Source organism: Thalia democratica, chromosome 8 (genome assembly GCF_965202585.1).
Source record: "Thalia democratica chromosome 8, ktThaDemo2.hap1.1, whole genome shotgun sequence".
NCBI classification, from domain to species: Eukaryota; Metazoa; Chordata; class Thaliacea; order Salpida; family Salpidae; genus Thalia; species Thalia democratica.
The window spans coordinates 55651992-55724080 of NC_139172.1; the positions used below are offsets into that span (position 1 = coordinate 55651992).

General features: G+C 24.4%; 2 protein-coding genes across 2 annotated transcripts; both read left to right on the forward strand.

Annotated features, from left to right (window-relative positions):
* The first annotated feature begins 23212 nt into the window (after nt 1-23212).
* Nucleotides 23213-28104, forward strand: LOC145842226 (chromosome transmission fidelity protein 8 homolog). The gene is made up of 3 exons (XM_082949644.1): nt 23213-23727; nt 24466-24619; nt 26607-28104. The coding sequence occupies exon 1, from the start codon at nt 23384-23386 to the stop codon at nt 23705-23707; it is 324 nt and encodes a 107-aa protein (XP_082805770.1). The 5' UTR covers nt 23213-23383; the 3' UTR covers nt 23708-23727; nt 24466-24619; nt 26607-28104.
* Nucleotides 28105-28109: 5 nt separating this feature from the next.
* On the forward strand, nt 28110-58770 carry LOC145842225 (NADH-ubiquinone oxidoreductase 75 kDa subunit, mitochondrial-like). The gene is made up of 17 exons (XM_082949643.1): nt 28110-28275; nt 28901-29069; nt 35518-35677; nt 41398-41466; nt 42646-42716; nt 43139-43293; nt 43634-43685; nt 44369-44438; nt 45253-45404; nt 45862-45976; nt 51346-51410; nt 51832-51971; nt 53732-53914; nt 54314-54442; nt 57040-57178; nt 57333-57495; nt 58117-58770. Exons 1-17 carry the CDS (start codon nt 28138-28140, stop codon nt 58322-58324), a joined length of 2178 nt encoding a protein of 725 aa, XP_082805769.1. The 5' UTR covers nt 28110-28137; the 3' UTR covers nt 58325-58770.
* Nucleotides 58771-72089: the final 13319 nt, after the last annotated feature.

Below are 72089 nucleotides of genomic sequence, written 5' to 3' on the forward strand. Positions count from 1 at the left end.
CCGCGAGCATGTTATTTTTTTGAATGGAATGCGGCCCGCGAAAGAAATTTTTGTGGCCCGCGAGCATGTAAATGTGGCCCGCTGAGCAAAACTATATTTCTAATTAAATTTTTTCGGTAATTCGACTTAGTTTGATTAGTTTGATTTTAAGTCTCTCTATAACATTTTAAAATAATTTTAAGAAATTACTGCTTTAGCTTAAAAATCTGAAAAAGACAGATTAGGGTTCTAACAGGATATGTTTCTCAGAATATAATTACTTCTTTTTTACAGCAGTAAGTAATTATCTGAAAAAAGAGTGTTAAGAGTGCTTGGATTTAATAAGTCGGTTATATAATACCTGTTTTTAAATGAACTAAATGCAAATATTTTCCATTTTGTACAAAAGTAATGCACAGTAATTAACTAAAGTAATATTTCTTTACAGCTTAGATATTCTTTTTCAATATTTTTTATACCTCAGTTTCTTTTATAATTTTTTTATTTGTAAATGTTATATTATAACATTTAAAATGACATAGTAATATGAAATAAGGTTCATTTGATTTTTGTTTTGACACATTTTAATTTTTTATAAGTTTTCTATGCACACCAACTTCAAAAAATGCTCATACTTTAAACCACTTTTTGTTTAATACTTTAGTTAGTTTAAGTTTAGTTTATGCATACTTTTCTAACATTTTTAATTATACATGTCATATCTAAATTTGTACAGACACATTTTAAATAATATATATGACATAAGTTAATATAATTTTTGTAGGTATACATTCCATTTTTCAAACATTGTTTTTTTTCAAGCTAAGTTAATTTTTATGCTTTGCATATCAATACACACAATTGCTGTTTTTTGGAGCTACCTATTTAATATAAACTAGATATAGGTATTGTAAATTTATAAAGTATGTACATTGTTATCAAAATAGTTCAAATTCAAGCAAAAAAACAACTAAACATTGCCACACATCACTATTTGAAGACTTCAAATCTCAGGCCAACTAAGCCATTTTTTAAGTTTTTGGCAAGAATTGCTTTTTGTATACATAAATATCTGGAATGCTTTTGTTGACTCAGGCTGGCTTTTTTGCTTGAAAGAGTGGCAAATTAAACTTATGATGTATGTTTTGCTCAATCCACAGTGTTAGTTTGAGTTTTAATATATGTTAAATTTTAAGTCTTGCAGCTGATATAATTCAAATTATTATATATATTATTGTGTACATTATAGAATGAACAATCAGTGTTGCCAACAAAGTTGAATCCCGGAAAAGCTTTGAATTTGTGAATTTACGGTTAAAAATTCTAGAAAAAAACTTGAATTTGAGAATTTTTGAAAAAACCTGGAATTTCAAACAATTTTTACATTGAAAGTAATGAAATTTCGATTTGACTCAAAAAAAATTTTCCAAATAAATGTTTTTTTATTAAAAAATATATTATAGTAGCTTAACAGTATTTTTTAATATTGATAAATGTTATAAGACATTTTTTTAAACTTTAATTAAACTTTATACCAAAAAAAAAGAGTTGTACTTCCAAAAACTCCGTATTGATACATTGCGCCTTTACTTGAAAAATTTCACCGATTGTTGTGCTTCGCGTTGGAACTAAACCAAGAAATTCTACTAAAATGTCAAAGTTAGTAAAAATATCTCTAATAAAAACTCTCAGATGAGCAATAGTTTTTCTATCAGTGCTATCATGTTAACAGTTTAATTAAAGTCCTAACTGGATTTATGCGACTTTATAACCTTAATGCATTTCCTAAACACGACTTTATGTTGTCATTGAAGAAATAAACAAAAGTTTTTCATTACCGCCAACATCAATTCTTTATTAAAGTTTTCAATTATAAACGATATCTCATTTTAGGTAAAAAATTTTGCTACTTTATTACTTGCCTTAACAATTTTTTCTGATTATTCTGTAGTTACTGAAGATAATAATGTGCTTAGTCGAAAATGACTTTGGTGATTTTTTTATTGTTTCTCGCAATAACTTCTTACTAACGCTTTTTTATTCTTGTAGCTCGTCTTATATTTTACAATTAATATTTTCAAATGCAATATTCTTATTGCAAATAAAGAATTGCTATCATGATTAATAAAAAAAAATTCAACTTTGCTAATGACTCAATAAAACTTCATACTTTTGTTAAACTTGTTTAAAAAACTTAATTGTCCATTCCAGCTGACTTATATATTTTTGGCATGTAATTTATTTACTGTTAATAACCTTTGTTATTTCTTTATGTAGCGAATATTATATTAAACTGGGTTAATACACAAACAGGCTATTTTAAAAGCTTGAAAACTCAGGTGTGTGTGAAGCTTTTATTTCAAACACTTTAAAGAAATCTTCCAATTCTCAGAATAGTTTTTATGACTGTTGTGTAGTTTACTAATTGCATTTTTTTCTTGTTTTTTACACTTTGTGTACTTTTTGATAATGATGATATTTTAACTAGGTCATTAAGCTTGATTAACAACTATTTATTAGCTTTTCAAAATTTTAATAAATTTAAGCTGGTTTGATGCATCTCAGACATTTTTGCTTTTTAAGTGGAAACCATGTAAAAGTCTAATTATTAATAAAATATTTAATTATTAAAGTATTTGAGAATAAATTATGTTAAATCATTTGTTTTAGCTTTCTGGAATACAAACAGGTATTAATTTTATTATGTTAACTAATTACTAAATTTCTTAATGAGTGTAAATTATTTAACTCGCAAAAACTTTTTTCGAAGTAAATATTCTTAGAAATATGAAAAGTGTTGATGATATAACAAATGTATAAACGTAACCCATAAATTGTCTTTTAAGTTAGGTTTTTATTGAGAGTTAGGTTGTAAGTAAAACTAAAAAAGTATTAAGTTTAACTTATTAAGTGCTTATGAAAGTACATACTTTATTAACAATATTAGTACATATTTATTAAAGTATATTAGTCAATGTGAATCATAATCAATATTAATTTTAATAGGCATTCTATGTATAGCCAAAAGTCATTTCAAATAATAAAGTGAATAAAAGTAAAAATTTTCTATAGTGTCACTAAAACTAAAACCATAAGATTATTGAAATGTCACTAAAACTGCGGCCCGCGAAGACTTTAGAAACTTGAAATTTGGCCCTCGACCACCAGCTGCCTGCCGACCCCTGCACTAAACGGATGTTTAAAGTTGCTTTAAATATCAATGTTTCTGATTGTATTTTTAACTAATATATTTTGATTAAATGTGCTAAAAATAGTTTTTATTATAATTATTTAATGACAAAGAGTGAAAAGTTTTTTGTTTAATTAGTTTTACAATATTTATCGTTCTTTTTTTTTGTTCAGTAAGTAATTTTGAATCTGCATTTTAGTAATCAGCTAAGGTTTTATTTATGCTAAGTTTTTTGAGTTATAAATGCATTTAAATACATATTATTTAACTATTTAGTTAACTTACTTCAAAATACTTGATATAATACCGGAATAAGTGTGATACTTTTATTTTTACGGTTACATATATTTATGTTCGAGCTTAGATTATAAGTGAAAAGAGTTGAATCTACAAGTTAGGTGATCTCTTAAAGTAAAAATGCATTACTTTGGATGTGTTGTTTAAATTAAAACGAAATTTTTAATAAAAATTTATTTTTTATGAAAATTTTTTTGAATATTTTATGATTAAACAATTATGTTGAATTTAACAACATTTAAAATACTTCCTCCAGGGTTATTCATGTTATTACTTAGATGCAAAATTTTTTCAATTTTTTGACAAAACCTCGCGTTTGTGTGTTTAGAAATCTAACTAATCATAAAAACTTGATAAGTTTTAATTAACTTATAAATAAATAAAATATGTTTGTTTATTACAACTCTAAGAATTTTGTTTTAAATCGTTTTAAAAAAAATTTAATTGATAAAATCATATACTAATGTTTACAAGTAAACTTATAAAAATATAAAAGCATTTCTACTTAACGTACATAACAAAAACTAAATAATTACTCAAAAATATTTTTTTAGTATTTGAAATTTTACACAATAACTTGAGACTTTCAAAGCGTTTTATTGAGCTGAAACATGTGAAATATATTTTTGCTAACCCTGTTCAGTTACTACTGTTAGCAACTATTTATAAAACTAAACTTATTGCAAAACCAGTGATCTAATTGTTTTATACTAAAACTAGTTTAGATGTTGTATTTTGCTTCTTTATCTTAATAAGATTTTAAATTAAGTTTTTGTAATTCGAATAATGTTTTTGTCAGTTTAACTTGTAAAATCATGTTAGTTACAAAAACTTATACATGGTTATTAGTATTTAATGCTATTTGACAACTTCAATCGTTGTTGCTTCGAACTACATTACTTTTATTGTACAGTACTAAAATATAAATGTGTTAAATAAAATTAACACTTAATACTACATAAACATTTTAACCAAAATACAAATATAAGACTTTTTCTACGTTATAATGAAACAATGGTGTAAATGTTAAGTTTCGTAAAACTCAAAACATTGTGAGCTACATCATTGATGAAAGTACCGTGATGATATTAGTATTGTCATTAATAGGTCATCTTTATTAAGTCGTGCAGTTGAAGTTGTTTAGTTCAAACAACAATTTTTGAAAACAAAGTATAAAATAATTTTTTCAAAACTTACTTTAGTTTCACTTGTTTTTACTTAAAAAGCTATTTTAGACAAGTACAAGTAAGCAAAACTGTAATATTTATGTTTTATTTATTTTATATTACAGAAATTTTATAACAAAACTTTGAGTAAACACATAATAATCAAATATGTTGTTAATTTTTTACTTCTTTTATACAAAAGCTACTATTTATCAAATAGTTGTTGTGTTTTTTTATATTAAAATAAGAAACTGTGTACAGCAATTTTGTTTCTTAAACTATAAAAAGTTCAATGTGTTTAAACTCTGTGTAAAAAAAAATTAATAGATCAAAATTTAAGCTTATTGCATCTATTTAGAGTCATACTACTACTTACATTTGCAGTATAAGTAAGAATTTGTGTGTATTTACTATGAAAATTTAAAAATAAAACTAGTGCTTGAACACATATGCTTGTCAATTAAACTACTCAAAATTTATAAATTAATAAATTACCCAAGTTTAAAAAACTATTAAAAGTGCAGATTAATGTTCCTGAGGCAATTTTTTGACTTATTTATGTTAAAATCTGTTTTGTTTTTTTAAATGTTTACCTAGAGTGGTAAATAACAAACAATATCTTTTAAAAACCAGTATACTAATTTATGTAGTAAAATGGAAGAAAAAACATATGCTTATTGAAAATATTAAATTGAAGTCAAAAAACCTATTATTTTAAACACTTTAACTAAGTTTATAAAAAACTTGAAAAGTAAAAATTTATATTTTACGTCTAAACACTCTATGACGTAAGTGCAAAAATCATACAAACACCCGCTTACAAAATAACTATAAATTTATAACGGAAACAAATGTCAGTGCTTAATTAAAATGCATTTTTATTTGTAACGTTGCCATCAGCAATGCCGTTTAAATATAATTAGTGAACAAGTGTTAAATGTGTTTTATTGTTTTAAAATTTAAGTTTTTTGAAAAAGTTTATAACTTAAAGATTTCGTTGTTTACTTAAAGTTCAATCAATTTAAATCTGAACTATAAACTTGGTTTTAGCTTTCAATATTCATAACTAAAAAACAAAAGGCTGTATTTAAATTCAATTTGCATTTATTAACACTTTGTAGTCAATATAACTTTATTTTTAAAAAACTAGTATCAGAACTTATTTAGTTGATTGATAAAACTTACTTGTAAAACGTTTTAGTTTAAGTATATTTCATACCTATGCTTTGTTTACTAAGTCGTAGAGTTATTAACTTACAAACTTAAGTTTATACACTTCATTGCTCAATTGGCAAAACAATTATCAACATTTTGAAAAACTCTGGGACAACTTTAATGAGTACCTGATTTACCTGGAAAAATGCAATGTAAAAATAAAAGGAATAAAAGTCTAAATGTTATTATTTCTAAATAAATCATTATCACAAGCACTTAAAAACACAAATAAAGAGCATTTTTGTTGATAAAATAGTGAAAATTTTTAGACTTGCTAGACTTGCTTTGGATTTTAATCAATTAAAATATGCAGATTTTCTGCTGTTTTTGAAGTTGTACTGGTGATTTGACAGAATTTTTTGCAACAAATTGATATAACATTTGCAATTAAAGCTTGTTTAGGAAATTGCCAATGTGTCGTTAGATTGATATTACTCTTTGTTATTCTCAATTTTTTTGATAAAATATGTTAAACACTGTAAATGTATACTTGTTTATCTTCAGTAATTAACATATTTTTATTAACTAAGTTGTAGTTATCAGAAAAATTAGTTTGAAAATTTAAGTTAAAAAAATGAAAATTTTTTTAAATTCTATAAACTAAAATTTTATAAATATGCAATTGAATATTTGTAATTTTCTTTAAGTTTTAACTAAACTTTATTTAAATCTATTGGTTTTTGTAGTTTTGAAAAATTAATATTTAATTTTGAAAATAAAGCATTTTAATTTTATAGCAAAAGTTACGTAAATAAAAAAAAAACAATTGAAATATATCATATAAAGTTTTAAAAACAAAAGTTATACTATTAAGAAAAATAAAGATGATATGTTTAAAAATTTTTTAAAAGTTTTGATAAAACATATAATTATAAATTATCTTTATAAAACTAAAGTGATTTTTTTTATTTTTAAGTTTTGAAATGTGTATTACATAAAAAATAGATAGTATTTTGTTTATATAAATGATTAATACATTATTTAAATTGATAAAAATATGCTGTTACAATTCGTAAACGGTCATATTAAATAAATAATACAAAATTTCTTATTATAACTGTAATACATATTTCTGTGTATAATTTTGATAAGTTTATTTTCACTGCCTTAGAATCATTGTTGTTTATAGTTAAGATTAAACTAGTTTATTAAGATGAATCAGAAAAATTTTATGCAAGTTAAAACTGCTTTGTATGTTTTTTTTTGCAAAGAAAATTGTTAAGCATAGAATGCGACAAGTTTCATTCGTAATTTGAAACTTTTTATTTAATTTAAACCCGTTGGTAATAATATTGTTTTAAATGTATACTTGTTTCTCTTCAGTAGTAAACATATTTCAATAACAAAGTTGTAGCTACCAGTTTTTCAGTAAAACTAGTTTGAAAATTTAAGTTTATTTATATATATATATACAAAAATATTATATTTATTAACTAAATTTATATCTACAATTTATAGATTGAATATCTGTAATTTTTTTTTAACTTAAATTAATTTTTAATGAAATATGTAATTTTTTTTCAGTTTTGTAAAATATATTTTTTTAAATAAAGCATTTCAATGTTATAGCAAAAATCATTTAGTTAAAAATTATTATAACTGTGGCATATGAGACATAAAGTTTTAAAAACAAAAGCTATACATTTGAGAAAAATAAATTGTTTATGCTAAAAATTTTATTTAAGTTTTGATAACATATATAATTATAAAATATCTTAACGAGATAAAACCAAAGTGAATTTTTTTTGTTTTTAAGTTTTGAAATGTGTATTACAATAAAAAAAGCTTTTGTTTTTTAGTAATAAATAAAAGTATTTCTATCATAGTGTTTTCAAACAACAGAGAAGTGTGCAATTAGAAATAAAGCAAAGTCCTGTCGCTACAAAAATAAATAATGCTATACATAAAAATTTAAAAACATAACACTTACCCTCTATAATTAAGCTTAAACAAAACGTTTTTTTTTTTTTTGGTTTGCAATACATTTCTTTTAAGATCCAAGTGACGTCACTACTAACCACACAAACGTTGAATTGCGTTCAGTGTATTTAAATAAATTCCCAGCGTTAGTCGTTAATAGTTTGGGGTGCATAAAAGTGATCTTAATTTTTCAACGTTGGTATTTCAACGTAATAATTTAGATGGTATTTTTTTGCTAATTGCAATGTTATATGTGTTATTAACTTTATATTTCCTTTTAAAGTGAATCACTTTATCTTTTTTTAAGTATTCGAATTTTGCCAAAAACTGTTTTATTGCTTCAACGTTGATTTTTGCACGTTATAGTTTTTATATTTTTAAAGACAGTTTTATACGTAACCACTAAATTGATTTAATTTTTAATTATAAATTATCTCACAATTACAAATAAAAACTAAAAAGTTGTTGCATGTAAACATTCTATTAAAAACGCGATAATTGTTAGAAGCATTCAAATCTTTTATTTACGTCATAAGCTCACATAAGAAAACTTTAAATGATTGTATAGAAGCAAAAATGATTTTAATATTCAAGTTGATTTACTAATTAGAAGCAATTATAATTTTTAAACCACTGTAATTGTGCTTAAATTGAAACAATAATGTTTCTTATAATATTAGTTGTATTGATAAATACAATGCACAACAGTCATGTTAATTTGATATATTAAAATGTGTTTTTTTGTTTTTATAGTAGTTCAATTTTTTATTTATTTTTTTAATCTATTCCATCATTTTAAAAAAAATACTTTTGTCATATTTTAAAATAAGTTTGAAAACACTTTTTCACCTAATTTAAAGGTTAAATTTTTTTCTATAACTAAATAAGATATCGATAACTAAAACAAAATGTGCAACTAACTTAATACATTTGGTTTTTATTGAAATCACACTTTGGAAAACATAATATTTGAGAAAACAATTGGTCATAGTAATTAAATACAGTTTAGTTTTTATGGTATCTATAACATTAAAGACAAATAAAAGTTTTAACTCAAATAATCTAACTTTTTTAACAAAAAATGTTTTTACTTTCTTATAATAGAAAACAATAAACAATTATAAATCTATAGTAGAAAATATCAGCAAAAGTTACACATTTTATTTGTTGAAGAATAAATTTTAACAAGCAGTTTTGATAACTTTATTTCAGAGTTATGGAACAAGCAGTTATGTTTCTTACACCCAAAACTTTTGTATGTAGTTGCTAATAATTGCTTCCAAGTTAGAAAGCTCTTGCTTTTCAAGACCCAACGAAACATTGTTGTCTTCTTGTGATGAAATATCTGAGAAAGTTTATAGTAAACATTTTTGAAAATCTCCTTTTAAACTAGTATACAGTAAAAAAAATATTATAAAATATTTTTTAACAGGTTATTGTGTGGTTTTAAAAAAACGAAACAAACTGTTTTATATAATTAAAACTTACTCATACTAAAAGAGCAGATAACTTCTTTAAAACTAAAAAAGTATAAGTAAATTGCGAAGTTTTAGGCAAACTATTAAATAAATGGTTTTAAAATGCTTTACTTGGTTTCATAAATTCATTGAAAGATTGAGAATCGCCAACATATAATTTATCATACGAACTTTTTAACAAGACTTTAGAGAATTACCACAAGCCTTATAACTACCTAGTGGATTTTGGAAGTTTTTCTGTGTTTTTCTAATATTTTAACAATTAGTATTCGAAAAGTTTCTGTTGTCATATTATTATAATGCTTACTAAGTTCCTATATTTAAAAGCTTATAATGAATAATATGAATGTTTTGTTTAAACTTTTAAGAAAACAAAAGATATTATTCTAAAGAAGAAAAAACCTATTAAATTTCATTCTTTACCAAAAAAATTATTAGTTAGAGCCATAATATAAATCAAAAACTAACTGTTAATTTAAACTAAACACTCAGCTTAAATAAAAAATATTCAAATTAAAGTTTTAAAAATGTATGAACTCGAAAATAATTATAATCTTTAGTATAATTACTTTTAATTTAAACTAACTTTAAAATCAATTTATCTCAAGTAATTTTTATCTAACTAGCTTTGCAAGAAACAAACGTAAGTGTAAAAAAAACTTAAAACAAATCTTATTTAGTGCTCACTTGTGTTCTAGTAATAAATTATTTTCACGAGAAGTTAATGCACAAGGATTTAAATTTAAAAGTACTTGTAGCATGATGAATATTAAAAAATATCGTTAGTAAATAACTTCTATTTTCAAGCAAAAAAAATTAAATTTCTACTTAGAATAATTTTAAGTGTTTAAAAATTAATTTTTTTGCTAACATGAAACTTATATATGATTATCTATCGAAATTTAAAAAATATAAAAACTTTTGATATAGTTACAATCTTTTTATCGATTTTTCTTTGAAGGTCACTGTAATTGGAAATAAAACAAAGAGCAAATTATGTTATTTAAAAAGTGTATCATTGTTTAAATAAATTTTGTTTAGCTTGTGAAATATGAGTTGTGCGACGTATTTTTAACGAATTTTAAAATTTAAGCAACTTCTTTTGAAAAAAATTCAATCAAGACCGTTTAGTAAATTATATTTGAACAAAGATAATTCATTTTTATCAAATAAATTTCTTGACATCGACATCTATTTCTTACAATAAAACTAAAAGATAATAATAAAATTAAATGATAATAATTAAACTTAATGATGATAATTAAATTAAAACTTGGAAACATTAATGTTTCGAACTAAACGTTGCTATTTTTCTTGACTAGAACTTTTTTTTTAAAGTAATAAAGCTGAAGTAATTTAGATTTTGGGTTTAAAATAAAATTATTACTAATTAGCTTGATAAAGGATTTATTATTTATTCTATAAAAAAGATTAAGATTCGTTGATCTTGTCAACGTTACAAATACATATGGCAACACTTTATTTTATAGTTTAGCTTTATAATTGGTTATATTTATATAAAGAGTTAGCATGTGGGCGTTTGTTAGTTTCGAAATTGCGTCATAAAGTGTTTAAGTTTGAAAATATGCAACCTTTTCTCAACTTTTTGTAACTTTTACTACGATTAGACAACTTGCTATGTTAGAAAGTGTTAAAAAATTAACGTTTTCATTTTAAACACGGTTTAACAAGTAAAGCTCTTAATTTTATTTTAATAAATTTCTCATCTATACTGAAATGGTTTAATACATTTTTTGTATACTATTAACATTGAAAAATAGTGGGAATCAAAAAGTAAGTTTATATAAGCTTTAACTAAAAACATCTAACTTTTATAATAAACTAAATTCGACTATATTTTAAACATATGTCTGCTAATTTTAATTTTTATACATAAAACAAGTCTTTTTCAACAACACATATATATTTCAACAATTTTCTTCAGTGTGATTACAATTGTAACAAGGTAAAACAAATTTTAAATTTATATAGCCTTTTTAATTATATGAGAAATTATCGACTATATTTTTTAATTTTTTTTTAATACAATTAATTAGATTAAAATGTTTGTTTTTTTCACTTTATTATGTTTTATTTTTTGTAGTTTTGTTCTGAATATAACTTAATAAAGTTTATTTATAAAAAAATAATTTTTGCAACTATAATTGTTTATAATTTATTTGCTTTATAAAATGTTGATGTTAACATTTTATTTGTGTTAAAGAAATTTTAGGTTATGTTTTGTATTCAGGTTGAGATTTCTAATATATTTAGCTTTATTATTTTTAGAATAAATTAAGTTGAGAAAATGCAACTACTATACTTAATTTAGTAGTAAAACTTTTAAAGTGTTAATAAATAAAAATTTAAACATTGTACTATAATAAAAAAATTGTTAAAAACATCACATTGTTTGACAATTTTAAAACTTAGTTCCTTTAATAATAGTCAGTTAACAGATGAAGTTTCTTCAGATATCATTGCTTCTGATTGTAATTTTAACTTTAATTTTTAATCTTTCTTTTTAACTTTAATGAGCGGAAAATAATAAGTTTTAAAAAATCTTAATGACAGAGACTAAAAAGTTTTTTGTTTTATTAATTTTACAATACTCATCATTCTTTTTTAAGTTCAGTAAAATTTATGAAATTCCATTTTGTAATCAGTTAGAGTTTTATTATGCTAAGTTTTGTAAATAACCGGTTTATTTAAATTCACAACACTTGACTTTTTTAGTTAACTTACATAAAATACTTTATTAGGTGATCACTTGATAAATTACCGAAGTAGGTGAGATACTTTTGTTTTATACATAATAATATAATACATTTATATAATAATACATATATTTATGTTATAGCTACAATTTAAACTCAATGAGTTGAATCTACAACTAGAGGAATGTAAAAATTAAAGTAAAAGTGCATGACTTAAGATGTTTTTTTTTTTCATTGAAACAAAATTTGTAAGAAAAATTTTTTATTTATAAACATTTTTTAAATAAGTAATAGTTAAACAAGTACGTTGAATTTAAAAAGATTTAAAATATCACCTTCTGAGATCTTCATGTTATTATTTAATTTTTTTCAAAAAAACCTCGTGTTTGTGTGTCTAATTAAATAAATAAATTCGATAAGTTTTATTTTACTCACAAATATATAACTTTATTTATAACAACTCTAAGAATAATTTAAGAACAATGCTGAAAGTTTAGTTGTCAATCACAGATGTTTTAATATTTTGTGGTATAAAAAATATAAAATAAATAAAGTTTAAACAAATATTTTACAAATTCTGCTCGTTTACAAAAATGTTATATTAGCGTTTTCAAAAACGTGAAGTCCACAGATTTCACCAGTACAAAACTGTTTACATGTTTTAGATGCAAAAACTATAAAGTAAAATATTTAAATTAATTTTTATTTTGAAATTGATTAATTACCTAATTTTTAGTTTTAACTTTGTTTTATTTTTATGCATTAAAAAACTACATAACTTTTTGATCATCATTTGTAGTTTGTTGACATCGTAAGTTAAAAATTAAGTGCTCAAAAGATACATTTAATTATATGTAAATAATAATATTAATTTAATTAAAAAGTATTAATCTTAGATTTAGTTTTAAAAACTTAAGTTTTTTATATTTTTTTCACTTTAGTTATTACTTAACTCATAGTAATAATTAAACGTTGGAGTCTGTTAACTTGATAATGCATATAAAACAATTAAGCTCCAAACTAATTAACTAAACAGCACTTTTTGAACAGTACAGTGATCATTACATAGTAAACTAGAAATGTGATAATAAGTATTTTATCGCATAATTTTCAGTAGCTTAGTAATGTAAAAAGAAACACACAGGTATATAAGTACTTCTCTGGGTTTCAAAATATTAAAACTTACAGTTTTTATAAAATCTTACTCTGTTCGGATTAGGTGACATTATAACTTTACGTCGCAAAAAAACAATAAAATGTACATATTAATATAAGTAAACAAAAACTAATTAGCTTTATTTAGATTTAATGTGTAAACTTTTACTTATAATGGTTAATTTTTAGAAATAGAACCGCTTTACATTTTCAATAAATGCATTTTAATTATATTTCGATTTTTAATTCTATGAATTAGAATTGCTGTAATTAAGCTTTTTTTCATTTCAAACAGTAAGATCTGTTTAATATTATTTGATTAAGAAATAGACAACATATGCTTTATTAGAAAATAACTAAAAACATTATAAGTTTAAAATTTTGTTTAGAGTTCCTACAATGAACAATTTTTTAATTGTTAGTGTTTTAAAACACATTTTTATATTTATGACTAGAGATTTAAAATCTCCAGCTAGCTTTTGCATTAAAACTTTTGTAAACAATGCAGCACCTATTTCGTAATAACTAAACAATTATTAAAGCGTTCATTTTCATCGCATTTTTATGATAAAAGTGTCATCTCTTAGTGACATAAACAGAAAACATAAAGTCACAACTTTTTCTCTTGGTTTCAAATATAAAAAAATTTAAATTTTTCTATATTTGGTGACATAACTATAAAATTAACAAAGTTTCATAATTGTTAATACTCTGAAAATTATTTTAATTTTGTACATAAAAAATTTAAAGAATCCAGTAAAAATTTTAATAAGAAATCAAAACATTTGAAAACAACAATTCATTATAATATACTAGACTTGTATTTACTTTATAATAAATTTTATTTTTATTTTCATTTCTAATCTTTTTTATACTACTTATATTAGTACAATAGCATTCTGACAGTTGAATATAAATCAATGTTTTCAGTAGCTGCACATGATATTCTGACCATTCATTTTTATCAACATCATAACATAGTACAACTTTAGTATAAATTTGAAATGCAAACATTTTACTTCCAACCCTTACCGCATTTTTATCAAATGATAGAAAGTTAGGTATTTCAAGCGTTACAAACATATTGCTGGTTTTATCAAAAACTTCGCAATTCGAGTCTAATGCCACCACCAATTGCAAACAATTTGCTTTTAACACAAACCAAACTATGTCTACTTCTGTCTTCAATCATACTCGACATCGGTGTCATCAGCATTGTAAGGTACTACAATGTTCAAATCACTCATACGATCATTTATACGATAGTAGAATCCACCTGAAACTACAACACTTTCTTCGAATATTGAACAAGCCTCGGAACATCATACCCTGTTTCATTCGTATTTGCAATTTATTTCCATGTTGACATTTTGAGATCAAATTGAAGACATTGTTCATAATAACTAGACCCGTTTTTATGTGTTCCTACAAGAAATATATTATCTAAAAAAGCACAAGCACAAAAGTCTTTACGTTTGTTTGGTATGTGCGTTACTTTGACCCACTTTTTAAAAACAGGTGAATACTTTTCAACTGAAATTTGACGACCTTCGTCGTTTGATCCACTAAAAATTTTCCTTTCAGACAAACCGCTTTGGAGGCAAATCGTTATTCTAACATTGGAGGAAATTCCAGAAAGTCATCAAATTATTTTACTAGTATAAGATATTCTACTAAAACCTCCCTAAATAAGAGTATAAAACATGTTTTAGCTACAGTGTCTACCGTAATTGTAAACAATAGACACATTCTGAAAATTTTTACACAAGAATCAAATTAAACAGGAATAAACTTTAAGAATGTAACTACTTGGTCTTTCAATCTAAAAATTAATTATACAGTATTAAACATTACTTAAAGTAAAACTTTGAAATAATCAATGAAAATAATAATTAATTCCTATATCTGGAAGGTCTTGACTAGAATATCTCCTGCAATGAAACTGTGCCTGGTTAATATAACTATATGTAAAAAAAGTAAACTTACTTTCTAGTTGACTGTTTTTATAATGTTTTATGTTCAACCAAATCTAACAGCAGTTTCCATTACAAATGTTGCTATTTGTAAGTCAAAAAAATCTGCTGAATCACTAAAAGTTTTTAAGTCATCCTATGTTTTTTCAAAAGAAAAATTGAAATATTTTTTGAAACTATTTAAAACTGAGTTCTCTGACTAAAATGGTTAAAAAACAACAAAATATTAAAACTAAATCTTAATTAATCTTTTAGAAAAACTAACATGATATTTTCAGAAATAATGAAATTATTTCAAATAAAATAAGAACCAAAACTATTTTAAGTCCGCTGGAGTTTAAAAAACATTAAAAAAATCTCAAGTTATCTTCAGTAATTTTTTATAGTTTAATGATCTTTTGTTATCTTTAATTATCCTAAGTGTCCTGAGTCCTGACATTTTCAAAAATTTTTATAATATTTTGAGTTATCCTGAATATTTTTTGTGAAATTTGTGGCAACTATGTAAAACAATATTAAAATTAATTATTTATTAAGTTTTGTTCTTAGTATTAAACTTCTACTCTTTATGAATTTGAATTTTTCTTTAATCTTAGATGAGCTAAGTAACAGTTTAAATAAAAACAAAAGTTTAATGTATAGTTTCTATCAGAACCTGCTTTTAAAAAAATTAAAACTCTAATTCGAAATCACAAAGGCTAGTTGTTTTTTCTTTTAATTTCTTTGATACAAACAGTTCTAATTACAAGTATACTAGAAATAATTAGATTTTTTTCTGTTTTATTGATTTAGCTTTTTTGATTTTCATCCATAATGTTAGAATAAATTACAAAATAACATTTTAATATTATTAAAGCAACACAACTTTTATACTTAACGCAATAACCTTTTTGTAACAAACTAACTAATCTTTTCAAAGTTTTTTATTGCATAGTTTAATAGGGTTGTAATGGCGTAGTATAACATCTTACAAATACTTTTTTGATTAAAAACAATAAATATTTTCTAGATCTAACATATATAAGCCATTATAAAACATTAAAAAAATCTCAAGTTATCTTCAGTAATTTTTTATAGTTTTAATGATCTTTTGTTATCTTTAATTATCCTAAGTGTCCTGACTCTGAGTCCTGACTTTTTCAAAAGTTTTATAACATCTTGAGTCGTCCTGAATATCTTTTATGAAATTTGTGGCAACTTTTTAAAACAATATCACAAATAAATATTTAGAAAGTTTTGTTCTCAGTATCAAACTTTTACGCTTTGCAAATTTAGATTTTCTTCAAACTGAGATAAGCTCAGTAAGTCAGTAACAGTTTAAATAAAATCAAAAGTTTAATGTAGAGTTTCTATCAGAACTTAGCTGTTGAAAAAATTTGAACTCTCTTCTAAATTCACAAAGGCTAGTTGTTTTTCTTTTACTTTCTTTGTTATCAACAATTCTAATTACAAGTACATTAGAAACAATTAGTTTTTTATTCTTTTTGACTACTTAAGCTTATTTAAATTTCATCTAAAACAAATGTAAGTAATAAATCGTATTAATTTACATTTTAGTTTTCTTTTTGCAATAATCTTTATTATTTATATTTCTATTTCTACTATCACTGTTACCCCTAACCCTTTCCCTCGATCGGTAGCTTTTTTTATTAAATTATCTTTTAGTTTTTTTTTGTGCAAAAATGACCCTCCGTGTAAAATGTTCACTCGTTCGATTTTGTCTTTTTGAATTTTGACTAGCTCCTATTTTTATTATATATGTTTTAATTTGAAGTGTAATGTTGTTTGTAGTTTATGTATCATTTAGGTATAAAAACAGAAGCAAAAACTTGTTCTATTGAAAAAATAAAAGCAGCTTTGTTCTGATTAGTTGAGTAAAAAAAAGCGAGTTTTGAATCCACCCATGTCTTTGTGGTAGTTCAATCTTTACAAACTTCTGTTCAGTTTTTAAACCAAAATTCTGCAAATTAAAGTAATTGGCTAAAAAATTAATTACCTAGCTTATTCTTTTAAATTAATTTTAGTTAACGTAAAAAACAAATGGATAAATTATTTTAACTTTATCGCATTGACAAATTGATAATAATAAAATGAACTTTTAAAGGAATTAATACAAATTTTTGAACATTATTTGTTTTAGCTTTTAATTTATTCATGGTCAACTGAAACTAATTAATGTTATGTACTTTTTAAGCAGACTGGTGAAATCTACAAAAAAGCTTCTGATAACATCAAATAGATTACGGAAAGGCTTTAGTTTAAGTCATTGAGTGGTTCTAAAACATTAAATAACAAGCTTAACTTTACAAGTAAAAAAAATGATTGGATAAGTATGAACATTTCTATAATTTTTTAACATCAAATGTTAATAATTTAGAAAAATCGAAACATTTATATATTACAAAATGGAAGAACAATTAAGCTTTCTACAAATATTGTTTAACATTTTATTCAAAAATTAATTGTTTGATTTCAGCCTAAATAGTATTTTGCAAAAGTAAAAACAAAAAATTAAACTATTTCAGCTGTTTCTTGTATAAAATCTTTACTCATAAATGCGATGTGTTCAACAATTGTAATATGATGAAAAAATAATTGTCACTTTTTATGGCTGAACCTATTTAGACTTTTGGAATAATATTTAGCAAACAGTTTTAACACCAAAATAGCTATTTCTATTATAATAACAATAGAAAAATTTTGTTCAAACTTGTTTTTTTATATATTCCAGTAAACTTGTTTTAATAAGGTCTTTTTAAGCAAAAGCTTAAATTTATATTCTGACTATCTATTTTTACCATACAAACTAATGTATTAGTTTAAGTAATTTAATCACTATAGCTTTTTTACAAGGAAGTTATAATAAGAGTAACGAACTTAATAGCAAGTTATTTAAAAAAACTACATTATTTAATTATCGGTCAATATTACATAATTCTAGAAATATATAAGTAAACAAAGAAAAAATAAAAGTCAATGAGTATTTACAAAGATAAAAAAGTATTTAATAAAATAAAACTATGTATAACTAGACTTTGTTTGAAAAAGTTTTTTATTATTACTTTATTGATTTCAAACAAAATTAGTATCCTAGTGTTAATTTAAATACTACTGCGAAAAGTTTAAATTACTGACGACTATAAATTTACTTGATGTTTTTCTAATTATTTGTGTTAACTGTTTTGTCTTGTAACTTTCCAAATACGTTAAAACGTACATTTAAGAATACCATAAGTTAATCAATCTGTAGACCTCTTTCTACTCAAACTTAGTGTTTATACTATAATAAATAAAGTAAAAATTAAAACACGCATCTAAGTAGTTTAGTAATAGATAAAAAGTGATAAGAACGAAAAAAAATAAATGTGTAAAATACTAGTAATTTTAGTTTTAAAAATCTTTTTTGATAAATATACGTCATAAAAATAAACTTACAATGATTCTAAATGTTTAATAAAGCGTCTTTTGTTTTTATTATATTCACAATTCACATCTCTAAATTCAGTGTTTTCCTTAAAAAAATATATGTAAGTTCGACTGTGTTAAAATTAAACCTTCAACGCTTCTTTTAGCCGACCTCAAATAATTTTTTTACGCCTAAAATTTGTTTAAATTATTTTTAAAAATATATTTTGATGTAGAAAAAAACACTAAGTATAAATATTCTCAAATCTTAACTATAAAAAGTTAAAAAACACTAACTAAACATCGCTATAAAGACAATTTGATATACACAATTCTTATCACATGTGGCTCTTAATTATTTACTTAATTCAGATTAATGGCTAGAACTAGCTGTGAATTCACTGAAATAATTTTAAGTTATTCACTTGTCTAATTTCCTTATACTTGTTTTGTTCATTTATACACATCCTAATTCCTATTTACATTTATAGACTAAGACTAAAAAAAAACAAAAATAAATATTCGGTTTAAAATTATAAAGTTTTATACCTAACTAAAGCCACTTTAAGTTATTAAATAAAAGCGTAGCTCTCTATATGTAAATCTTATATTTTGCTTCTTACTACTTTCAAATAATAGTTTTTTCTAGTAACTGCTGTTAGAAAGAACTTTTGAAATAAAGCCATTTTAGTTGTTTGTGCTTGGTTGTATCTTTTCAGGTTATATTGAAACATAATTATGCCAAAAACATTACTTGCAATATTACTATGCAAAAATTATTTAATTTAATTCATCTCATACAAAAAAATTTATCTACCCATAAATATTTAACTTATCTGGCTTGATGCAATATGGGTTTAAATAATGGCATTGAAAACTTTATGAGTTGAACATTGCAATCAGAGTTCAACACATACACAGGAAAAATCATTAACTTAAAATCTAAGTTCTATATACACAAGTATGATTAATAAAGTTACACAACAACTGTTTTAATAAACTAAGTAAAATGTTTTAGATTACTTCTAAAATCAAATCAAAACTGAGAATATAAATTAAGTTTAAGTGTATTTTTTGATTATTAACTAGTTATTTATTAAAAACTAATAGTTTTCATAAAAAAATAATCTAATAGCTTACGGGGAGCTTTGAAAACCTCTCTTAGTTGAACATTGCAAGATCAGAACAAATGGTTGACATGTGGACAAAAAAAGCAACAATTTCAATTAAGATTAGAAAAGGTCTAAATAAAAAAAATCTAAGCAAATCATTATTACTTAAGTCTTTAAGAAAGCTTTTAAAATTTGAAAATTTGTATACATACTACTTAAAAGCATAGGGGGAGTCCAACATTTTTTACTAAATTTAACATTGGATCTTATTTGAAAGCTTAAAGTACAAACTACAAGCAAATTTTTATAGAATTTAAAAATATTATTTTACTTTTAAGATATAATAATTTTTTAAGAAGTTTCCTATACAAACATATGGACTGCACATTTTTTAAAGTTAATATTCTTGGAAATTAAAAAAATTACAAAAAATCTATCTTCTCCTTCATTTTTTGAGCTAGAGACCTCAAACTTTCAGGAAACGTTCATATAATAGTCTAAAAGACTTTGAATATTGGAAAATTAAAAAAAAAAAAAAATAATTTTAGATCAAAAAAACAGAAAAATAGTTGTTTTTTTTTTGAAAAAATTATTTTTTAAAATTAAAACAATTCCTGAATTCAATTTTTTTAAAGTTTAATGATACACCTTTTGTAAAAATTTGAAGAAAACTGCTTTAAATTTGAAGAAAGAGATAGATTTTTAGTGAAATGGTCTTTTTTTGCGTATTTAGTTTGTGCCTTCCATAATGAACCTATAGAGGTCACCAACTTTGATTGCTCATATCTCAAAAAGTATTTTGAAATTTTTTAAGCGGTTAAAAATTTCTGATCGCTCAGTTAAAACTCTATAAAATAAGATCAACTTGTAAAAATCAAGGTGGACCCCCATATACCCTTAATACTTTTATAAATTTGCTTTTTTATTTATTTATAATTTGTTAAACATCTATGGGTTTGTAAAATATAGATTATTTTCTTTGGTTGCTAGATGGATAACCTTTAATTATTTAATCAAGAAATTAATAACAGGGTAGCCACTTAAGGGCATAGGGGGGTTAAATCACCTTTTTCACATTTTAGTTTTATTTTATTCAATTTAAAAAAGCTACAAGTTGCTTTTTACAGATTTTTGACACTCAAAATAATTTTTAGATAAAGCCAATTGAAGTCAAAGACTACAATAGGCTCCTTATGGGAGGCACAAACTTGAATAGAAAATAACTTGAAATTATTAAAAATCTATCTTCTTCTAAGCTTTTTGAGAAAACTACCTCAAACTTTCAGGATTGTTCCTTCAATATTTAAAAAATACTGTCGGAACAGAGTTATGAAAGTCAAAAATTAAAATTTTATATAAAAAAAAAACAAAAAAAAAAACTATAAAAACAAACAAGGTCTTTTACTAAAAACAAATATATTTCAACAATTTTCTACATTGTGTTACAATTGTTACAAAATAAAGAAAATATTTAACTTATATAGCCTTATAATTACATCAGAATTAGTTAATCAAGCAAAACATAAAACAAAAAAGTAATCAAAATTCTAAACCAACAAATTAAACATAACATAAGAGCTCTAATTAACTAAACAAGGATAATGAATAATCAAATTCTCTCTGCTTGCACAATTTTATTTTATTAAGTGAATGTATACAGCTTCCATTTTGATCAGGTCATAAATGTTATTATAACTTCTTAATATTCTAAATTTCATTTCATTCTAACTTACTCCACAATTAAGATTTTTAATAAGATGTTCTGATATTGAGGATCTTTTCATTGCATTTAAAGTTGCTATAATAATTGTTTTTTGTTGATTGCTAGTATGATCACTCACACACTTTGGAATGTGCTCTTTAATTCTGGTTTCCAGGTGCCTAGAGGTTTGATTGTTTTTTATTATTTTTTTAATAATTTTATTAACTTTTTAAAAATTTCTTGACAGGTATTTATTTCAAAAAACGTAGGAGAAGATAAATTTTTTATTAAATAGTATGTTTTGCTGTTTTAGTTTGGCGCCGCCTCCCATAATGAACCTAATGTTGCATCCAAATTTTACATGCTTTATCTAAAAAACTGTTTTGATTTTTTTCAAATCGATTAAAAGCATCTTGTAGCTTAGTGAAAACTTTATAAAATAAAATCAAATTGTGAAAAAAGTGATTTACCCCCACCCCCCTACGTCCTTAACTTTTAGTCCTGGAAAAACTAGAATTTGACAATTTAGGCTAACATAACTCAAAATTTGACAAACTTTAAAAAATGACCTGGAAAACCCTTCAATTTTGAATAAAATTACTTAAAAACCTAGAATTTCGAACAGTTTTTGTGTCTAGTAGTGAAATTTAATTTGACTCTTAAAATTTTTCCTAAATATAAAAATTCATCATCAAAAGTTTTTGTATTAAAAAACACTTTTAAAGTAGTTTTACAGTATCTTTTCAAAGTTGTTGTACTCACACCAAAAGTTGTTTAAAATGATAAATAATTAGTCTATGATTAGAAATTCTGTTTAGAAATTAAAGTTTGAATCTTCAGAGTCTTAAACATTTACTTATCAAAAAAACTGGTATGGATCTTTTGTTCATATGGATATGCATATTGTTGCTGTTATACTTTAAAAAGTAGTCAAAAAAACCTGCAAGTAAAAAAATAGTCAAAAAAAAAACCTTTAATTTGATGCTTTTTGAAAAAACCGTGTTTTGTTTTTAAAAGTCATGAAATATTTAACAGTTTTTATATTTAAAATAAATTAAGTTTGGAGTTGATAAATTTAAATATTGTTAGCACACAATGAAAGTTTATATGTTTTTTAGAGTTTTATTTAAAATAAACGGATTTATAGTAGCATCACAACTTTTTTTCAGGAATTTTATAATATGGAAAACAATTTTTTACCTTACACTTAATTTTAACTAAAAAATAGACAAAAACTATATTAAAAAGCCCAGGAGAAAAAAAAAAGTTTCTACCCTGTCAAAGGGTATATTATTAAGAAACAATTTATGCCAATAAATTAAATCTGATTTTGAACTTAAAATATGTAATCACAAGTATCAAACATTAATTAGAAAAATATTTTGTGTTTTTTTATACAATATGGTAAGTGCATTATTGGAAACTACTATTGCTAATATAGACTATATCACAGTTGTATGTTTAGTGTTAAGATTTCATAACTTCTCAAATAGTTAATCTATTTTTCAAGCTTTGATACTATTTGATTTTGATTTAAGAAGTAATTTATAAAACAGGTTTCATTAGACTAAAGAAAGTGGACAAGTTGTTTAAGGTATTTCATTGATAATGAAAAAAAAAAGTTCTGATGTTATAAAGTGAATAGTAGTCTATATTTAAAATGAATGTTTTACAGAAGTTGAAATATTGATATTAGTTGCATTATTTAATGCATATAATTTTGTAGACAAATTAGTATGGAAAACTAAAGAATTTAATAAAAATTGATGAAGTGAATAGAAAATGGTCCAATTAAAAATTTGAGCAGCTTGAAGAGGACTTCACCACTGAATTATTAAACTTTTATTAATATACTGTTAAATTAAATCACCATAAACGTTTCTATAACAAATCAACCAACTTCAGACATTATATAAACAAATAAATATGGTCCAGTTGAAAATAATTAGATCAGAGTAACTAAAAGAACACTTCATAACTAAAATACTAAGTATTTAATAACTGATAATTTAATAACTATAAGCATTTCTATAACAAATCAACTAACTTCAGACAATATATAAACAAATAAATAATGGTTCAAATAAAAATAATGAGGTCAGAGCAATTGAAAGAGCACTTCATCATCGAGATGCAGGGACAGGTGATTTCCCGCCACAACAACGGAATGGCCGGCAACCACTTTGGCGACCTGCACTTCAACAAGCAGGGAGAACCGCTTTTAATCATCGGTCACCACATCATACCGGGTAAGGTTGAGGTTTTGGAGAAACCTTTTGCTTGCATGAGGAAGATGACCGGGGAAGGTGGGGTCAGGTACGAGGTGAAAGCGGTCATCAAGAAGAGAGTTTTGTTTGACACCAGGCCCAAACCCATTATTTTGCTAAACAAAAAGTAAATGTGGATATTAAATGATTGGTGAGGACTGATTAAAAATCCTAAGTGTTAAGACTGTTGTAGTGTCTTTATTTTTTTAAGCTGGTTTTTCATTTAATAAAAGTCAGCTTTAAACTTATGTTGTGTAATTGAATAAATAAAAAAAATAGGTGATTGTTGACTAAATATATTTTTTAGTTTAATACTTGAAACTTAAAAGACAATTGAGATAGTTTTACCAGTTTTTTCAATATATTGTATTTAGCAAAATAAATGTGCAGGCATAACTTTATAGGTAATAAGAACTTTAATAATAAGCTTGAAGTTATTATTTTGCTAAAAATAAGTGAAGTTGAATGTTATTGTTTAAGTAATTAACATTATTTTGAGATTATGGACTTGGAATTTATTATTGACCGTTAAAAATTTAAATTGATAAAAGAAAAAGAATTTTTTTTTGAACTGTCTGTTTTACTGTATGCATTTACAAACACTTGAATATTTTTTTTATAAAACAAATAATGTCATTTTAGTACCATAACTTGACCTTTGTAAGTAGAATTTTGTATTTTAGTATACATAGTTGTTTTTTTATACTGTTGTTGCCAAATAGTTTGTTGCAATTTTTTTGTAAACTTTTTATTCCAAATTTTAAAATGTATTTGCCTTTAGATGCTTTTTGATTTAAAAAACTTTAATTAAACTTAGATTGTTAATTGGGTTGTAGAACAGAAAAGAGTAATACCTGCTTCAATTTTAAAAACAAAACATGTTTTTCAGAGTAATCTATAATGTTTAAGAAGTTAATTCATTGCAAATGATGGTTTACATGTACACTGGTGCACTTTTGGTTGTCCACGGCTTCCTAGTTTACAAGTTTTACAAATGCAGGGCTGAGTTGGACCCTTCAACTCCGTGGAATCAGATGAACTTGGTGAGTAATATTGTTTAAATAAATATAATATTAATCAAATATAAATTTATGATTAATTAAATTTAATTAAAATCAATAGAAGAACATTAAGATAACAACTTAGTGAGTAATATTGTTATCAAATATAATTAAGGCCATAGGGGGGGGTCCGACTTTTTTTTTTACAAAAAATAACTTTGGCTTTTACATGAAAGCTTTAAATACAAACTACAAGCCTGTTTTTATAGAATTTAAAAATATCATTTAACTTTTGAGATTTTTTTTTTTTGTAAAAAGTTTCCGATACAAAAGTATGGACCGCAAATTTTTCAGGGTCAATTTTCTCGGAAATTTTAAAACTCACTAAAAATCTATCTCCTCCTTCATTTTTTGACCTAGAGACTTCAAATTTTCAGGAATTGTTCCTTTTAATATTTTGAAGAATCCTAATGTTGGAATTTTTGAAATTTTGAAAAATAAAAATGTTATCCACAAAAAACTAAAAAAAAGGGTAGTTTTTTGACAATAATTTTTTTTTACTCAAAATTAAAAAAAATCCTTCAATAGATCTCTTTAAAGTTTAATGATACACATTCTGTAAAAATTTGAGAAAGATTACTCAAAAAACGAAGGAGGAGGTAGATTTTTAGTGAAATAGTCTTTTTTCGCATTTTTAGTTTTCGCCTTCTATAAGGAACCTATTGAACGCCCTTTCTTTGATCGCTTATATCTTAAAAGTTACTTTGAGTTTTTTTAAGCGGTTAAAAGTGTCTGGTAGCTCAGATTAAATTCTACAAAATAAGATCAAGTTGTAAAAAACAAAGTGGACCCCCCCTATGGCCTTAAAAAGATTTATCCGTTGTGATTTCACATATGTAGTAATAGACAAATGTTAAAGTTTAAAAACAATTCTAAATTTTAATAACAGTATTTTTATTTAAATTTAATTAAATGTTATTTTATTAAATAGAGAGTTTTTGTATTTTTATTCAGAAAGATTTTTATACTTAACCTGACTGAAAATTAATTTATATAGTTTTTACTGTTAAGGTCACAGGAAGGGGGGGGGTTAATCACTTTTTTTCTCAATTTGATATTATTTTGTTGAGTTTTAACTAAGCTACAAGTTGTGTGTTACATATTTACGTCTTTTACAAAATATTTTTTGAACTATATCTGATCAAAGTCCGAGACTACAATAGGTTCCTTATGGTTGGTGCAAACTGAAACGGCAAATACCTAGAAATCGCTAAAAATCCATCTACTTATACTTTTTTTGAGATAAATTACCTCAAATTTTCAGGAAGTGTTCCTTGCAAATATTCCATCTTAAAGTTGTTAAAAAAAATGATTTTACCCGTATGCCCTTAAATAGTTTAATCTTATTATTAGGGGCTATATGTTAAAGAATTTGGAAAAATTCATATTTTTTTTACAAATTTTTCATTGAGTATTGTATGAAATCTTAAAATATGAACTTTAAGTTAATTCTATTAAAAAAAAAATTCAATTTTGTAAATAGTCAATTAAAAAAAGTTTCAAAAACAAGCATATGAGGTGCATTTCTTTTATTTGCAACTGTTTTGTAAACTTTCCATAATCAATTAAATTTTCATTAAGCTGGCTTGAACTAATAAGACTCTTTGTAATTAATTAATATTTGTTGTATCGTTAGGTTTTTAAGCTTGATTAACAGTACTTTACTTGTATTTTTCTTAAATTATTATTTTTTAACTTTCTCATAAACTAAGTCTAGTTTTTGGTCACTCAGGCTGGCTTTTTTATCTCAAAGAGTGGCAACCCTGGTTATTTTTAATTAATTACACCTTAAAAATTCTAAAATATGATCTGCCGTTATGAAGCAATTTTCTAAATTAGTATAAACTAAAATAATTTTTTTTTATACTTTTGTTTAGCTTTCACATCAAGAAAGTGTTTGATTTACAAAATAGTTAACAACCTTTTGTATTTAGTTATACATTGTTAAAAAAAATATTATTGTTTTCAGGTGGAGTTATTTCCTGATGATAACTCAGATGACCAATTAGATGAAGAAACCCACCAATACAAATATGAAATCAACCAATTAAACGCGCCTAACTGGTGGGACCATTATTTCAATTGGTCGAAACCCGACAAGCCTCCATGTGACGTCACTATGCTTCAACTGCGTCACGCAATAAAGAAATTGTGACATCATAGTACTGAAGCTTTGTTTGGCAGAAATCACTTTTGCGCAGAAATGTAACTAAAAACTGAGCAAAAATATGTGTCTAAATTTCTTGTTTAAAGTATATGATATGAGAAGTATTTATTAGTTGGTTTTAATTTATGTAAAGCAAGTTGCACAATTTAATTTTGTTACTTTGAGGTTTCATACCTAAAAATTTTGAGAATATTAGATGTTTGCTTGCAAACTTTAACCTTTTAGATTTAACATCAATGAGACAATAGTGTCTAAAGACATCCAAAGTTATTCAAAAAAGTTCTGTTTGTTTTTTTAATGATTTATTTTTATTATAAAGAATAGTAAAGGTTCGATATTTTCTGTAAAAAAGTACAAATAATTTTTAAATGTAATGTATTGTCTTTTAATGATTTCTATAATAAAGTTTTACAATTCTAATTTAATTTTTGTTGTTTATATCTTATTTTGGAAATTAACTGCTTCAATTTTCTATAATTATAAACATGGTTTCTTACTTTATATGTCATTTTAAGATGTAATCTTTAGTTTTTAAAAAAGGGAATTTACAAAAACTGTTTATAAATCTTTGCACTGTTTTATTTTAATGAAAACATTTTGTCTGTTGTTGTATAATTAGTTTTGTTTTGTGCATAGTTATTATTTTGATAAAACATAAAAAAGAGTTAATAATAAATCAATAGTAATATGTCATATTAAGAATTATTTCTTTGAAAAGTATTTCTTATTTTAACTTCTAAACTGATAGTTTAATTTTCAAACTGAAATTTATCTTTATCAAAATGAAATAGTGTTATATGAAAAAAAATAGCTATACGACATGCTTTTAGAAATCATCATTATTATTAAAAAGGGTTTTTTGGTTGTTTATTATTCTGCCAAGCATAACTAAAGTTTTATGTTAAAATTTTCATTTGCAATAATTTTGTTATTATTCTCACAAAAGCTTATTAATATAAATTACACAGTTGAAAAAAGTTTTTTCACTTAACTAAAATGATAGCTACACGTTAAATAAATATATCATGTAAGATAAGAATTGTAAGAAATTTCTATATGATTATTAAAACTACTTATAAATAACACACATATTCAGCAGATATTGCTTTATAGTCTAAATCTTATGATTTGTAAATTACTTTAATTTTTCCAGCAGATACTGATTTATAATATAGAGTTTGTGATAGTGTACTACTTCATTGAAAGAAAAACTTTTTTCCAGCAGATACTGATTTAAAGTAGTAAATAGTAGAGTTTGTATACTTAATTAAATTTACTCAAATAACAAATAACTTCTTTAGCAGAATACTGATTTATAGTAGTAAATAGTAGAATGCTTCAGCGTATTTCTAAGCTAAACCTCCACAAAACCCCATCTAAAGTATGTGGAGTTGTTGCCAACAAATACTCTACTGCTGCTAACGAAGTTGAAGAACTCATTAAAGTTGTCGTCGATGGCAAAGAAGTCATGGTAAATTTATATTTTGTTTATTAAATAGTCAGTGTTTAAATACTAGGATTTTGTTGAAGTTAGTCAAATCAAGCGTTTTTTCATTTAAATATAGTGTTTAAAAATAGTTTGTTTCAAAACATAGATTTTAATTTAGAAATTTTTATCATTCAAATTAAGGTTTAGAGGGTCCAATAGTTTTAATACTTTTAAAATTTACATAGGCCCACACGAAAAAGCTTAAATAAAATACTACTTGTAGAACATAAGAATTTGGTAAACTTTTTAGATATAGTCGATTAGTTATTTTTTCCTCATAAAATTGTTGCTAATAAATTATCATTTTAGCACAAAATTTTATTTAATTATATAAACAATAACTCAAAAATGTAAATGTTATTTTAAGGTCAACAAACTGAAAAAGATTCTTTTAAATTTGTACCCTTAAAATACAATCCAACTAATCTTTGTTTTAAACATTAAAAAAGAATTAGTATACTTTTGTGGTTGAATTAAACAGGCTTGTTGTATCACGTTCAATGTCTGTTTTATCAACATTGTACAATATCATATTTTATTGTGAAGCAATTAAACTGAACGAATTAAAACTTGTTATATTGTTTATCATAGCACATTTTCTCCACAGGTCAACAAGAACGCAACAGCGCTCCAAGCGGCCGAAATCGCCGGGGTTCAAATTCCGCGCTTCTGCTATCACGAGCGCCTCTCAGTGGCGGGAAACTGCAGGATGTGTCTCGTCGAGGTCAAGAACGCTCCCAAGCCTCAAGCATCATGCGCGCTTCCTGTGATGCCAGGTAAGTATTACTATTATGACGTATAAACATTTATTATGACGTAATACATTCATCCCAAGCCTCAAGCATCATACGCGCTTCCTGTTATGCCAGGTAAGTATTACTATTATGACGTATAAACATTTATTATGACGTAATACATTCATCCCAAGCCTCAAGCATCATACGCGCTTCCTGTTATGCCAGGTAAGTATTACTATTATGACGTATAAACATTTATTATGACGTAATATGTTGCCACCAAGCCTCAAGCTAGTTACGCTTCCTGTTATGCCAGGTTGATATTTGTTGTTGTATTATGACCTAACAACTAGCAATATTCTTTAACAAGTGGGTGTTTTAGCAAGTGGGACTGTTTCTTTATGACCTAATGGTATCATGAGATATTATGTGATGCCAGGTTGTTTTGATTTTTATATTATGACGTATTAAAATATCACCATTTATGCCTAGCGAGTTAGTAACTAGTGGTGTGAAGTTTTTAGTTTAAGTTAAGTGTTTGGTTGAAACCAAAATTACTAAGAACGCTCGATCACTACTAGCTTCATGTGCGATGCCTGTAATGCCGGGTTGGTTTGATTGTGGTTTAACAAAAAATAGAATTGTAACACATATTGTAAGTTTAAACAGATTGTAAAGCTCTAGTTTGAGTTTTAAAACTATTTTTAAAAACGCCAATGATCTTTTTATTTTCAAAGTGGCCCCTGTGGCTTTTTTCACTGGCCCCTTTGCTGCATTTGGTCCCTAAATTCCAGAAATTGTCCACTTTGTAAACCCTGGTTTAAACCAGATGTGGCCTGCGATGTACTTTTAAAATAAAAGTCTGCTGAACCCTGAGATACATTTAAAATAACAAATACAGAATACTTAAAATAGTTTTCAACTCAATATTTAAAATTGACAAATTTAACAAAAAATTACACGCGAATATATGCGGTGACGTCATATGATTTAAAAATTAAATTAATTGATTTCAAATTTGAATAAGTAACGGAATAATTCATGATGATTAACAGCAAGTAAAGAATCATTGTATTTTGATTGTGTCAATGATCTTTTACATCGGACACAAAAATATGTAATAAAATCTAAAACAAACCTTTCGTATTATAAAATTGTAGTAGTGCTCTTGAGAACAATTAGTTTTTATTATTGCTTTGTTGACACTTATACTATCATATTTTTAGTTTAATACCACTATACTTATATTAAAATAATTTAAAACAACATAATTATTTTTTATACAGTGCGGACCGCGAATTATAAAAGGCGAAATAATAACGTTTGCATTAGTAATAATAATAGTTAAAAATTAAAACAGATTATTAATAGACTTGAAGAAAATAACACGATTATGATGTAGTGAAGTCATGTGTTTTAGATTAGTAAAATTATTTTATTATATTATTAAATTAAAGAATAACATAATGCAGCTGTAATTCATTTACTTTTAAACTAAATTTTAGAGTGTGTCATCGATCACGTATATCAGACACTTACTATGGATAATATTGATATACAAAATACTTACTAACATAAATAATTGTTAAATGTGTAGACCGGACTAAAGGCGGCTCGCGATGTACTTTTTACTTAATTAAAACAATAAAAAAAAATTTAGTATACAAAGTTTACAATAAGCTCTTTATTTGAATACTTATCATTTACTAGTGCTTTGTACTATTTACTACTAATAATTTTTAAACAGTTTTTAGTACTTAGAATAGTATTTCTAATAAGTTACTACAACTGTTAAAATAACTGCTAAACGCGAAAGCTTTTCTACAAAAATGCTGCCGATCCCTGAGATACAATTACGTTTTTAAATGACAAAGAAAAAATAAAACTTCTTAAAATCAAAATTTTGAGTGTCTAATGATCATTAAATTCGGATACATAAAGTATTAATACACAATTAACTTGCTTTAATGTGAATACTTAATTGACGTCTAGGATAGGGAAAGGTAGTTTTTCACGAAGTCGGTCCTGACTTAATATAAAATATAATTCATTAGCCGCGTTATTTAAAATAGTTATGAAATATTAAAAGCAAAATTACTTTGAAGTAAACATTAAAAGTCTAGATAAGTCAATTAAAAATATTGTTAAAAGCTCAATTTTTTTATTATATAACGTTCGCATTACACATAAATAGAATCTGATTTCTAGTAAATGAATATGACTCGCAAATTAAATGTACTAAAATATTAAAAATATTTCTTTAAAATTTAATTCGAAATTACATAAAGTTATGTATTCTTCTTGCATTTTTGAAAATTTAAGAGTTTATAACTTTTTAAATAAACTTAAAAAGCTATTCTACGCATTTACAACTTTGTGTTTTAGTATTGGCAATTCTTGTAATTCCGATTGAAAAGTTTTTACACTAATTAACATAGTTTCTTATATAGAAATTAACTTAAAACTAAAAATAGACCCAAAAAATGTGTACTTTAAAATCCTGGAAGAAATTTAGAAAACCTGGAAAAAATTTTTAAAAAACGAGTGGCAAACCTGTACTCATTTACAACTAACAATTTTTTGAGTTTTGGAAATTCTTAAAACAATAGTTGAAAAATTGCGCAAAAATCTTTTGTTGACGTCATATGCTAAATATTGTAAAATTCCATCAAAATATTGGTATAATGCTCAAACAAATTCGCAAATTAATACCTCTGTATTGATGACTGTTGTTATAGTAATTTGCATTGTGTCAGTGATCTTCTATATCGGACACGTTTTGATTACAAAACAATTTAATAAATCTGTTCATGTATTGACTGTATGTAAAGTCTGTCTTATATACTTTTGTAACAACAGTTTAAATGTTTTTGTAATAAAAATTTTGCCAGTTTTTATAAACTTCAAACTAATGTTGTGAATGTAGAAGTGGAATGGGTAGATAAAAGTAAAAAGCTACCATTTTAAAGTTAACATATATAAAATATACATAACACTCATTTCTTTTAGGCTTATAAAACTGTTCAGTGTTTGTTTAGAAAATAAAACTACAAATACTTCGGTATCGTGTTTATGTAGCTTGAAATTATAGTGTGTCAACGGCATTATATATCGGACACATAAAAACAGTATCACACAAATACAGAATAAACGCCTAGGATAGCGGTTGGTAGCTTATCTGGTCTGTGGGCCGGATTTACAGGATTATCAGGTCTTCGCGGGCTGCGTAGTTTTGAAAAGTTGTGAAAAAATGTTTATATTAAATGCTAAATTACAATAAAAAGTTTATTTAATAAACTCTACTTATGTACTGGATCAAATTATGAGCCTATTAAATATTTTTTTATTAGTATCAGTTAATAAAAAGCTTGCTTAGTACTAATTTTCATTAGCACTAAAGAAAATTTTTTGTACAATTTCAAATGAATAAAAACTATGAATCGCTGGTTCAAACTTTCTAAATAAAGTAAACTATAACTTTTGAAATCAATTAAAAATTATATGTTATTTTATACCTTTGAGCTTATGAAGTTTTGAAGTTTTAAAATTTACTTGCAATAAAGTTCAAAATACAACATACTAATCCTTATATTTGAGCTTTAACTCAAATTGTAAAATAATTAAAAAAAAGCTGCACGAAAATCAGGTAGTGACGTCATTCGTTTAATATTATAAGATTAATTTAAAATATTAATATTATTTTCAATGTAGTTTTATATGGTGCGATAACTATTTGAAAACTTCTAATTTAAGTGAGTCAACGATCTTTTATATCAGACTCATGTTCTAAACTATTTGCAATACAATGAAATATTGGATGTTTCGATTAAAAGTCAGGTTAACTTCAGTTTGCTTACTTGAAAAACTTCAACACTTTGTGCGTAAAAAGTTTTTAATCATAACACTACTATATCATAATTACACCAATCCGATTTTTTTCAACAATGTAACAATAATGTGTTTATAAATGGTATATCAAGGTATTAATATAATAATAGTTAAGCAGAATAATTCAAAATGCCTTAATAATAAAATCCAACCAAAAGTTGCTTCATAACAAAATTGCACCAAATTTTGCTAGTGACGTCACATATTTTAAATTGACTTTTTTGAAATTGACTTATCAGATTATATATTATAATGGTTTTTAAAATTTTCATTCAGTCAAGGATGAGCTGTCATCAACATTTTGAAGCGTGTCGTTGATCTTTTACATCTGACACGCATTATTTGATGTAAATAAACAATGTTGTATTTTAATCAAATGTTCCGAAAAGCAATGAAGCTTTATGGAAGTTAAAATATTATCTACCGGTAAACATCAAAATTTTCACAAGGTTTTTCTTTTAAACTATAAATTTAAGATAAACTTTACTAAGAAGTGAACATTTTAAGAAGGCAAATAAACTTTCTATTTACTAAATCAACAAGTAAATCAACGTATGTCTCTAAAATAGATCAACTTATGTCTATAAAAAGCGTAAAGTAAAGTTAAAATTAGAAATGATGTACTTTAAAATGGAGATTATCCAAATATTTTGTTTGAAATTATTTGAATGATTTTTTTTCAAAGCCTTAAGTTTAACTATAAGTTTTCTAAACTGACACATATCAGTCAGTAATTTCTTAAATACTTTTAACAAACAAATATACTTTTACTTTACAATACTTTTAATTTAAATATTATAAACACTTTTACAAAGAAGTTTATTTTTATACATGTTTCCATAAGTTTCACCTTGAAACTTATTTCTTGTTTTAAACATAACTGAAAGCACTAAGTTTCAAGCAAAATTTTCTTACTATTATTTATTAGTTTAATAATCATCTACACCAGATGTATAAATGCTGCATTGTTTGTCTATAAAACCCATTAGATACAAGTTATAATACTATATACATGAGTTGTAATATCTTATTAAGTTCAAAATGCAATAATAATGCAACCAAAAGTTGCTTTATAACAAAATTGCACCAAATTTTTTCTAGTGACGTCACAAATTTTAAATTGATAATTTTTTTGAATGATGTTCATACATTAAATACATCGTTTTATATAAATTTCAACTTAAAAAGCCAAATTGTTACTTCAATTTATAGTGTGTATATGAGAAACACATATAATTCCGCAAACTACTTTCAAGTTGATGGCCATAAAATGATCATAGACTTTAAAATAGAGTAGCTGTGTAGAAATTAACAAACTATACATAAAATATACATTCATACCAAATTTATATTTTTAAAGTTGTATATTTTAGAAAAATTTTAATAGTTATGGTAAGCAGTGAAAGTTTTAAGATTAAAAATGTATGATTGTAAAAAAAAAACTTACTTTTTATTATCTAAATACATAAAGCAATGTGTGTCTTTAAAACTAAATCAACTTATGCCTCTAAAACACGTAAAAAAATGTTAAAATTACAAACGTTGTTATTTTGCTTAGTTTAATATAAAAACTGCGATATTGTTTTGTTAAAAGAAGTTTAAATAATGTGTCTCAAATTAACTGAATAAAGTTTTTGTTTCAAAACTATAAATTTCCAAAACTGCTACAAATCAACCAGTTAATTATTTAAAACTTTCGCAATAAAGTCACTTTTTTTAGAAGTATCCCAAATGTTACATTTTGGAACTTTTGTACATATTTTAACTGAACATAAAGTACTGTAATAAGCAAACTTAAGGTTTTAGCAAATTTTTAGTACCACTTTTTATCATTTTAGTCCTTTTAGTTTTGTTCTGTTTACCAGATTTATAAATGATGCCCCGTTTAATTAAGTCTCAGGTTTTAAATACATTTACCATTTAAAAAACATTACATACATAGTTTTAAAATGAAAATATATAAGTGTTCGTCTGACAGTAAAATAAATTTGAGTACAAACCAAATTGTATTTAAAAAAGTATGCAGAATAAAGTTGTAGTGACGTCATAAAATTTTATCAAAATATTTTTGATTAATATACAGCTATATTTTAAAAAGTTATTATTCTCTGTTGCATGAGTATAGTAGTCAGAATAATATTTTTAATGCGTCTTTACAAATGTGAGCGCACTCTTAAACACATGAAAAACTAATAATATTGCGAAACGCAGTTTTAAATTCTTACAATTATAATTAAAATTTAAACATTTTTATAACGAATAAACAAGTTAGAACTTGAGTACTTTTTACACAGGTCCAACGGTCATAACACTTACTCACAGCGCAAAAATAAAACTAGTATAATGTTATAAAAATGTTTTGACCATTAGTACTGTTAATTTTAGCACTAACTCAGGAATTGAAACATATAGATACACTTTAAGCACGAAATTATCTTACAGGAATGGGAATCCTGACAAAAAGCGACATAAAATACTAATATACTTTAAGCTTGAATTGTTCTTAATTTTAAAAACTTTGTCTTACAGGACACCGAGAATAAACAATACATTTATCACATTTTAAGTAATATTATTAATTTCAAATAATTTCTCACAGGAATGGAGATCCTGACAAACAGCGAAAGGTCGAAGAAAGCGAGGGAAGGAGTGATGGAGTTTTTACTGGCCAACCATCCACTCGATTGCCCAGTTTGTGATCAGGGTGGGGAATGCGATCTTCAAGATCAATCCATGATGTTTGGATCGGATCGTAGTAGGTTGGTAGCTATAATATTTTTATCTTGATATGTGTTTGTGTTGTACGTGAATTTTTACTGGCCAACCATCCACTTGACTGCCCTGTTTGCGATCAGGGTGGGGAATGCGATCTTCAGGATCAATCCATGATGTTTGGATCGGATCGTAGCAGGTTGGTAATATTTTTGTCTGTCTTGGTATGTGTTTGTGTTGTGTGTGAATTTTTACTGGCGAACCACTTGATTGTCCTGTTTGGATCGGATAGAAGCAGGTATGTACAAAAAATTAAAATCATGAGTACAAACATATTTAACATAACAACATATTTGTACTGTTGAATTTGTTGGTCCTTTTTTATTTGGAGAATGCAATTCTCAAGATCAATCTACGATGTTTGAATCTGATCGTAGCTGGTCAATGACAACAGTACATTTGTATACTTTATACAAATAACTGCAAATCAGTGTTAGACAGGCGTAATTTTATGAGTACGTATTGTTGTACTTGGGTGGTGAATACATGTGATTTCATGTTATTAATATTTTTTTGTTACTTTGTATTTTATGTTAGATGGTGTATGTGATGTCCAAGATTGATTTGTATTGTTTTCTAGTATGGCAATTTATAAAATAAACAAGTATTAGTATTTTTCATATAACTTGATAGTCCTCGTTTTTTGTGTTTCTATTAGTTCTGGTTGTCAATATAATTTTTTGTGCGCCTTTCAACAGTAAAAAAGTACATGCGTAAGAAATCATGAAACTAAAATTAGTTTGTTGTTGTAAAACTTATGGAGTTTTTAAGCTTCACACAGATATAATTATCCATTGAGACCAATTGTTTCTATCTTAAAAACATAAGTACAAGTGCAAAAATTCTGAAGTTTAATAAGTTGATAAACTCCATTGAAAAATGTTGCTTATCTATAATTAAGACATCATTAAAATATTAACTTAACTACATTTAACATTATGGTTAAGCAACATTGTTAAGTGCTGTTTACTCTTTTATTGTAGTTGTCAAGTATTATATTTATTTTTGCTACTGAAACATACTAGTGAATAAAGTACTAAAATTTGCTCTTATATTATTATTTAAGTACGCTCTTTACATTCCATTAAATTGAACAATATTTTTTAGTTAAGCCAAATAACAATATTTTAAAAACACTAAAACTTTCTGAATAAAATAATCGTTTTGATACTCTCGTAAATTCTGCGCGAGAAGTTTGTAGTGACGTCATTTCGTGAAAAATATTTGAAAATAAGTTTTACAGTTTAATAAGTTTGCAGTTTAACGTTTATCAAAACATATAATTAATAAAGGAGTTATTAGTTTTTAATGCGTCAATGATCGTCTACATCTGACGCACATTAAAAGTATTATGAAGGCTAATGTTAATATAAATTTCAATTTTGAAAATAGTTCATTTGCATCACGTGTAAACTAAAAAACTAAGACATACGATTTACTATGCAGAAAATTGAGCAATATATTTATATTACCATATTTTAAAAATGACAAAACTTTTTCATTGAAATATTTTTTTGATACTCTTCATCAAATCTGCGCGAAAATTGCGCATCGACATATTGTTGTATAGAATATTTATAAATAAGTTTCACAAGTTTGTAAGTTAATATATTTCAAACTATTTATTCTACAAAATGGTAGTCAAGTTTCAATCCGGCGATCATTGGACGCTTTGGTTTAATTTTAACAACAAAAATAATTACAAAATTTTTATATTTTAAAAAACAATTATTTTGTATCGTGTGTCAACAACGAAAGTAACATTTATGGTACAAAGTTTTATCGTAAATAGCAAAAATGATTAATTTTAAAGTCAAAATATTAAGCTTATTTTTATTAAGTTTCTGATTCCATTTGTAGTACATTTATCTTTATGTTAAATGCTGGTTTATTATTTTGAAATGTTATTGTTTAACGGGTAAATGGTTTTAATAATGTTGTATGTTAGAGAATATTATAAAGTATTGGATAAAATCAACAAGTTGTTTGTACTGATTGCGTTTTGTTGTATATCTGGTGAATGTAAACTTAAAGATCAGTGATGTTTAGGTCTGATAAGAGAATGCTGGTAAAATAAAAAAAAGCTGTTTGTATTTTTTATGTTTTTGTGTGCTTTGTTGTGTTTTTGTTGCCTTTACTGGCGAATCACTTATCGGGTTTGTTTGGGTGAAAAATGTGAAATTAAGTCTTAACCCATAATGTTTGGTAGTGATCTTAGCAGGTAGCAGTTTTGTAACTATGATATATTTATTTGTATGTAAAGTTTTGGTTAGTTTACTAGATCAATCCTCGATGTTCGGATAGTGGATCAGAATATCTGTATCATCCTACAAATGAGTGGAAATTGTTCATATTTTTTTTGCAGGAAAATCGCTTAGTGACGTCATTTATTTTAAAATATCAAAATAATTTTCAAACTTGAATAAATTTGGGTGCACGACTATTCAAATTCGGACAATTCAAATTCCGACAATTCAAATTCTTAATAAAAGATTAAAACAACTAAAAATAAAAAAGTAATGTGTATTTGACTTAAATAAAAAATGCATATGTGAATCATACTAATATCTACAGGCCATTTTTTTCTTTTTGCAAAACATTTAATATTTTTTAAGATATGGTTTATATAAAGTAAAAAACATAGTTATTTTTAGTAAATTTAAAATATCTTGAAAAGTATTTCAGATTTTGAAAAAAAGAAAAAAAGTGGCTTCAGATATTATTAAGATCTACATATGTATTTTTTATTTTTTTCAAATTTATATTACTTATTGAGATATAGTCCTTTTAATATTTTTTTAAGAATTTGAATTGTCGGAATTTGAGTTGTCCGAATTTGAATAGTCATGTAACCAATAAATTTTCAGTCAAATTTTTTAATTCGCTCAAAGGCATTTTTATAATTAAAATTTTAAATGCGGCAGTGATCTTTTACATCGGCCGCATGCCATTTACATTTTACATAAATTCTATAAATAAATTCTTAAGTAAAGTTTATTAGGGTTACAATGTTTGCTAAGTACAAATTAAGTTTGATGAAATAACATTTATAGTATAAGTGTTGTACGAAATATAGTTTTTTGGTTTTGAAATGGATATTGGTTTTATACTTTTCATTTTATATACTTTATTTTCAAGATAGGTTACTTAATTGTTAGAGTTTTAAGTTTAAGTTTGCTATTATTTTAAGATAAAAGATATAATCCTACTAATCTACATCTTCATACGATAACGATATATTTCATTATATTTTGAATATATGTTATATGAGTAAAAATATTTCTATTGTTTCTATATACTTATGTCTTTGATTTAAACTAGTAAAAAATGAGAAATATATTTTGACTCATTTACGTAATAGTTTAGGGTTGTTTAAAAATGGAATTAGTACTTTTTTACAGTGATGAAAGTAATGTATTTCAGATAATCAAATATATCAGAAAAAATTGTTTATATTGGTTTATCTGGTCGTTATTTTGAAAAAGTAGTGATTTTTAGTGTACACTATTTTATTTTGCTCAAAAAAATTGTTATTTTGACCAAATAGAGTGTTTATTGTTCTCACAATGTTGTGCTTCTTTATAAAAAATGTACTGAAACCTAAAATAAAGATATGAAATCTTAGTTAAAATAATAGTGTAAAACATTTCATGAAAAATTAATGTCATACTAAATTAAAAGGAAGTTAACTTAAGGTATAGACTTATTTTATAAATAAAAAACTTGTAGTTAGTTGGAGGTGGTAAACTAGATTGTAGGGCGTTTCAGTTGAATATTTTACACTCTAATTGACTTCTAATTATATTAATGCTATTATGTGTATGGCTTTTATAGTTTTTTATTAAGCATCGTTGTTTAAATATTTTTAAATTTTATTTGATTGAATTCTGTTTTACATTTTTAGAGTTCAAATTTTTGTTAGAAATTTTGTTTCTTTTGTTGTTTATAAAGAATCTAATCAAACTTTTATAGAGTTTTAATGAAAAGCCTAATTAATTTTATAAAACCTTGCTCTAAATACCATCCTACGTATTCATGCTATAAAGATAGTTGTCAATATACTTTGGAATTTTTTACATAAGTAGAAGTATTTGTGTATTGCTTCGTAGTAATATTTATTTGTATATAGATATAACCGAGTGGTCAGAAATATAATCTGCTTACATATTGATTGGTAATTTAAAAATTTAAAAAAAATACTGCCTTGTTCTTAGTTTAACTAATCTATGTTAAATTAAAATTATTAGTCTATGATGTTAACAACTTTATTCTAAAAATTGACGTTCTATTTATTTCTTGCTCCAGAAAAAAAAATCAAGTAAAAAAAACAATAAAAAGTAATGAACACTGATGTTTACTATAAATATTAATATTTATTATCTGTTCACTTCTGTGCTTATTAAAAATTGGCTACAAGTTAATAGTTTAAAGCATAAAATCTCAATTGAAAAAAAGCGCAAATAAATTTCTAAAATAAAAGTATTGCACAAAAAGTTTCTTATTACGTCATATCAAATTAACGGCAAGAATAACAACAGTGTTTGGTATAATTATAGTTTGACCGAGTACAAAGATTTTTACAAAAAACATGAACATTTTTAAAGCCTTGCTGAAAGTGCTTAATATCAGATAATAAAAAATAAAATTCTCACAAATTTTGACTTATATTTATTGTAAAAAGTTAATTAAGAATTCAAGTAAGTTTGAACTATGTTTAACAAATCCAGAGCTTAGCTGTGTGTTAGAAAATTTGTTACTTTCGTAATAGCCCTTCAAATAGAGATTTTTGTGCTTTAAATAAACTAGGGTAAATGCAAAGCCTACCGTATTGAACTTTATTTTAAAATAAATAGCCCTTATACAAACTTCAATCTGAAATAATTCTTTAATTGTTTCTTGAATTCAGAGCAATATTATTGTTATATTTTGTTGGTTTGTAGTTACTATAATAGTTAAATCTGAAATTGATATAGTTCTTCTGTTAGTCTTTAATTTAGTCTTTTGTGTAAAATGTTCGTTCTTGGGTCAAAAAGGCAGAAGTTTAATTATTTCTTATCTAAATAAATAAATCACAGATTTTTGATTTATATGTCTGCTCTGTTTATGACTTCAACATATTACACAATGTATATTCACCTAGTCTTTATTAGAAAAAAATAGTGGTCAATAGTTCTTAATGTTAATTACAATAAAATGTTTTTTGTTTTAGGTGCAATTTTGTTCTTTTTAAAAAATGTAAAAAAAATACAAAAAATTACTTACAAAACTCCATATTAATTTTTAGAAAAAGTGTTCTAGTGACTTATTATAAAATTGACAGTAAATTATTTTCAATATCGTATATAATATTGACTATGGTAATATCTTCAAATTTCAAAAGACACAAGAATTTATTAAGTCTTACAATGAGAGATTGTAACTCAAGTTTATTAATATTCAATATATCTAAAATTATATAGCACAATTTAACAAAATAGATAAAAATAAATTACATATTGTATTTTGACTTATTTAAAAAATAGTAGATTTTGTTTTGTAACGATTGTGATAATTTTCTCAGAAGTTTATATAAAACTTGTGCAGTAAAAGTACTCATTTCGACTAGGCGTTAACAAAACACTGAATAATGGCAGAATTCAGAAATTACATATTTTTATGAATTTAATTTTATTACTTATTATTTTTATTATTTATTAAATTTTTGCAGATTTTTAGAAACAAAACGAGCAGTCGAGGATAAAAACATCGGACCTCTTGTAAAGACTATTATGACCAGGTAGCAAAAAAGAAAATTTTTAAATACATATATTTATATGAAGTTATATAGACTATTATGACAAGGTAACAAAAAAAAACTGAAAATATATTTTTTTTGTATGTATATTTTGTAAGTTGTAAATACTACTGTGTCAAGGTAATAAAATACTTAGTAATTAATTAAATATAATGGTAATTGAAAATGATAAATAAAAAGAACAAATTATACAGTAATCTTCCTTTATTCTACCAACATATGTTTCTGTGTGTCAACGAATCAACACACTTCAACTGGGTTCTGTAAAAAAATAATTACTGTAATGAGAGAATAGAAACATAGAATAAAGTAGGTGTATACATGTTTTCATTAAAATAAGATATATTCTACAGATAATAGTTATTAATAGGTGAAATACTTAACATTAAATCCGACTGTTATAAAATTATATGATATTTATAATTATTATTTTAGACTTAATAATTACAAATATCATATAATTTTATAACAGTCGGATTTAATGTTAAGTATTTCACCTATTAATAACTATTATCTGTAGAATATATCTTATTTTAATGAAAACATATATACACCTACTTTATTCTATGCTTCTATTCTCTCATTACAGTAATTATTTTTTTACAGAACCCAGTTGAAGTGTGTTGATTCGTTGACACACAGAAACATATGTTGGTAGAATAAAGGAAGATTACTGTATAATTTGTTTTTATTTATATTCCAGTGAAGTTACTTTACTAGGATCTTTTATTAGCAAACAATTAAAACTATATTTTGAACAGTTAAATAAAAAGAACTTATTTGTTGTTTATACTTTGTAAATTGTAATGACTATCGTGACAAGGTAAAAAAAAAGTTGAAAACAAACAATTGTTTACTTATCGATTTGATTTTTTAAATCTATTCAGTGCACTAAATTTACTTATCTTATTTAAATACTTGGATATTCTTTTCAGATGTATCCAGTGCACCAGATGTGATTATTTTTGATAAATTATTTTGCAGATGTATACAATGTACTAAATGTTTTTATTATTATTTTTAAATATTAAATTATTTTTAAGGTGTATCCAATGCAATATTTTAAGATGTGTTTGTAGATTTTATTAATTACTTTTGTCAATTTATTTGTTTTGGTTTTTAGACGTACTAATAATTATTGTTATATTTAACTACTTTCAGGTGTATCCAATGTACCAGATGTGTGAGATTTGCCGACGAAATTGCTGGAGTAGACGATTTGGGAACTACAGGTTAGAAATTGTATTAAAATAAAATACATAAAAATATATAAAAATTTGTATAAAAACTTTGATTTATTCCAGATAACTTTTAAAGTTGTTTCATATGAAAAATATTTATTATTTTTTAATATATTCTAAGTTACATAACATTACATACTCACACATTTCGTAAAATTGAGTCAATGTTTTTGATTATCTAAATTAGAAAGTGTTAATCCATATATATATAGACATAACAAAAACTTAAATAGTATTTTTTATTTTTAATACATGGTCGTGTTTATGATTTTCAAATAGGAAGTTAAAAATAAAATAAAGTATAAAAAACTACATATCAAAGTATAATTTACATTTAATCAGTTTTAAATAGGAATGTACTTAAAAAGATAATTATAAATACAAATACATTACAAATTTTTATTTAATTTTAGGACGTGGCAACGACTTACAGATTGGAATGTACGTTGAAAAGATGTTCAAATCCGAACTTTCAGGAAACATTATTGACATTTGCCCAGTCGGAGCTCTCACTTCCAAACCATACGCGTTCACTGCAAGGCCTTGGGAAACAAGGAAAACTGAATCAGTAAATAAATTGTTTATTTTGTTTAAACTTGTATGTACTAGTAAATCAAATGCATTCACTGCTAGACCATGGGAATAATATTTATATGTTTTGTTTATTCTAATTATTGTCTACTAGTAAACCTTTACTACAAGGCCTTGAGAAACAAGGGAGACCGAATCAGTTAATATTTTAGTTACTTTAGCCGAATTTTCTTGATTAATTTAATAATTTGTTTATATTATGATCTATTTCAATACTTTACACGGGTCGATGTCATTTGAATATTTTTTTGTATTTAATATAAATTATTCTAATATTTGTTTATATTGATATTATTTAGATAATATATTTTACTTAGATCGATGTTATGGACGCAGTAGGATCAAACATTGTTGTATCTACTAGAGCAGGTTTGAAATTTACAAAAAGATTTATTAGTAATTAAAATTATTTTAATCATATAGTTTCAAGTTGTTTATGGCTGGATAAATCATCACACACTCTTATCAACTTAAGCTTTTTTTATTTAAACTGAACCTAGTTACTATGACTAAAAATTAACTATTATTTAAATTATAGTTATTTAAAATATCTAATTATCCATTTAGAATTGTGGGTAGTTTTAAAGTATTAATCTCAGACTAACTCAGGGTAGTTTTTATGGCTTCATAGTCAACTACTTATCTTAGTATAAAAATATTTTCATCATGAAATTAAATCCTTTTGTTACAATGCCTTTTTATAATTTTCTAACTAGGTTAAATAGAACGTTTGTTTAGATTTTGGCTGTTATTACTTTTCTTAAGCTTAAGTTGATAATCGTAAGATCACTCAGGTTAATTTTTTGCTTCAATTGGTGTTACTTAATCAAACTGTAGTGTCTTTTAGAGAGACTTCCCAAGCTAAAAAATTGCTTTTCGTATCTTTACTGATAAGTAAGAAAATAATTTTACTCATAGTTTTTGTGGCTGATATATGTAGATGTTAAAACTACTCACACTAGGTAATTTAAGTCTCACATAACAGCCTGACTATAAGTTAAGTTTTTTTAGTCTGCATATAGATCAAATTTAAATCAGATTATTTTTTATAGGTGATGTAATGAGAGTTTTGCCGAGATTACACGAAGAAATTAATGAGGAGTGGATTTCCGATAAAACCAGGTAAAACTTATTAGAAATAAATATCGCTTTTAGCAAATTTTACAAAGTTGTTTCAGCAACTTAACACAAATAAGTTGAAAAAAAAAAACTGTTAAAATGTAATCTACTCTTGTTTAGTTTAAATGGTACTGAGATAAATAAATTCTATCAAAACTTTAAATATGTTTTTTTATATTCTGATTTTCCTTTTTGAATAAGCTAATTATAAAAATCATTATTCAGAAACAGTCCAAACAAATATAGTATATTTTTATTTTCTGAAATAACTTAAACATTACCATTTAGTTTAGATTATGATGGTTTGAAACGATTAACTAAATATAATATAAGCTAATGTTTTAAATAACTAACTATTAGATTTGCATAAGGATGGTCTAAAAAGGGTCCGGTTGTAATGTAACGGTGCTTCCCCTAATTTGTGCTAACTAAGCAAAATAAAAAAAGTTTTAATTAATTTTTTTAAACTTATACCTTTTTACCCCTAACCCACCTTACCCAAACATATTAAAAATTCATTAAAATATAAATTTTTATTAACTAAAAAATAAAATCTTTTTTTTTGATGACTCAGCAGATATTAAGGGAAACACCTTTACATTACAACAAGATTCGTCTAAAAAACCAACGACTTCAGAGCTGATGGTGCGTGACGCCAACAACCAATTAAAACCTTCGAATAAATAAACAATTAACAAATATTATAAAGATACCAATTTTCTTCTTGTAAGAATAATCTATCGAACGGAACCTTTGTAATTCATTAATATTAGCAAAACTTAGTTTTTCAACTAATATTTTAATATTTTTTCTCTAGGTTCGCATACGACGGATTAAAGAGACAGAGGTTGACGGAACCAATGGTGCGTAACGCTCACAACCAATTAAAAACTTCGAATTGGGAAACTTCTCTGGAAATAGTGGCGAGTAAAATGAACGAACCTGGAGCCAGGATTGCAGCAGTTGCAGGTAAGAAGAAATATTATTGTTTTATTATTAGTTAATTGATTATCAAGTAATAATATCAGTTTAATAAGAAAATAAAGTATGCTGGTTAAAAACTATTGCAATACAAATTTTATTTAGTTTGAAAACATAAGATATAAAAGTTAATACTTGTATTTATTGCTGTTGCTGGTTAGAAAAGGTTTTGGTAGCTTTCGGTACCAATGGTGTAACATTCGAAAACTTATTTAATAACAAGTTCTGTTTTACTGGGTTCTGAGATTTAAACATTTATAATATATATAATATTTTTATAGTACTACTTTTACTATTTATAGTTGGTTTGTAGATATGTATGTTATTTTAGTTTTAATTTGTGTATGTAGGTGGTCTTCAAGATGCAGAATCATTAACTGCAATGAAAGATCTTGTCAACTATATATTCTAGATGTATTAAATAACATTTATATTATCTTTTAAGGTGGACTTCAAGACGCTGAAAGTCTAACTGCAATGAAAGATCTTGTAAATGGATTTGGTAGCGAAGTCGTTTGCACCGAAGAGAATTTCACATCTTCTACTGATACCGATTTCAGGTATTTAACTTGTTTAACGAATATAAAAATAGTAACTAGAATAGATTATATAAGGAGTTTAAACTGAAGAGAATTTAACATATTCTTCTGGTACAGGTTTCAGGTGTTTTGTGTTTAGTATTCAATAAAAATACACTAGATTGCTTTATTTCACTCTATAAACAAGTTAAAATATTTAATATAAAAGATATCAGCTCCTTTATTTCTTATTTAAATATGAAATTACATTACGATAACGTTGATTATCACATGGTAGAATATAAATTATAAAAACAAACTGTTTGATCATGTCATAAATCAATAAAAATTTAATTTACGTCAGTAAAAACTCAATATTCAGGTAAGAAAGATATACTTTATTAAAATGCCGCATCTCGAAAATGTTTTATTGACGTCATGTTGGAAAAAATGTGATAAAAAAGTATGTTTGCTTATAAATAAGTTAGAATCCAATGATCCTATCAATTAGATAATCTTTCAAAACAAATTTAGATGCGTTACCGATCATCTACATCGTACGCAAGCTACAATAAAAAATATCAATGAAAAAATGTTGTTAAGTAGTTATATATTTATATGATTAACAGTTCATAGTATGTGATACTTCTGTTATTTGGAATATAGCTTTCTTAAAGTAGTGCTTTTTTAATTATTTTTTGATTTTAAACATTTCAGTATGTATACCTAAAAGTGGTATTACATTAACAGGGCTGCCAAAAAACTTAGAGATTAAACAAAATCTTTAAAAACCTGTAAAGTATGCAATTTTTGTTTGAAAAACAATGAAACTTAGATTAAATACAAAAATGTGTCATAAACAATATTTTGTTTTAATTATAATATTTTATATAATAAAACACATTTACGTTTACTAACTTCAGGTTTTTTTTTAGTTTATCTATGCAAAAATAATTATTTGATATAATATATAAGTGGTCTGTACCGTAGAAAATTTCACATCTTTTGCCGATACAGATTCAGGAATTTTCTATTTAATTTGTATCTTATCCAACAAAATACACCAGATTATATTATTTATTTTTTAAATGATGTTGAAACATTTAATAAAATAAAATATCAGGTTCTTTATTTCTAAATTAAATATCAAATTACCTTACGATAATTTTGACTCTAATAATAGATTAAAATTTATTAAAAGAAAACTGTTTTGGTAACTTTATAAAAACGAATAAAATTTCAACACAGTTTCAAGAAAAATCTTGAAATTGAGCTGAAAATAGATATATTTAATTAAAAAACCGTATTTCGGAAATATACCTGTGACGTAATGTAAGAAATAATGTGATTAAAAAAAAATATTTGTATAAATTTGTATAATTGTGAATCATAAATTGTATATCAATAACAGTTTGCCACAAATTTTAATTGCGTTATCGATCACTTATATTGAACGCAAGCTTAATAAAACATAATAAAAAAATAGTTGTGGTATAACTCTTACTTGCATGCAGTTCACACAGTATGTGATATTGGTGTTCTTTGGATTTTGCAATAAAATATATTAAAAAGAAATCGCCTCGTCTCGAAAATGTTTTAGTGACGTCATGTGAGAAATAAGTCTAATGAAAAAAAACATGTTTGTATAATTTTGAGTGAGAATCTGACGGTTACCGTCAATGGAATTCACAAGAGCTCAATTTTATTTGCGTTAATGATCATTTACATCGAACGCAAGCTACCGAAATTTTAACAATTTATAAAAAAATGTTGTGAAGATCAAAAAGTTGATGTTGGTCGATACTGTTTTTTTTTGCATTTCACACAAGTTTGTTAAAGTAGTGTTTTTTATTCATATTTTTGAATTAAAAAACTCTAGCATGTAAACCTTTAAGTGGCATTAAATTTATTAGGGCTGCCGAAAAATTGAAGTTTGACAATTTAGTGTAGTAAAATCTGGAATTTTGAACAATAATTACTAAAAAACCAGTTTAATTGAAAGTTTGTAATTCAAATTTGCAAATGAAAAACAATGAAACTTAGGTTAAATACAAAAAATATATCATAAGCAATATTTATTTTGTATTGTTTGTAATTACGTTTATCACAAGAAATTTTATTGTAAGCATTACAGTATTTTTTACACATTTTTATCATATCCAAGTAAGTTGTTTACCTTGAAATTAGTTTCATACTAACAATGGACCAAAAAACTTGAATTTTCAAAAAACCTGGAAGAAATTCAGAAAACCTGGAATCATTTAAAATACCCTGACTATAAAGTAAATAAACACCAGTTCCAGTTACGCTTCTTGTAGAATAAGTTACAACATCATTTTTAAAACAGCAACAGTTTAGAAAACAACAGTTTAAAAACTTTTAGTTTTTATTTTTTAAAATAATAACTAGCAACACAGTTCAACAGAGGTTTTATAAATACGATGCTAGTTATTTACCTGACAACTAAAAATGTAGTTAGTTTTTAATTTTAAGTATTTTTGAAAAAAAAAAACTGCACCTGAGATTCTAACTGACCTCGTTAATCGAAACCATTAAGACTGTTTTTTGAACAGGCATATCGATTTCATAAATTGAAAATTACAAATTTTGAAAAATTCTTTCTATTCTCTTTATAGTTTTAAATCGGTTCATATGCAACTACTAACTTATAATTTTTTAACAAAATATTAACTTAATTCTCTTCATCAAGTACATGCATTCAATGTACATTGCAGTTATTTGATTAGTTTTAGTTTAAGTTTAGTTGACATTAAATACACTTGTTTTTTTAATTGTCGTTGTTACATTCCGTTTGATACAACAACCTTGTTTTGTTCATGTCTGTTATAATCAAATGTTATTAGTAATATATAAATTTTTAATTCATTTAGCTATCAAGCAAGACTGTAAAAACATGCTTCCCATTTTTCTACAGTTTAATTTAGTTAATAAAACAACTTAATTCGTTCAAAATAGTAAAAAAACTGCATCAGATTTAGATACTGACGTCATTATTTAAAATTCTTTAATATTGTATTTTGAACTAATTTAAATCAATACTAAATTATCTAAAGTCAATTCTGTTATTAAAAACAAAGTGTTAATTTAAAGTGCATTCATACGCATATTATGATAAAGCATGTTATCAATTTTATAACAAGTCTTTTCACTAACGTTCTATTATAAATGTACAATACAAATAATAAATTTAAATAATTGGAAGTTAGTTTTTATTATATTCAGTTCTTTTAAATGGCTGTGTTTTATTCTAAAGATCTATTTTTGTAAATTTGTTTTCATAAGCAAACATAAGTAATAATTAGAAAACTAATAATACTTTTGGCTAACAACAGCACTACTATTTATAAGCATGGTTCTCATTTTTTTCACTGTTCATTTTAGTTGAACAAGTAACTGAATGAAGTCAAAATATTTCACTAATTGTACAAAACTGCGCCATAATTAGCTAGTGACGTCATTATTAAAAATCATCAATTTAGTTTTTTGAACTAATATAAATACAAACTAAGTTTTTTTATTTTATAATTAGCTAATTTTCAATTTTTAATTTGTAATGCGCTCTAGTTTCAGTCGCATGCATGTTCAAAATTAATTCCATAATAGTTGTATAATATCCGTATTCACACTGCAATATCACAATCATTAAATAAGTTTTTTGAATAGATACATAAATCAAACTACAATTCCTCTTAAATATTATATCTCTTTCATAAACTTCAATTATTTAGAGTGCGTTACTTCACCAAACGCATCATGTCCAAAGTTTTAAACTATTTAAGATATTTAATTGTTTATTTTAAATAAGACCTCTATAAACGTACTTAATTGCAATTTCGAATGGCTAGCATTCGTCTCAATTTAAAACGTGTCTTGGCAACATACCTAGTTTAATATTTAATTTAATTAACGTTTATATGAATTGGTATTATATGTCTCTTCATGAACGGTATGTTGAACAATACAATAACAAATTTTTGAAAATTTTATGTAAGCTACAGTCTGTATTTAAAATATTTTGAAAGACTGACTTGTTTAAATGTAATCAAGATGTAATTGTTTTATTTGACATTTTGGTGTTATTTTTGCAATTTTAACAAATTTTACTTGTTTTATTGGAACTATTAAAACATCCACATGCGAACTTATCGGCTTGCAATTTGCAGTTATACTTCAAAGTATTAAATTTTTCTAGAAAAAACCATATATTGCCTTTATTTTTATTATCTGTAAAGCTGACATTTGAAAAGTCCCATCTAAATTCTCGTATTACAAAATTTGTTCAATTAGAATATAAAAATATTAAATGAAATGAATGTTTTGTATATAATTTGTTTTTATTGTAAAAACAAGCTTATATAACTAATTGTTCTAAATATATTTTTTTAAATACCTGATAGCTCGGTTCACAAAGAAAACAAAGTTACCTTAATGTTTCAACTCCTTGTAATAAGCAAACATGTTAAGAAAAATGTAAATTATATCCAAGTTTAATTTTTTATGGTTCAGAGTTCAGCAAATGCAAGTCTTATGTTCTGCTACCTAAAAGTAAAACATAAAGAAAAATTCTCCAACAAGTGTGAATAATTGATAAGTAGTCTGGCTATAATCAAAATCCAAAAAGTTTTATTTTAAATTTCACTAATTCTTACTATTTCAATTTCTATTAACTTTCTACGATGCAATATGCAATATGTATAAAAAGAAGAACAAAAATTATAAATGCTTTATTATCATTAGTCTAATCCAGGCTTTAAAATAGATGAGATTCAGCAAAAATCTGCGGCCCACAGTGTACTTTTATTTTAAGAATAAGCCTTTTTTACATAAAAAAATTTTTGTTCAAACTTTCAACTAGTTTTTTGATTAAATAACTAGTATATTATAGTGCTTTTTACTGCTTTGTCTAATTTTTTAGAAAATGCGTTTTTTACTGATTATTATGATCAATTTTTAATAAATAAAGCCCGCAGTTTTTTTTTGTACAGTGCAGTCCGCGAGCAAATTTTTTCGAAAAATTGGCGACTTTTAAACGGTTGATATAAAATTTTTGTATTAAAATAAACAATTTTAAAATCGCTCGAAAAACCTGTAATGACGTCATGTTATATAAAAGATCAAATTGTAATTTAAATGATTATATTTATTCACATCTAATTTGGTATGATAGATTTCTTATTTGTGAAATGTCAAAGGTTTTGTGTGCCAGACATTTAAAACTTTTATTAACTTAAAATTACAATCTATATATTTCTCACCTAAAATAATGATCGATTTTCTCAGAACTTCATGAATAATAAACATTTTAATATAATAAATAGTAAATTTTAAACAACTAAAATACATGCAAATTAATTTATTTAATAAACATTTAATTTTAATTCATTTTCTAGATCTTCTTATTTGATGAACACATCTATCCAGGGAATCGAAGAATCAGATCTTGTTTTGTTGATAGGTAAAAATTATTACTTTAATAATGATATTTGTTATAAGATAACATTTTCATTTCATGTATTGATGTTTAGTTGTTAAGTACAAGTTGTAACTGTGAACTTGATTAGATTGTTCTGAATATAAAGTTATTTTTTTAAACTACAAAATTTATTTTATACTACTACATCTATTCATAAACTTGATAATTGCACCTTATTTATTAAATCAATTACAATTAATACCTACAAGTTAATATTTCTCAATCAGTTAAAATTATTATTAATATTTTTTATTTTGAGCTACAGTTTTTTTATTAATTTTTTTACAATTTAGTTATCTTTATAGTTACAAATCCACAATATGAAGCTCCAATAGTCTTTTATTGTCTTTAATTTATTAACTGATATTTTTATTTATCATATACATTAATAAATTTTTTAAAGGTACAAACCCACGCTATGAGGCTCCAATGGTCAACGCGAGAATCAGAAAAAGTTGGGTTCACAATGAACTAGATGTTGCTGTGATTGGAAGCAAAATAGATCTTACTTATGAATATGAACATCTTGGAGATAGTGTTAATGTAAGTAGTAATATTGATATTTGTATATATCTATTTAGTCATATTTCATTGGAAGTAAAGATGATTTGACTTATAAGTATGAACATCTTGGTGATTCTGTTAATGTTAGTATTTGTTTGTTTTAATTTTGTTGGAAGCAAAATAGACCTTACATATGAATATGAACATCTTGGAGATAGTTTTAGTAAAATCAAATACGAGCTAAGTACCGGAAGTAAAATTAATTGAAATCATCATGATAACAGAACACACCCTAAACAGAAAAATACCTACAAACTTTGACTTTTATACTCAAGTATATACTTGGAGTAATAATAATTTTATTTTTAGGCTTGTCTAATCACTTTATACCCACATAGTTGTAGTAATCTTGAAGTTTAAGAAAGTCAAAACTGACCGGAAAATATGAGTACCGGAAGTAAAATTAATTTTAATAATCATGGAAATATAACACACTCTAAAGAGCAAAATACCTAAAAACATTATATTCAAGTGTGTATTTGGAATAATAATATATTTTTATGACTTGTCTAATCTATTAACACATTATACCCAAATAGTTGTAGTAATCGTGAAGTTAACTAAATTTTTTTAATAACTTTGATCTCTTAATTTTAAAGTTAAAATCCACAAACGTCAATTTACACGTTTGAGTATATATTGCTAACAATATTGTTACAATTATGCACATTCTTCATTACAGTTACATTAAATTTCAACCCACATATATGTGTGGCAATGTGGTAGTCAAGATATATATGTTTTTTCAAGGAACGAAGACCGTTCCTGCAATAACAACAATTGAAACAATTTACTAACTGATCTTAACAAATTCATCAAGTTGTATTTATTAAATGGTATAACAAAGAGCTAAAATATCTTTAACAAATGTAATATGTGGCTTAAATACGCAAAACACAAAAATGCTTACTTAACCGACAGGTTGTTCTAATTGAGTTACTAACCAACTAGTTTTTATCTTTTTCCCTGACATATTATTAAAAAAACAAACAAAGGAAATTAAAAATTAATTTTAACATGTTTGATAATTACTTGTTTTAGTTTTTTCATCGGCAGGTAAATTACTTTTACTTAATATTCAAATAACCAAATTACTATTCTCTAATTTATACCTTTCAATGTAACAAATTATCTTTAAAATTTCCTATACAAGGTGTTAAAAGGTATCCGTGGTGTGCGACTCGATAGCTGAAATGTTCCTCGTGACTTTATTCAAAGACTTTATTCAAATAGAATATATAATAGTTTTTGAAAACTATTTGGTAAAAAGTGCGGCCCGCGAGTTGCAAAAAGCAGCCGAGCCCTGCTCTGAAGAGTCTACATTGAAAAATAAGTTAAGCACCAAAATTTTAAACTCCAAACTAAAATTTTTCATTCCGAACAGTTTATTCTTCAAACAAGTATAAACCCACAAACGTTAACTTACACGTACAAATGTATATTTGGAAGATTATGAATTACATGTTAAGTTTGGCAATGGCGTTTTTGTTTGAACCCACATACCAATGTGGAAAAACTAGTTTAAAGGTTGTGTGTATGATGTTGATCAAATTAGTATTTTCTAATATTAACAACAGGCACTGATCTAAACTCATTTTTGTTATATTTAACTACAACAGTCATTTAATTAGTCATTTTAACTGTGTAATTGAACCAATTATATCGGGTACTGAAACAGCGATTAGATGGACTTACAAACTTATATTACCTACTTTATATACTCTTATACTATTTTCCAGGTATTGAAGCAACTCATGGACGGAACACACGAGTTCAGCTCTCGACTCGCATCAGCCAAGAAGCCCATGATAATATTAGGTTCTGAACAGTTCGATTCGAGAGAGGACTCTCTCGCTGTGCACTCGTGCGTGCAAAATTTGGCGGGAAATTTGAAGGCCAACGTCGAAGATCCTGAATGGAAGGTTTGTTGGATCAACTTGATACCAGATTTAAATTATTCAATCAGTTATCAACAAAATTATTGTCTTTTACGTCAATATTTCTGATGACTTTTTGAATAAATTTTTGTGTTGTAATCTCGATAATAAACTAAGCTTGGATTTTAAACTAATATCTATAATAAGTCGTTTGGTTTGTTTTTAACTGTTTAATACTTTTGTCAAGCTACAGTTTTTTATTAATTTATTTTATTAACTGTCTTCCCAGGTGTTCAACGTATTGCGCACAATTTAATTAACTCTTCTATTTTTATTGATATTTTACTTATTAGTATATTTATTAAATAATATTATTTTTCAAGTTTTCAACTTATCACACAGAAATAACTCGTAAAATAATAAAAATTAATGATTTTTTATCAGGTATTCAACGTACTTCATAGAAACGCGTCTCAAGTAGCAGCTTTGGACCTCGGCTACAAACCAGGAGTCCAAGAAGTTCTTGAACAAAAACCAACATTACTGTTCTTACTTGGAGCTGACGCTAATAAGGTAACAAATTTATTTTATTTATATTATTTATCAAAAATTAAAACTAACATTACTGTTTCTACTTGGAGCTGACGCTAATAAGGTATTCATTTTAACGATTTATTTAAAATACAACATTATTGAAATTATTGGGCGCATATTCTAATAAGGTGACTAATTATTTGTTTTTGTTTTACTATTGTACTAACATTAGTTCGAGAAGTTCTGGAACAAAAACCAACATTGTTCTTTTTACTTGGAGCTGACGCTAATAAAGTGATTATTATATTTTAAATATTAGTTATTGCTGGGTTGCCACTTCACCTGGAAAAACCTGGAATTTTGAACAAAATCATTTAAAAGGCCTGGAATTTTAATAATTTTCACATGTCAAGTTGCAAAATTTCGATTTGACTCAAAATATCTGTTAAATAAATAAAAAAGATTTGTCATCATCAAAATTTTTCTAATTAAAAAACACATTTAAAGTAGCTTTACAGTATCTTTTCAATGTTTTTAATCTATTTAACACAATTTCTTACCTTAAACCTAATTTCAAACTAAAAATAGACCCAAAAGTGTCTACTTTTATAAACTTGGAGGAAATTTGGAAAACCTGAAAAAATTATAAAAAAAAAAAACGCGTGGCAACCCTGTTATTGTCTGAAACCAACATTATTTTACTTGGAGGTGACGTAAATAAGGTATATTAGTAATTTATGTTTTTATTAAATAACCAAAATATTTGAGCTGATTGTAGTATAAAGTTTTAATTAATTTATTTTCTTTTAAAATAACCAAATTATTGTATTTACTCGGAGCTAATACTAATAAGGTTATTAGTTTATTTAATTTATATTAATTACAACTACTTAATTTCAACTTTTTCAAAACAATTTTGCTTTTTTAAGTTAGAGCATGTTGTAAGTAAGTATATAACTATCCAGAAAGCTTTTTAAAAATTAAAAAATTAAAACGTAGTTGCTCAAATTATATGTTTGAACAAAAAATTTTAGTAGAAACATTACTTAAAGTATTTTATTATATCAAAAAGTTTTTTTGTTTTTATAATTAGACGAAACTCACGCATGTTGTTAAGTTTATCAAGTTTTCATAAAATTATCACAAAAGTTGCGACTGACGTCATATGTTAGAAATTAAAATTTTTATTTTCAAGTTTTGGTATATAAATCGATCAAAAAAATATATTTAACTGTGAACTTTACCATACATGTTATTTGACATGCGTCATTATCGGATGCATACTTTTATTGATTGATATATGGGTTGGAATATTATCTAAATCACGGTTTCCCAAACTTATTTCCGAATAGCCCCTTTTTGAAAAATAAAAAAATTTATAACCCCCTTCAACAAGATTACTCAAAATACTACCAATAAAAACACTTGAGACATTTTTTTTTTGCTCTTCATCAGCAACTCCAGAGCATCTAGAGTAAGTTTCAAGTTATGACCTTATGGCTCTCCTTTACTGCTCATATCCCACTTTGGGAAGCCCTGATCTATATAAACATATAAAGTTCCTCACAAATTTTCATAGGTGGTTTGCCTTAAAACCTGGAATCAAACACTTTTTATTCATGTGAAGTAATGAAATTTAGATTAGAAATGAAACGTCAATCATATACAATGTTTATTATTTAAAATTTTACTTAGTATAAAGCACAATCAAAATAACTCTACAGTATCCAACAATATTTTTATACTATTTAGGACAGTTTTTTACTTTGAATTTGAAGTAAAAAGAGACAAAAAAGTGTTTATTTTCAAAAATCCTGAATTTTTATAAAACATAGGGTAACCTTTGTACTGAAAAATTGTTCAATAAACATGTTTAATGAATTTTTGGGTTCTGAACTAAAATAGTCCTATAAATTAAAAACAATAATTTCTTATAATTAGTAACAGTATTGTTGTCATTCTGAAGTAAATTTACTTAGTTTAATGTCAAGGTATATGTGTATTAAAAGTGTTGATGTTTCATTGAATTGCTGTTTTTAATCTTGTTCTTGAGCATTCACATCACCAATATACCCTAGATTCTATCAAGAGACCATTTATAACAAATTCTATTTTATTAAAAGTTATTTTTTTTATTTCACAAAATAAATAGTTAGTTTGATAATATTTCAAAAAAACAAAAATTTTTTCTCTAAAGTTATTTATTACACGAAAAAAACGTTTTTACAACTGAAATAAGTAATTTACAAAATTTATGTCTACTGAAATATTTTTTGAAAATAATCCTGCACGAAAAGTTGTTAGTGACGTAATTATTTAAAAACACAAGCTATATCTTTCTATAAATTGTTTATTTGAACCAACAATTTGTAAATCCTGAAACTCAGATTAATCTCTCAATTTTCTAATGCCTCCATGATCATCTACATCAGAGGCATGATTTCAAGCAACTTAATTTCTTAAGAGTTTATGAATTCATATCATTGATTTTAGAATTTTATGGTGTCAAACACATAAGTAAATTTTGTCACTTAAGAAGAACAATTTCAATAGAAACCTAGAGACTGCTGTGTTGTTTATAAATATAATTAAAACAAAGTGTATAAGTAGTATTACATTTAAATACTAATTTATAGGTAACAAGAGAAAACCTCCCTAAAGACTGTTGCGTGGTTTACATCGGTAGCCATGGCGACAACGGGGCTCCGATTAGTGACGTCATACTTCCAGGAGCCGCGTACACCGAAAAAAGCGGAACTTATCTGAACACTGAAGGTTTTTTTTTTCAACGTTCTTATGAGTTAGGAGAAAAATTGTTAACTTTGTGACCTGGTGTTAAGAAAAAAATAAATTATAGAAAAAATAATTTTTGAAAATTATAATAAAATAGTTGCTAATAATTACTAATTAATCAACTTTACATCTCAAGGGCGCCCTCAGATGACGCAAGTGGCAGTATCACCACCGGGAAATTCCCGAGAAGATTGGAAGATATTGCGCGCGTTGAGCCAGATGGCGGGAAAAACCCTGCAGTACGATGACCTTGACGAAGTGAGGACAAGAATGCAACAGATAAGTCCAACACTTACTAGGTAAGAGTAGCAAATAAATATATATATTTTTTACAGAATATGTTGTTTATGTTGGGTATAATAGTATATTTTAATTATTTTATTTAACTTAACAGATTATTCCAACATTGACTAAGTAAGACATAGTAGCAAATAAACACATATTTTTTACAAAAGTGTCTTTTAGTTGTTTTGTTTTTTCTTTTATTATATTAAAACCATCAAAAGCTATGTAAGTGTTCAGTTGTGTTAAAAGATGCTTTTGTTTTGTACTGAGGTAGTTAAGCTCTAATATACAATAAACGCCAAAATAAAATGTGGCGATTAGTTTGTTGGGAAAAGCTGAAAGTCTCCTAAGTGTTACAAGGCTAGCAGATGCCCAATGTATAGTTTTAATAATGGTGTTTAGAATACAAGACGTTTCATAACTTTTAAAAGTAGTCTTAAGAATAAAAAACAATGGAAACAAGTCAACTGTTTATTCTGATTGGATTTTGTTATTAAACTGATAATAGCAAACAAACATCTAACATTTCTGATAATATTTAACCTAACCTTTATATTAGTTCAACCTAACAGATGAAATTTCAAACTGATAATACTAAGTATTTCAATAAACTGCAATTTATTTTGTCTATTCAGGTACAACTACTTGGAATCAGCAAATTACTTCAAGCAAGCAGTCGAACTGGCACAAACTTCAGACATGAAATTGTACGAAGGTGAAAGTTTTACTTCTCAACACCGTCACCTAGCGGATTTCTACATGACAAACGCCATCAGCAGGTCAAGTAAGACGATGGCGAAATGTGTGAAAGTCGCCACTGAGGGAATCAAGCCTGAAGTTTAATTGATAATTTGGAAGTAATCAATTTTATTAAGTTGTTTTTAAAATTTAAATAAGTTAAAGTATTCACAAGAACAATTAAAAAACATATTAAGATCTTTTACTTTTTGATATTTTGAGCTAAACATTATTAAGTTTTGAACTAATTTACAAAAGAATGAAAGGTATACTTGAGTGAAATAGGAGAATAGATAAATTATATATGAAATATAAAAGCTTTTTCATTTTATACCTTTAAACTGAAAAGAATTTTTTCTAGATCTATTTACTTATTGGACATTTGATTTTTTTTACATTCAAGTTTGAAATTTTAGTTTTTCAATAAAAATCGAAAGTTTGAATACAATCGATAAAACAGCTCTAGCTTAAGTTTTCAATTTAGTTTTAACTTAAATAATTTTTTTTATTTAGGTTATTTTTTCAATAAATAAATTTTAGAAACATGGTGATTTTTATACTGTTTTTAACAAAAGAGTTTAAATGATATAAATTTCATAAAGTTTGTGGTATAATATTCTTATTAAAATATTCAAACAATGTACTTTATGCTAATTTAAATCATTTGATAAATTAACTACAATTTTCTCTTATTTCAGCCCTTTTATTTTGTTACTGTAACAAGTTAAAATTTTATATACAAATAAATTTTAACTATTATTCTAGTTTGAATTTAAACAAAAGTTTAATATATATTGTATAAAACAAAAAGTGGGTATTTTTTATTAAAAACTTTCAGCAAATTGGAGATAATTATAAAACAATTTTTTACATCTTAAGCAAGTTTTAATTAAATTTGGAAGTATTAAGAAATTAGTTGATTTCAATCTTACTTATATGCCACAGCATAAGCAAAAACATCTTTGAAAAGACAAGTTCTTATAAATCTGAAAGAAAACTCTGAAAAGTATTACATATCTTTTAAATACTAACTTATATCACTTTAAAAAAAAAAATTAAAGTTGATAAAATTAGATGCTTAAACATTATACTTAAAAATTTTATTACAAAAAAAATGCAGTTGTTTTTTATGTCAGTTATGTTTTATAGGTAAAACAACTTTCAAGTTCAAAAAATATAATCTCAGAATTCGACTTAATATATCAGTAAATAAATTAACATGATATGGTAATTCCTTTTTATTAACAAAGTTTATTTTCTAGCGAAAATGGTAACGGATAAAAAATAATTTTTTTGGTTATATTTTATCCTTAAAATACTAATTTGTATAAGTCACCTTTTAACTAATATGTTTTCAAAGATGAAGATTTTTATAAAAAATTCAATTGACATAGTTTCTAATCACAATAAAATAATATTTTTTTATATATGTTATTGCATAGCTTTTGATATCTTTTTCTATTCTTAGTTTCATAGGATTTATTTAAATAATATAATGATAAGTTTTATGTTTATCAATTCAGAAAACAAAATTTAGAGTTATTATATAATTTTTAAAGGGGCATTTAAAATAAACCCTAAGAATTAAACTATGTACATAAGTTTAAAATAATGACATAATTAAAATTAAGCTGCAAATAAATAAATTATAAAACACTCCGTTAAATGGTTTCTTCATAGTTATTATTATTGAATTAAGTAGGCTTATTAATTGCAAGCTTATTCAACTGATTATCGATAATATTTCTTTCGGTAAAATTAATAATTCTAAATTTTCAATCATGAAAACTTATTGTTTATACATTTATAAATTTACTTTCAAAAGTATTTATTTACTCCGAAATATAGTAAATAGATTGATGTAGTTATGTTAGTCAATTACAACAATGCTATTGTGCATCTTTTTAGAAGTTTTTTTTTCATTGTTTTTTTAAACTAACATAAAATTTAAAAGTATTTTCTCAAAAAAAACAACTTAATAGAGGTAAGATTTTTTTGCATTGTGATTAAAAAATTTACTAGTTATAAATGCACAACTGTTTTAATTAAAATTTAATTTATTGTTATTTTTCTTGTTTAAACTACATATTTTTTCAATTGTACTATTTATATCATAATCTTTATTAGTTGGATCATTTTTAATTTCAAAAACATAAGTGTATGATGTTATTAAGAGTATTACTTTTTAATAAACGTTTTATATAACAAATAAACTTTTTCTTCTTTAAAACAATGCTTTAAACACAAGTTGTTTTTAGATCTGGTCAATTAAAGACATGCATAAGAAAATAATTGGCAGAATTTTGTATACATGTAACCCCATTTTTTGACATTTGTTCAATAAAAACATGAAAATTTGCTACAAAAAAAATTAAATATCTAAACATCGAATATTACTGTCAGTTTACTCAAAATTTTTTAACATGAATACATTTGGTGATTTATACTTGAAAAAGCTTATATTTCCTAAAAATATATTTCTTAATCTTAAACTTCTGAACTGTATGCACATAATAATACAAAACAACTGCATACTAGATACTACTTCTAAAAGACTTAACGAAGTTAGTATTTAAAAGAATTTTCTTTACTAATTTTTTTTTATATTGAAGTACTAGCTTGTTTTATACTAAAATTCTATATTGCTGTTGAGCTACTAACTACTTTATTCAAATAATTTATTTAAAAAGTCTCAAAAAAAAATCAGTCAGTTTAAAAAAAATTGATCTATTTTTGAAGCAGATCCCTTATAAAAGAAACCTTTCTCAAACACATTGGTAATAAATTTTTTACTTTGTAGTACATTAGTAAAAAAATTTCGATAAGTAATTACAGGAATTTAAAATATAAAAACCATTAACATGTCAGTAAATATAAAATAAATTTTGAGATGTTTTACCAAAATCTGTACATATAGGTGTGCAGCAATTAAATTTAAATTTTTACTGTGATTTTATCGCCACACCTGAGCTTGTTATCAAACTGATATAAGAAGAACTTTTTAAAATTTAGTCAGAAAGTTAATTTAACTTTGTGAAACTTATGTTTTAAAACTTTCATAAGCTATTTTGATTAAAAAAACTAGCTTTGAAAATATTTAACCCATAATAATAACTAATTAAAAAAAATATCTTTTTTTTATAGTTGCAAAACCATACTTAAATGTTTAAAATAATTAAAATATACTCTAAAAATTGTTCTAAACCAACGAATTTCAATTTATAAAAAGTTGTAAAATATTTAATTGTTTTTAATAATTGACAAAAAATGATTTAAAATAAGTAGTTACTTTCTTTGTAAGTTTAAGTGAATAATCATAAGATAATTAACGTGTACAACATCTTAACTTTTCTTATACAATAAAAATTTAGTTGGGAAGTATAAATATAGCAATAAAAACAGTTTAACATATTTGTAAACATAGACAGTTATAAATATAACGAAGGTTTTATAAGGACATCTTTTAATAATATACTTAAATTAATTAATCTTTTGTTAGTTATTTGAACAACAAAAAAAAATTCTCAAAATATTTTGTCATAAGACCTGGTGCACGAAAAACTTTTCGTTTATCGAGTCGCATACTAATTAGATACCTTTTAGCGTCTTGTCCAGGACATAGTATACTATCAATTGATTTAGCAATAACAATTTTTATCAAGATAAAATATTTTTATGCTCAATGTACTTTGAATAAGCGAGTCTACTTATGTATTTTAAATAAATACTTTGAAATACTTTTAATACTTGAACACGTATAAAATACAGTTTAAAGCAACTAACCGGAAATCTAACAAACTCACTATATGTTCGAAAATTGTTATTTAGTGTCAATAGATGTAAATGGTCATTAACACACTAAAAACTGAGACTGTATTATTAGTTCTTTACATTGTAATTAACATTGATATTTCTTTAAGCTTCAAGTTTAAGTTTGTGTCTTATAGCAGACGACGTAAATAATTATTTTCGATTTCAAACTTTGCTTAATAAAACTGTATATTTTACAAAGTTTTAATTAAACCTTGGACTTTTTTTTTGCATCACAATTCTTTATTAGCACAAACTGTTAACATATACTTTAATCGAAATTAAAACCTATAAATAGTAACTATTTCAAACTTCATTATATTTCTAATTGTAAAATAAAGGTAAAATCAAGGTTGTGTTTATGATAAGAGTATGTTTAAAAACAATTTAGAATAACAATTAAGTACCAAGTTAGTTAAACTTGTTTTACTCTTTACAATTAAGCTTTTAACTCGTTTAAAAATTATTAAAAATTATTAAAATATGTCGTTAAGAGTATCAAGTTTCTGTTTTTTAAACTTTTTGTGAAAAAAAATCTTATATTTAACTTCTTAATTAAACAACTAAATGTTTACTAGTTCTTATTTTATCTTAGCTTTAAAATAAAATAGTTTTTGTTATTTATTACTCCTTCCATTTAAAATAAGTGCAGCTCGCTTAAAACTTGTCTCTATGTAGCCCGAGAGCTAACTTTTTCTAGGAAAATAAATTTTAAGTCGACGACTCCCTAAACTAATTACAAACAGTTTTAATTTTTATAAAATTGTTTATTAAGGTATTCATATTATATACTGATAAAAAATTGAATAGTAAAATCATAAAACTTACAAAATCACAAACTGCAGTTTCAACATTCTTTAAAATTATCTGGTTGTGCTTGGAAATTATTTTACTTTGCTTTTAGTGTGTCAAAAAAAACAAATAAATCTGTATTTATTAAAGTTGTGCTTTTTCAATTTAAAATTAATTCTGTATTACAATGCCTCGAAAAATGGTTTCATAAACTTGCATACTCTTGAACATGTATACAATTTTTTTAGATGCACAAAAGCGTCTACCCATTAGTTCTGTACTTTGGAAAAATAAATGATATTCGAAATAAGAAATATTGGGTTGTGTTAAAGAAGTCTGCAAACTTTTTTACTAAGTTTTAGTGTTTCAAAAGTGTTACGCACACTAAACTATATTTATAAAACGAGTTTAACTATAATTCTCTAAAATGTAATATTGGCTCCAAAAAGTCTTGAGTATATGTGCATTTATTTTTCTCAATGCATAAAGGCCGTCTAATCTGTTACAGAACTACAGATCTGTTTCTGTACTTTTATTTATTAATGATAAAACTTAAAGACTACATTTTTGAAGTTTTTACCATAATTTTTATTATCATAGCTTTAGAAGAAAAAAATACATTATCAATTGTTTTATATGATTTATAAAGTCTGGAAGTAATTTAAATTGTAAACTGTTAGTAAATCTAATTAAGACATTGATGTCAAATAAGTATTTTGTATAAATTTTAATAATTTTTTTCTGAACTCATAAATTTTTATTGAATTTGAGTTAAAATCGTAATCTTTTTTCTTCTTAAAATACCATAGAGTTTCTGCTTTTAACAAAAGCATAATTAAGCTGTTACTTAATGTAAGTAAAAAAAATAGTATATATACTTCCACAGCCATCTAAATTTTGTCGTTTTAACTTGATAAAATTATTAGGAAATATTTTTAATAGACACGTTGTTTTTTGAGTAAAACATTGTGAAAGCTTTATCAATTTTTAAATTTTATGATTTTCAGTTTTTGTATCTTTTAAAAATTTATTCTTTTACTAGTTACTTTCATGTTATGGTCTATGTAACCATATAGTTTTACATGTCTTTTAATGCTACTTTGAAAACTAATCTTAGCAGACAGGTCAATATTTTAAAATTATTTATTAATTATCAAATTTTTAAATAAGTTCAGAAGTTACGTGAAATAGAAATTTCACAACCGATTGTTTCGAATTAATCTACAAATTGTAAGTACATTATTTACTTTTGCTAAACTTCCTAAAAAAAATTTTGTCAAAGATGAATTATATTTGATACATAAAATTGACAGAAAATATTTTCCTTGAACAACTTAATGTATTTAAAAGAAAAATATAATATCTTGCCATGAGAAAACTATTTTGCATAAAAGTTTAATTGCTTTTGAAAAAAATATTTGACAAAACTATATTTTTAAGCATGATTCATTAATAGTTTCAAAGCAAGTACAAAATACTCATATAATAAAAACACCGATGAACGTTGCAAACAAATAAGCATTTAGTATTTTTTTTACTAGTTAGATTAACAACGTCAGTTATGCAAAAAATAAAGGTTTTATTAAAAAGTGAATTAGTGTGTAAATATACTTATAATTGATATGAATAAAACCATAATGTGCAATAATTTTAACCTTCGTCTTAAATTTAACTTGCTTAGTTAAGACGTTTTCAGTTTTTATTTTATGAATTCTAACTATATTTAACTTTAAAAAAATGTTATGTGGTTCTACTAGTAAATTTTTAATAACACGTACTAAGAGTATTGTAAAAAGTTTAATTAAAAAATGTTCGGTTGTATTGACTATAAATAAGTTATAAAACACTTATGTAAGTAACTGATAGAAAACAGAATGTGATATAAAATTGTTTGGGAAACGCCTAGTAATATAAAAGGCTGGTTTAAAATTAATTGTGCGTAATAATTTTTTGACGCACTACAAACTTGAAAAATACAACCCAGTCAAATTTGAATATTTTATTTTTTTTCTATATTTATTTTAAAAACTAGAGTTTGTGTTTAAAACGATGGTTTTGGAAATTAAATTGTTGAGTTTTAAAGTTTGAAACAAAAACACTATGAAACTCAAGTTGTTTTATACTAGCAATAGCTTTACAAGACAAAAAATATTTTGTTAGAAAAGTAACAAAATGATTTATTTTGTTAATCTTTGTATTATTTCTACAAAAAGAACTAAGGTATTTGCTATTTTCTCTTTAAAATAGTTTGATTTATTTTCAATTCATAAACAGAAAATTGTTACTTTTAACATTAAAATCACTTTAATTTATGTTTATTAAAATGATTTTGAATACCGATAATACTTATATATGTTTTCTAGCTATACTTTAGAACATCAAGTTTTTCATTTATTTTGTATATAACTTCATTTTAAGAATATTGTTAACATAAACTTGTTCAACTTTAGCTACAATTTAAACTGAAATCTTGCTTAGTTTGTGCAATTAAATTTGTCAATAACAAAAATTTATGATTATTAACAAAACTTTTGTAATATAAGTCATAGTCGCATAATATGCTTAAAGATAATTAATTTACTGTTGGATTAAAAAAATTGAAATTTAAAATTTAATAAATCATTTAATAAAGTTTATAAAAACTTTGTATAGAATATATTTGTATTAACAATAAAAAACGTAAATAATAATGGAAGTTTCACTAAAACTTATTAAGTTATTTAATAATTCTATAATGCTTAATATATAATCTAGTATGCATTTATATTTTTAAATGTTTACTGTTGTTTTCTTAATACTGAGCTGTAGCTTTTCATTATAACTCAATTAGTTTAAGTAAAAAAAGGTAAAATTTAAATTTTTAATACTCTAGTGACATAAAAAGAACCAAAATTTCAGACGAAAACCTTATAGATAAAAAATAAAATATAAACTCAAAGTTTTATTATGACTCAATACTAAAAATAAATAAACATAAATACGTTTCATGAGTACTAAAACACGCTTGTTATCAAGTACAACTAACTTAAAAATCTTTTTTTTTATGCGTTTCAGGTTATTTAAGTATAGTTCTTTTATTAGTGCTTTAATCTAAAAGTACCAACATTATTAATTATTATTAGTAATGTATCAAAAGTCATTAGATAGACTTTAAGTTACTTGAAATATCTAAGTTTTATTCTGTATTATATTTTATCAAATGTTTTAAATTTATTCTTTTACTAGTTACTTTGATATTGTGGTCTGTTTAACCATTATTTGCAAAGTTTGTATTAATTATACCATTGCTACTTTGAAAACTAATCTTAACTGATCGGTCAATATTTTGAAAATTATTTATTAATTATCAAATTTTAAAATAAGTTTAGCGTTACGTCAAATAAAAATATCACAACCGATTGTTTCGACTAAATCTACAAATTGTTAATACATTATTTACATTTTTTATGAATCTTAGTGAAACATTTTGTAGTGTGTCAAAGATGACTTACATTAGACACATAAAATTGACCATTAATATTTTCCGTGAAAAACTAAATGTACTGAAACGAAAAATTTAAAATCTAACCATAATAAAACTTTATTGCATACAAGTTCAATTTTTGAAAAAAAAAATATTTGACAGACAACGAAACTAGATTTTTAAGCATGATTCATTGATAGTTTCAAAACAAGTAAAAATGCTCATATAATAAAAAGGAGTGATGAACGTTGCAAACAGAGAAGCAATTAGTAATTTGATTTCTAAGTAGACAAACACCGCAAAATGAGCAAAAATAAAGGTTTTGTAAAATATTGAATTAGTTTGTTAATATATTTTGAACGAACATGAACAAAACCATGAGGTGTAATAAGTTTAACCTTCGTCTTAAATTTAACTTGCTTAGTCAATACGTTTTCAGTTTTTATTTTTTGAGTTACAGCAATATTTAACTAAAAAAATTAAATAAAATGTGATTATACTAGTAAAGTTTTAATAACAAGTACTAAATGTATTTTAATAATATAATGAAAAAATATGACTATAAATATAATAAATATAAACAATAAATGTTGTATTGACTATAAATAAGTTATGAAACACTTATGTTAGTAATATAAAACTGAATGTGATATAAAACTGTTTGGCAAACGCCTAATAGTATAAAATACTAGTTTAAAGTTAATTGTGCGTAATAATTTTTTGACGCACTACAAACTTGAAAAATACTAAACAGCCAAAATTGAATATTTCATTCTTTTTTTATATTTATCTTAAAAACTAGAGTTTGTGTTTTAAACGATGGTTTTGGCAATTGAATTGAATAATTTTTAAGTTTGAAACAAAAGAAACTATGAGACTCAAGTTATTTTATACTAGCAATAGCTATTACAAGACAAAAGAATATTTTGTTAGAAAAGTAACAAAATGATATATTTTATTAATCTTTGTATAATGTCTACAAAATGAACTAAGGTATTTGCTATTTTCTATTCAAAATAGTTTTATTTATTTTTATTCATAAACAGAAAACTGTTTATATTTTATTATTAAAATTAGTTACGTTTATGTTTATTCAATTAATTTCAAATACCGATAATGTTTATATATGTTTCCTAGCTATACTTTAGAATATCAAGTTTTTCTTTTATCTTATATATAACTTCATTTTAAGAATATTGATAAAATAAACTTCTTCAACTTTAGCTACAAATTAAACTGAAAACTTGCTTAGTTTGTGCAATTAAATTTGTCAATAATAAAATAGTTTATGATTAATAACAAAAATTTTTTAGTTAAAGTCATAGTCGCATAATATGCTTAAAGATAATTAATTTACTGTTGAATTTAAAATTGAAAGTTAATTTTAAGAAATCATTTTATGAAAAATAATAATAATATTAAATACTAATAAGGTATTTTATTAAGATATTCGAGCATTAATTATGTTAAAAATTTTATTTAGCTTATCTACATATAAATAGGTATTAATTTTATTAAATTAACTGATCACAAAGTATTTAAAAGAGTGCAAACTATTAAGAAGCAAAAACTATATTCAAAAGTTAACATTTAAAAAAAAATGAAATGGTGGTTCATAATATGAAAATGTATAAAAGTGACCCATAAACATATTTTCAAGCTCGGTTTTTATAGAGAGTTAGCTTGTAAGTAAAATAATAAAAATAACTTATGAAGTTTAACTCATTAAATGTTTAAGAAAGTACATATTCTATTAAGACTTAAGTATATTTATCAATGTTAATTCTATTCCAATAGATATTTATATATTAAATAGGCATTCTATGTGTAGCTAAAAGTCATTTAAAGTAATAAAGTGAATAAAAGTAAAGCTACCTCTGGTATGACTAAAACTAAAGCCAAAAGATTTTTCAAATATCACTAAAACTAAAACTGTGGCCCGCGAAGATTTTCAAAACTTGAAATTTGGCCCGCGAGCACCAACTGCCTGCTGAACCCTGTTATAAAGGATGACGTGAATAATTAGTTATCAATTTTAAACTGTATATTTTGCTTAACTTTGTTTAAACCTTAAGTTTTTTTTACTGTATCATATTTTTTGTAAGCACAAACTGTTAACACGTAGTTAATTCGAAACTAAAAACAATAAACAGTAAGTATTTCAAGCTTTTTATTTTTCTAATTGTAAAATTAAAGTAAATCAAGATTAAGTTGATGCTTAGAGTATATTTAAAAGTGATACAAACTAACAATTAAGTATCATGTTAGTAAAGCTTGTTTTACTAAAATTAATTAAGCATTTTAAATTTAGATTAATGTAAAAATATATATCGTTAAGAATATTAAGATACTGTTTTGTTACACCTTTTGTAAAATAAATGTTATATTTAACATCTTAATTAAACAATTAAAGGTTAACTAATGCTTATATTGTTTTAGCTTTAGTACAAAATAGTCTTTGTTATTGATTATTCCTTTCATTTAAAATAAAAGCAGCTAACTTGAGACTTGTTTGTATGTGACCAAAAAGCAACTTTTTCTAGGAAAATTACTTTTAAGTGGAAGAATCTCTAAACTAATATCTAACAGTTTTAATTTTCATAAAATTGTATTTTTAATGTATTGGTATTATATACTAATAAAAACTTGTATAGTAAAATCATACAACTTACAAAATCAAAAACTGCACTTTTAATATTCTTTAAAATTATCGGGTGGTGCTTGGAAATGATTTAACTTTGCTTTTACTGTATCAAAAATCAAGTAAGTCTGTATAACATAAAACTGTATTTATTGAATTTTGTAAGGATCAGTTGTGTTTAATCAATATAATTAATTCTGTATTACAATGCCTCGGAAAAAAATATTATAAACTTGCATACTCTTGAACATGTATACAATTTTTCAGATGCACGAAAGCGTCTACTCTGTTTTAGAACTAAATAATTAATTTTGTATCTTAAATAAGTATTTTTGGAACAATACATCATATTCGAAATAAGACAAAATTCTCTTAAATATCGGGTTGTGCTTAAAGAAGTCTGCAAACTTTATTACGAAGTTTTAACGTTCCAAAAATGTTACGCACATTAAACTATATATATATTGAACGAGTTAAACTATAATTCTCTAAAATGTAATATGGGCTCCAAAAGTTTTTACTATATGTGAATTTTTTTTTCTCAATGCACTAAAGCCGTTTACTCTGTTACAGAACTACAGATCTGTTTCTGTACTTTATTTAATAATAAAACAACTTAAAGACTACATTTTTTAAGTTTTTACCATCACTTTTATTATCATAGCTTTTAGAAGAAAAAAATTACATTGTCAATTGTTTTATATAATTTATAAAGTCAGGAAGTCTTAACTGTTATTTAATCTTTATAAGACATTTATATCAAATAAAAATATTGTATAAATTTTGACCATTGTTTTTTTGAACTCATAAATCTTTATTAAATTTGATTGTAATTTCTTTCTTTTTAGAAAAAAACAATAAGATTTTGCTTTTAGCAAAAGAATAATTAAGTTTTTATTTAAATTAAGTAAAACAAACAAACAAATGACTTCCTTCATACTAAACAAAAATAGTATATATACTAAGACAATAATATAAACTTTGTCGTTTTAACTAACTAAAATTGTAAGAAAATATTTTAAACAGACATGTTATTTCAATTAAAACATTGTCAAAGCTTTGTTAAGTTTTCAAATTTGATTACTTTCAGTTTGTGTATCTTTCAAGTTTATTCTTTTACTAGTTACTTTGATATTGTGGTCTTTTTAACCATTATTTCTAAAGTTTCTATTAATTATAACATTGCTACTTTGAAAACTAATCTTAACTGATCGATCAATATTTTTAAAACTGTTTATTAATTATCAAATCTCAAAATAAGTTTAGCCTTACGTCAAATAAAAATATCACAACCGATTGTCTCGAATTAATCTATAAATTGTTAATACATTATTTACAATTTTTATGAATCTTAGTGAAACATTTTGTGGTTTGTCAAAGATGATTTTCATTAGACACATATAATTGACAATAAATATTTTCCTTGAAAAACTAAATGTACTGAAAAGAAAAATCTAAAATCTAACCATGAGAAAACTATATTGCACACAAGTTTAATTGTTTTAGAAAAAAAAAAATTTGACAGAAAACAAAACTAGATTTTTAAGCATGATTCGTTGATAGTTTCAAAACAAGTACAAATGCTCATATACAAAAAGCAATGAACGTTGCAAACAGAAAAGTATTTAGTAATTCATTTTTTTACTAGTTAGATAAACACCGCAAGTTGAACAAAAAATGAAGGATGTATTGAAAATTGATTTAGTGTGTAAATTTATTTTGAATTAATATGAATAAAACTATGAGGTGTAATAAGTTTAACCTACGTCTTAAATTTAACTTGCTTTGTTAATACGTTTCTTGTTTTTATTTTATGAGTTATAACAATATTTAACTAAAAAAATTAAATAAAATGTGATTATACTAGTAAAGTTTTAATAACAAGTACTAAATGTATTTTAATAATATAATGAAAAAATATGACTATAAATATAATAAATATAAACAATAAATGTTGTATTGACTATAAATAAGTTATAAAACACTTATGTTAGTAATATAAAACTGAATGTGATATAAAACTGTTTGGCAAACGCCTAATAGTATAAAAGACTAGTTTAAAGTTAATTGTGCGTAATAATTTTTTGACGCACTAAAAACTTGAAAAATACTACCCAGTCAAATTTGAATATTTCATTCTTTTTTCTATATTTATTTTAAAAAACTAGAGTTTGTGTATTAAATAATGGTTTTGGCAATTAAGTTGAAAATTTTTTAAGTTTGAAACAAAAGAAACTATGAGACTTAAATTATTCTATACTAGCAATAGCTATTAATAGAAAAAATAATATTTTGTTAGAACAAATAACAAAATGATCTATTTTATTAATCTTTGTATAATTTATACAAAAAGAACTAAGGTATTTGCTATTTTCTGTTCAAATAAGTTTGATTTATTTTTGATTCATATAAATATTTTTTTTATCTTTTGTTATTAAAATTAGTTTCGTTTATGTTTATTAAATTAATTTTAAATGCCGATAATGCTTTATATGTTTCCTAGCTATACTATAGAACAGGGATCGCAAACTGCGGGCCAAATGCAGCCCTCGAAGCCAAAACCTGCGGCCCGCGAGGTACTTTTTAGCTTAAATCATAGTTTTTTAAAACAATAAAAATGCAAAGTTTTTAACAAAAACCTATAGTTGAACTTTTAGTTCAATTAACACTCTTACTGGTGTTTTTTTATTGCTTATCTTATCATGTTTTCGCTTAAAACTAGTGTTTTTATATTGACTACGACAATTATTAAAAAAAACTTCGGCCCTCGAAGAGTTTTTTCTAAAAAGTGCGGCCCGCGAGCACAAAAGGCTGCCGACCTCTGCTTTAGAACATCAAGTTTTTCATTTATTTGATATATAACTTCATTTTTTGAATATTGTTAACATAAACTTCTTCAACTTTAGCTACAATTTAAACTGAAAACTTGCTTAGCTTGTGCAGTTAAATTTGTCAATAATAAAGTAGTTTATGATTGATAAGCAAAGTTTTATAGTTAAAATCATAGTCCCATAATATAATTAAAGATAATTAATTTACAGTTGAATTTAAAAATTGAAAGTTAAGTTTAAGAAGTCATTTTATGAAATTTATAAAAACTTTATACAGAACATATTTTTATTAACATTAAAAAAGCATAAATAATACATTTTTATTTAGAAGAT

Bases quoted from the DNA above. Each gene is read 5' to 3' on its own strand.
- LOC145842226 (XM_082949644.1), top strand. From the start codon at position 23,384: ATGGTTCAAATAAAAATAATGAGGTCAGAGCAATTGAAAGAGCACTTC.
- LOC145842225 (XM_082949643.1), top strand. From the start codon at position 28,138: ATGCTTCAGCGTATTTCTAAGCTAAACCTCCACAAAACCCCATCTAAA. The intron at 35,678-41,397 runs GTTGGTAGCTAT...AAATTTTTGCAG, and splicing joins TTTGGATCGGATCGTAGTAG to ATTTTTAGAAACAAAACGAG. The intron at 57,496-58,116 runs GTAAGAGTAGCA...TTGTCTATTCAG, and splicing joins ATAAGTCCAACACTTACTAG to GTACAACTACTTGGAATCAG.